Raw genomic sequence first — 72089 nt, forward strand, 5'->3', positions numbered from 1 at the left:
CTAACCCAGGAACTTGGTAAGGATTCAGTGAAAAACCAGAAAGCACTTAGCACCTTGTCTGAGTTCAATAAGTGACAAAATTATCTTTAGCTATTATTATTAGATTATAATACAGACTTACGTATGAACATACTCCCCTATAACAAAAAACATTTTTAAAAATGGAATTCACTTAAATGCTATCTGAAATGCATTTGAATGGAAGACCTGTAAGGCATGGTTTGGTGCCGTGTCACATGGCACCATGGTACATGCTCTGTATCACCTGGCCAGGAAGACCTAAGTGTGCTTTTAGCACCAGGAATGGAAACTTTAAGTCCATGTTCGGGGTGTGGGGTGGGGGAGTGGTTCCTAGTAGGTGACTTGCCTCCAGGGCAGCAGGTACAACCTACTCCCTACTGTCCTTAAAATAAACATCTTAGGGAAAGCATTATCATCCCTTTTCATATTATGTTGCTTGCTTAGATGTTAAGTTCTAGAATTGATAATAGATCAACAGTTTAATATTTGCCCTTCTAAATCAATTTTCCATGACACTTTCTAAACTTTCAGCCTCTATTTTGGTCCATAATTTGATTTGTAAATAATTATGAATTTAATTATTTGTGTTGTAAAATGCCACATCATAATCAAAGCTGGAAAAATCTGGACCGGAATATGTATGTCCTATAGGAACTATAAGTGCTTCTACTTGTTGTTAGGTTTTTATACTGTGTTTTAGAGAGATTTGTTTAGAACACATGGGAAAATCTTAAAGAAAGCAACAAAATGATGAGGAAAGTAAAGGAATCACTAAGGTTTATTTATACAAGGCCAGCAAATTGACCCACTTAGTTTAAAGAATTGGTCTGACTAGTGTTTCCTTGTTATGCTCTTCTTAAAGGCATCATCAAGCATTAAGAAAAAGAAAAGCAATCCAGCAGCTTTAGTTAGTATCATTCTTGAAATAATTGTATATTGTGATAGACTACATGCAAAGATCATCACAATAATTGCTTCCATTCCTATATGCGTATCCCTTTGAAATGTGACTTGGCTACTCCTCCCATCAAGGAGGGAAATTTAAAATATGGCACAAGTGAACTTATCTACAAAACAGAGACTCACAGACATAGAGATCAGACTTGTAGTTGCCAAGGGGGAGGGAGGGAGGGAGAGGGGTGGACTGGGAATTTGGGGTTGGTAGATGCAAACTATTACATTTAGAATGCATAAACAACAAGGTCCTACTGTATAGCACAGGGAACTATATCCAGTCTCCTGGAATAAACCATAATGGAAAAGAATATTAAAAAAAGAATGTATATATGTATAAAACGGAGTCACTGCTATACAGCAGAGATTGGCACAATATTGTAAATCAACTATACTTCAATTAAAAAAATTTAAAAAGAAGGGAAATTTATCTCCCAAGTTTCTGAATATGTGCTGACCTTTTGACTTTCTTTGACCAATAGAGTGTGGTGGAAGTGATGCCAAGTTTCTGCTTCAAGAGGTCTTGCAGTTCCCACTCTGTATTTGCTTGGCATGCTGCCACAATGTGAAGATGCCCAGGATGATATTGAGGATGAAAGGCTACAAGGGGAGAGAGAGGTCCAGCCAATAGTCAGCACTAGCTGCCATCCATGAGTGCACCCAGTCAAGCTGCCAGATGACTGTAGCAGCTACATGCATGATCCCAGACAAGGCCAGAGAGCACATAAAATGGCTTTAAGGCACTGATTCTAGGGTGGTTTGCTACGCAGTAATAGTATATATGTGTATGTGTGTGTGTGTGTGTGTGTGTGTATATGTAATATATACACATACACACACTCACATATATATTCTCTAGCCTTGAAGATGAGGGAATATTTTTAAACTGTAAGAGGGTCTTAGGTTAATCATTAGGATGCACTTGCAGACTTTAAGGATCAAAAATTTCCTTAAAGCTGTAATGATGTATCACCTAGGTTGCTGCAGTGAACAACGAAAAGGGAAGACAATTTTTCTGTGATGGTTTGTGCATAGTGTTTTTAGAGGTAGGGTGAAAATTCTAGAAGATGTTCAAAGTCTCTTTAAACTCTAGGGCCCTGTGAAATTCAGTTGTGATTCCAGCAACTCCATTCCCGCTTCGTGAACTTGTACGTGGCATTTTAACACCTTTCACAAATGACAGGATCCACTGGCTCATCTTTCACATACAATGTGATCTAAAACAGCTGTGGTACAGTGTAGGCAACACAGTATATAGCCAGCATAACATAGTGACTAAGGTCATGAGTTCCAGAGCCATACCGTTTGGGTTCAAATGCTGGTTCAGTTGCCTATCAGCTGTAACCTTGATGAGTTATTTAACTATTCTTTGCCTCAGTTTCTCCCCCTGAAGAATGGAATGATAACAAAATCTCATTGAATTGTTGTTAGGATTAAATGAGTTAATGCTTGAGCTTAAAACATATTACGCAAAACATGTCAGATACTAGCATTGTTATTTTATAAAGGGAATGATCTAGGTCCTAGACCCAGTTCTGTTACTGTGTGACCTTCAGCAAATCAGTTAACCTATCTGGGTTTCAGTTTTCTGCCTATAAAGTAAGGTTTACTATGTAACTTCCATGGTTTCTTTTCCTCTTTAAAATTCTATGATTCAGGGTTCAATATTTGTTCTACCCACATGCACATTACAATCTTGTCTATAATTCTAATTTTTCAAAAATTGTTTAAAACTTATTCTATTAACAAGCAATTTTGAGGACCCTCTAGTAATGACCACTTTGAAGTACAATATAAATAATACTGCATTTACTCAGGAAACTAAACATTTTTTATTCACATCTGGTCAGCAAACATTTACAACTCTTACATATCCAAAGAGATGCCTTTTCAGGTTTATGAAAACTTAAAATTGTATATTCATTTTTTAAACCTATGATAAATTTGCTTATTAAAGTAGGAAAAGATCTTCCAAAAGTGAAGACAATATTTCACCTCAAATTTTACCAAAGATCTCCAGTGTTAAATAAAATCCACTGTTAAGGGTCACGTTTAAAATTTTTTTCTATTTTTTTGCTTAAGCATATTACACACAATATTATAAAAATGTGATTTTTTAAATTGGCTTCATAACACCATCATGTGGACGTAGTTTATTTTACACTGGTTTATAAATTGTGGCATTTCATTTTAGTTTGATGTTTTGTATTGCTTCTTGACAATGGGACAGATAAAGAGATCAAACATACTAAGGTAACCAGTTAGTATGTAGAATGTACAGTACGTGGAATTCCTTTTAAAAAGTTTTTCATTTTCCTATCCTTTTCCTGTCACCCCTATAACCAAGCTGCTACAGTCCCTTAGGACCTATGCAAATGTTCCATTCAATATTTTTACAGTAACAAATTTATCAATTACTGGGTCTACTACAAACTTAACTTTTAATTCTGAAAATAGATTTCAGTCACTCATTTGTTTTTCCAAAAGCCTATCTACGAAACTTTGTTTTTCAGGGATCCGAAAACTGGCAAGCTAACTACGAAGTGGATCTTGGGGGTGGCGGGGGGGAGAGATGGAGATAAACAAAGCAAAGGGGCTTCTTCTGTCTTAAAATTTTCATATTTGCTTCTGGAGCAAGAATTCCATCCTAGGCGTCGGGGAGAAGGCGGGGGAGGCGTCTCTCCTGCCCCCGAGCAGCGGCACACGGGTTTGCTGAATTTGACAGACCACTGCGATCTTGGGGGATTTTCCAAGCTGGAAGAGAACGCCGATGAGAATAAGTGCGTACAGCCCACGTGACCCAACTTCACTTTCAGGTGCCAGAAGCGGAGCGCAGCTGCAATCAATACCGATCTTCCACCAACTAGGTTGTATTCCTCCCAAGGACCTGCTAAAACCCCCGAAGTTCTGAGAGACACACTTCGGAAATTGTTGGGTTTAAAAAAAAAAAAAGTTCCACTTGTACCATTTATGACAACTTTTTCGGAATCACCACGATTTACGGCTTACGCATTTGCCAAGCCTTTTCCTACAGTTCCCTCCCTTGCTTTTACAAGCCTCCCGTTTCGGTTCCACCGAAAGAAGAAAAGCGATAGCAACAGTTTGGTTGCCCAGCAGTCCGTCTCCCGGGCGCAATCACCGCACCAGGGGCCTCACACCTCTCGGCCCGCGAAGCCCAGGACTTCGGCTCCCAGTCCGCCGGGGACGTGCGGTAGTACGGCCGCTTCGAGACCCGGGCCGCGCCACCCGCCCCGGCTCCCTCCCCGCGCCCGGCCGCAGAGCGTCGCCACCCCACCGTCGGGGGCGCCGGGCTGGGCGCATGCGCGCGGCGCTCCCGGGCGTGCCGGCCACACTCCCCCCACCCACTCCGAGAGCTTGTCACTTCCTGCCCTCGCCCCATCTCCGTCCGGGGTCAGTCAGTCGCTCCCTGTCGCAGCCGGCGAGTCTCTGCTTCCCCCTTCCTACCCGCTCTGCGGCGGCAGCTCAGGCTCTTCGTGGAGGGGCAGACAGAGAAAGAGAGAGACTGACTTAATAAAGTTTCCTGAAACAACAACTATTACCAAAAGGAGCCCAAGGCGGGGGAAACCCCCATCCTTCCCCGCCCCTCTCCAAAAGCCTGAGGGACCGTCGCAGGTGGAGCGGCGCTGAGGGGAGCCGGGCTCCGGCGGCAGCCGTTGCCCTGGCAAGGGGCGCCTCGGGTCCTGCCCGCTCCGGTTCCGGCTCCTTCGGTGGCGGCGGCAGCGGCTGCGGGGCGGTACCTCCTGTCAACTGCCTGCGCCCGCGCGCCGTCAGCCCGCCCGCCAGCTCCACAGCGCGGAGGGACGCCGTGAGCCGCCGCCACAGCCGTCGCCTCGGGCCGCGGAGGGACGTGGTGAGCTGCGGCGCTTCCGCGTCAGCGCCGGCGGGGAATCTCTGGGAGCGCGTCTGGCCCGAACCCCGGTCCCTTCGCGCGGTCCGGCGAGGCTGCGCCAGGTGGGGCCCGAAGCCGCCTCTCACGCCAGGCTGTCCCCGCGGCCGTCCGGCCTGCCTTCCTTCCTTCCGCCCGCCCGTCGGCCCGCCCTAAGAGTTCAGTAAGTTGGGCGCACTTGGTTGGGGGGACGGGGGTTCAGCCGGGGAGACCCTGGCGCACGTGCGTCGCGGGAGGGCGCGACGTGGGCCGGCCGCCGGCGGGAGCTACACTTCGGCCGCCCGGCCGCCGCGCCCCCCGCCCCACGGGCCCCGGCGCCGGCCGTGCCCGCTGCGCTCCGCGCCACCGTCTCCGCGCGCGCCCGCCCGGGAAGGCGAGGCCGCCACCGCCGCCGCCGCCCGCGCAGCCGGCCAGGCCCTTGCCTTGCGCGCCCGGGGCTGCGTTTCCGGGTAGGGCGGTGAACCTGTGCGGGAGTTCGGGCTGAAGAAGCCTTCGTGCGTTTTTCTTTCTCAGTTCGAGAGGAGGGTGCAGGGCTGTGGAGGGCAAGCGGAGGGCAAGCGGAGGGCGGGTGAGGGGAACGTTTCTGGAAAATGCAGCCAGAACCCCCCCAGGAAGTTCAGGCTGAGTGACGGGTTTGTGCTTCTTTCAACAGCCAAGCCGCAATGAAGAGCTTCTTACAGTGAAAGGAAAGTAGGTCGCGCCCACTGAAAATGCCTTTAAGGGACAAATACTGTCAGACTGACCACCATCATCACGGATGCTGTGAACCAGGTATACGCCTTTCTTCAGTTACTTTGCCCTCCACCAGAGCCGCTCTGCCTTCTGTTTTCTTTTAGTTCTCCTTACCTCCTGCCCAAGAAGACATTCCTAACTAAGCAGGCTATAATTTCCCCCAGCATAAAACCAGTTATGAAGCTAAAAGCTTGTACAAACAAGAGATCTCCCCTGCTTGATCTCTTAAAAAAAGTACTGCAAGTGTCACCTTAAATCTTTTCCACAAGATCAATTACTCAATCCCCTTTCCTTTTCTTTCAAGGCAGCCTGCAGCTAGTAGTATACCCTCATGCTCTGTGAATGTTTAAAACTGAAGAGAAAGGAAAAAATGGGTAGTAGAATACTGGCATTATCTTCGAGGAAGCTGTTTCATGTAAATTTTTAAAAACTAAAAGTTTCTCGTGCTTTGATAGTGCTTAGAGACAGAATAATGCTTAAACTTAAAAATGAGTTTAGTTTGGGCTAAGAAAAGTTTGCTGAAGTCAACTTGTTGGAAGAATCAGGTTTTGTTAAGTGGAACCTCTTAAAGAAATTTCTTGGACAGAGCACATTGTTGCAAAATCTGAATATTTAGATAGAATACATAAATATTTTTAGGATAGTTTGTTCAGTGGAACTCTTTTGAGTTGAATTTATGAAATGAAGAAGTTGCTTTTTGAAGGCTCATGAAGAGTATTACAACCCTTTAATAAATGTGATATATAAACTCTTAATAGTTTCTCTGCTTATTAGAAGTATGATGTGCTTTGTCACAAACATTTAGAGATACAGCTTAAAAAGGGAATCCTTGAATACACAGTCACTAAACCAACTAAGGGCTCTTCTGTTACAGTTCAAAGGCAGTTGTTTATCATTATTTTTGACCTAAAAGTTATTAGGACTTTTTAATACTTTTGCTTGTTGTTTTGTTGGAGTATTTTAACTGCACTAATGTACTTGGTTTTGTCACAGTAGAGTTCATGTAAAGTAGAGTACTTTTTTTGTATAATGGGAAAAAATGGCAATGGTAAAAGGGGAAGAACTATTTTCGGAACACTTTGGTACACATGAGAATAAAATTTGTACTATGACCCTATCCCCACTGATTTGCTGAAAATAATACCTCTTCTAGTAAAACAGGCAATCCCAGGGTGGAATCCAGTGTTTATTCAACTGTTCCTGATCTACCTACCTTTCACCATCCTTTCTGCTGCATATTTTGTATCTTTGAAGTGATGATATATCACTTAACGTTTTGCCAAATGTTGAATGGATTTTGCTAGTTTTGAAGTACAAAGCTGTGAATGACTTCTTATACTTGTGTTCCACTGTCTTTTTATTCCATTTTTTTTCTGAGAAGTCATTTGAGTTGCATTAGTTAATTAAATCATCATATTAAAACTTCTTATTTAGGAAGAAATTTATTTGGTCACTCATTTCTTTATTTTTTTGACAAATCTTTATGGAGCACCGGTTAGGGGCTAGGCACTATTCAAGGCAATGGGGATATAAGTGGTGAACAAAACAGATAAGCTCACCCCCTCATGGAACGTTTGAGTGGGAAGAGATAGACGTAAGTAAACAAGTAAGATAATTTGTGACCATACCTTATTTATAAAGTATATATTCTGGTAATTAAAGTTTTCTAGATACTTTAATGTCTTTTTAAAGAGGTTTTCCAGAGTTGAACTTTTAAATATGTGTTGGAACTTTTCTGCTTTTTCTCCCTCATTAACACAAATTCAGATAAGTTGCATTAATTGAAAAATTTCAACTTTATTTTGCCAGGAACTTTTCCCATGCAACTTATTTTTCAGACTGTCATGTCAAAAGTGGTTGGTATTTCTTCACTTTCTTAGTTAGAAGTAAACACTTCCTGAGGATTTAGTTCAGTGGAAAGCCAAAAGTTTAACTTACGGGGTAGTTAATTGTCATTATTTTAGAGGAAGGTATGGGCCATTATTGAGAGGAGTATGTTATGGTAGTTTTAAAAAGAGGATGCCCTCAGATGGAGGAAAGACGGTGACATGATGTTTGAGAAGATCTTTTAATGAGCTGTCCCAAGAGGTCTGACCTCCTTTGGATTATGAACGATAGGTGAGTTCTGAATGAGAGCAGTGTGTTCCTGAGCAGGTTTTGATAGGATGGATCAATTTGTATTGAGGGGTGGTGTTATAAGTCTATCAGTGTATGTAAAATATTCTTAGTTATGTTTTAAGAAAGTTTTTTGTTAGAGAAATTTTCAGATGTTCAGAAGTAGAGAGAATGGTATAAGGAACCTGATGTAGCCATTACACAACTCCATCAGTTATCAATATGTGGACAAGCTCTTTTGATCTGTATTCTCCCCTCCCCACAGTTCCCTTCTCCATCCTCCAACTGCTCCCCTACTCTCTACTGTTTGAAAGCAAATCTCAGACATCATAGGTAGAAGGATATTTTAAGGGGCTTATTTTAAGGTAGGAGAGACTTAAAAAAGTGGGTGTTTTATTCTGGGAAGTGTGTTCTTGGAAGGATGTAAAGAAAGGTGTTAACTTCTGAGCGTTTGTGTTTTTTGGCTGGAGAGAGATGCTCCTTTTTTCCTGAATGGTCATGTAACCTGATCTTGGGAGGGATGTTAGGATATGTAAGAGGAAATTTTATAAAATACTAACATATAAAGTTTTTTTAGGATTGAGAGTATGTTTTCATGAAGAAAGAAAAGTTTCTTACAAGGGGACCTACACAGATGTGTATACCAAATGAATGTGTCCACTCATAACTGAACTAACCCTGGGGTTATTTTGAATGGTATCTCAGGATGTGTATGTATTCTGGTGGTACCAGTGATGGTTATGGGTAACAAAATTTTGCTCTAGCTTTAAAATCAGATGTTGTTATGTGGAAGTGGAAGTTAGTGTATTACAGGAAGTTTTCTGGAGCATATACCTAAATGAAGAAAGGGGGCTCTAAGGAGAAGTTTCCATTTTTTCCCCCCATATTTCTCCCTTATTCATTACTCTTTTTTTCATTCTTCCTTTCTAGAATTCTTGTCACTTACAGAGCCAGGCCTTCGAGCTTTTTAGTTCTTTAAAATTGTATAACTTCTACCCTATCTTCTGTAGTTGTTATTTTTTATAATCAGTTATTGGTTGTTACAGTGTACAAATACCGGAAAGAACATCTAACCTAAATAAATGATATCATCAGTCTACTTACAAACTTCTACTGTTGTTTCTCTAAGGGGTTGCATTCTACTTCTCTTAGATTTTGGAAAAGATTTTTCAGTTTTTGGTGTCAGGAAGGCAGTTGATTTGTAGATTATGATGATGATGGTGCTAGAACATTTATTGAGTCTTTACTATATTCCAGGCTCTGATATAACCAGGTACCTGCATTAGCCAATTTAATCCTCGCACAACCCTATGATTTGGGTACTTTTATTATCTGCATTTTAGAGATGAGAACAGAGAAATCAGAGAGTGTAATTTGCCCTAGTGGTATCTAGTTATTGGTAGCAAAAGAATTTCAGCGCAATCAGTCCAGGTCTGGAGTCTTCTGTTCTTAACCACTGCAGTTAGTGCCAATGTCAGATATTCCCAAAATGAGTTGTATTTGTGTGTATGTTCTTAAAAACACCTCAGAGTTTCTCTTAAAATTGGGAAAATTTTGCTTAATGGAATGATTTGGTCCTGAGACATAGTTCCTCCCCTTTGTGTACGCTGAACTTAAGAGTTGAAACCAAAATGAGAATCTAAGGCTGTGTCTCTACACATAGCCTAGCAGGCCTTATCAGACAGCTAAATGCTGTCCAAGCCTGGGCCCTGAAGCAGTAGCAGCACACATTACTGAAGTAACCCTCCTTATCTTCTCACACTGAGCAGATGATGGTAAAATATCATCTAGGTTAAGACGGTAAAACATTATAACATATTGAAAAAAAAGAGGTAATTAAAATGGCCAATTTTTCTCCACCACAACTATCTCTTTATTTGATATCTGATGGGAAACTTCAGTTTTCCTTTTCACTTACCTTGTTTCTTATTACCATAATCTTATTTATATTATATATTTATACTGCTACTCTGGGAATTTTGGAAAGCAGGCATGATATAGACCTCTGTATATGAAAATTTTTACTTTTACAATGGGAATATTATTTTTACTTATTATAAAAATGCTTACTTTCTAAAGTGCACACTTCCAAAAGCCCAGGCTAGTGAAGTGTGAGGCAGAAAGTGAAAATCACCCCTATAAACCCACCCTGATGGAAAGAACCATTGTTAAATTTCGTTGGTATCCCATCAGACTTTCTGTGTTTATATTAACATTTATACATAGACACACATATACCTTAAATTTATTTCTTTCTGTAGCTACTGAAATATATATTAATATAATTGAGGTCATATTCTATAACCTGTTTTTGTTGCTTAGCAATGTAGTATTGACATCCTTTGTTGTCAGTACATGTAGACCTAGCTCATGCTGTGTAAGAGCCATGAGAGATTCTGTTGTATGGATATTTCATAGTTTATTTAGTCTGGTTCCTTTTGAGAGACTTCTAAGTTGTTTGAAATTTTTCTCAATTATTTACAGTACTGCAGAGTGCTGCAGTGAACTTTCTTGTACATCTGTCGTTGTGCACTTGACCAGTTCTTTCCTTAGGTAGTGGTTTTTGAGTTTTGCTCTCTTAATTGCCCAGAGAGCTGTACTAGATTGTCCGGAGAGTTTTGGAATGGTTTATGAGGTGTGGCTAGGTTATCATTGCCCTAGAATTTTGGTTAAATATAGTGGTTCCTCTTCAAGGGGAATAAAAAGGCAAACATGACTAATATGTACTAACTAACACCAAAATAGTAAGATCTTTGCATTTGAACTTAATGCATAGTCTCAGTAGCCTTAGTTTCACCTTGAATTGAGAAAAATTTTAGTTACATTTTTCCCATTATTTCATTTTGCCTTACAAAGATAATGGTGGAGTATATACAAAAAAGTGTGATTGTCATTAACATGATTATAGCAAACCATTGTTTTACTTCAATAGTAAATGATTTAAATAAATAACCCTTTTTTTGTGGGGATTGGGTTGGGTGTTTGTCTTCCATGTAGTTTATATCCTGGAACCTGGAGATGCTCCTTTGTTACAGCAACCACTACAGACATCCAAATCTGGTATTCAGCAAATAATTGAGTGCTTTCGATCAGGTATGAATGTTTTAGGATGTATTTTCAATCTTCACATAGTAGCTAAAAACTACCTAGAAATCCTTAGAAATAATTTTTTAAAAATAAAATGTATACATTGGTTTTCTTTACAGAATACTTTTGATTGTCATTTTTAAAAAGTGGATGAGTAAATATTGACTTGATAGAGATTCCTTTTCAGTACTATATATTATATACTAATTTAAAAAGTATTTAGTATGGTTTAAAGAAATATGTGGTATATTTGCTGGCAAAGATTCATTGTTATTTTTTGGCATGTTCTTTATAAACTCTCAAAGGACGGTAGTAGATTATACAGGGTCTTTATGAGCTTTGACAGAGTAGATTATTTACTCAGAATGTCTGAGATGTCCCTTGTTCTAGATTAATTACTTTATCATCTCTGTTTATGTGACTCACCATCTCCTACCTAACCCTGGAGTTTCAATATCTTTAGTAGAGCACAGATAGAAAAAAGATTATTCCAGCCCTGATATTTAGATATATTTGTTTAGCTTTTCTTTCCATTAGATTGCTATAATAATGGATATATAATAAGTATATTTGTGCAGTTACAATCCAGTGCTCTAAAGTAGGTGTTGCTCACTAAGTATAAATGGTTGAGAACTGTTAGAACTACAGTGTTTTGTAAAGTCTTAGGTTGCTGTGATTCTTATGATCCACTTGTCCACCTCTTGTGGATTTGGCTTCTCTGACATTGCAGGCTATTAAATCAAATATGAACAAGCAAACATACATGACTGATGGACACCTAAGTGGTGGGCAATTAAAGGGTTAGACTATCTTTTGTTATTATTTTAAAGCTTATTATATCATAATGAAAAATTTCTGAGATTCAAAGAAAAAGATAATTTATATGAAACCATTTGTTTTGTATTGAGAAATTTTTTGAGGTGCTTGTTTTTAAATCATTTTAAAGGGAAGTAGTATCTATTTGATTTACTTTAGGATTCTAAGAAATAGATTGTTCTTTAATCTAAAATAAATTTCTGAGTCTAAGATTCATTTCTTACACTTTTCATCTGTAGTCCTTATGGCATTGCTTTTATGTATATTTAAGTCAGTAAATATTTCGTGTATACCATATGCCTATGCTTAATGTTGGATGGTGGTATAACATATTTTACTGTGTTTTTTGTTGTTGTTTTTTACTTTTGATAATTGCCCTTGGTTAACAGAAATAAATAATACGTCAAATTCTCCTGTGGTAAATACAATTAAAATTTTTCTAATTAGAGGCAGTATTTAAATACATTTCTGGCATAACAGAAGAATGGTTAGTTTTTATTTGTAGTTAGAGTTTCTGTTAGCTACTTTTAGTATAGAGATAAAAATTCTTTTTGTTCTTTCTCATATCATGGAAATGAAGGTAATAGCTTCACATAGTCATATTCCTTGCTATATAGGTTTCTTTTTTAAAAATTCATAATTTGGGATTAGCGAAGTTATTTTATACTGCTTCAGTTTATTATAGTGTTATTTGATTAAGAAGTTAGAATTGTTTCATTTATTTGTGCTTTGTCTTGTAAAAAATACCTTCTCAATAAGCTCCTGTACCCAAAATCTATATATTTTTTTAACTTTGGAAGGTGAATATTTAAAAAGGAAATTACGTGTTTTTCCATTGCACTGTGGTTGTATCTGTTTTCTGTGTTTATTGTTTCTTTGCAAAGCTGAAGGAAAGGGACTGTGAAATGGGTAATATGTTCTTTCTTAAATGTCCCTGGTAAATTTGCCTTCTGAGTTTTTTTTTTTCCCCAAACAAATTTTGAAAATACTATAATTTAAATTCTCTAAGTACCCTATCATTTAAATTAGAGATGATTTAGAAATATGCTGAATGGTACAAAGAAACTAATTTTGGATTAAAAAAGGAATTCTTTTACTTCATTAGTGTATCTCATAGCTAAGTAATTCTAATTTCCTCAAGATAGTAATCTCTTACGTATCTGGATAATCTCAAGTCTCCTAAGGTAGCTCTTCTTTAGCACTGAGGTATTTAAGCCTTGGCTGACTGAAACCTTGAGAGGATGAGCTGGAAGTTGGGGCCTCGTGACTTAGGGTCTAAGATCCCTTCTCATCCTGAGACTCGTGTAAGTTTCTCCCGGTCTCATTCTACTCCCAAGCAGCCCCTCAATGACTCCTCTCTTTCTAGACTCTTTCCATTACAGCTGGGTCACACACATTGCATTTAAAGAACAATCTTGGTGGTGTTTTGTATCTGACAGGTATTTGAAGATAGAACTTTGAAGTCTATGCTTTTGCTCTTGTTAACCTTCACAGGCTAAACCAGGTTGGGCAGTAGTAATGTGTTAGGATATCTGCCTTTGTCTTCAAGCTCAAGATAGTTGTCTTCAGTTCCGGTATCAGCTTTGCTTAAAGGATTCATGGTCTCCTGCCTAAACTGGGCTCTCTTTGGCCTGGTATTAATTCCTACCCAAGCTGGAAGTTCGTAAAAGGCTGAGGAAGGAGTTGACTCATTTTTTAGGTCCACCAACCCCATGTGTGCTGTACTGACTGCTTGACCAGTTTTGACTCATTTTCTTTGCTTCACACTTTAGCTTTTGCTTTGGACTGTTTTCCTGGCTTTAAATTACAAATACTTCTTAACCTCTAATCTCTCTCTATTTCTATCTGCTTAACTTGTAATCTGAATAGACTTTTCTTTTTGGAATAAGTTGTTTAAAAAAATAATAAAGAGGTATAAAAGGGTATACAGAAATACAAAAGTAAGTGTCTTTGTTCAGACAGCACGGCTACATGGTTTGTGTCTTCTTCTAGAGACCTTCTACACACATATGAGCATATATTCCTCACTTTCTTCCTAATACAAGGAGTAGCTGACTCTGCATAGTTAGGTATCTTTGGTTTTTTAACAGTACTTTCCACTGTTGTTTGACATCTGTCCATAGATAGATACCTCATTTTTTTTAGAAGGCTGCCTGTTTTGCCCCTACTTGCAGATTTTCTACTCTGAAATCCCTGATGGTTGGGTGACTTGAGACATGCTGTTTGCTTTGAATCCTGGCTTCAGGTACTACCTTGACTGTGCCCTGCCCTTTGCTCGAGCCTTTCCTTAGTTGTGTCAGTCCTTCCAGGATCACGTCTGTGACTTTTTGTCTTCAAATTTCCCTCGTATCTATTAACTTTTTTTAAGAAATAGTTGATTTACAATGTTATGTTAGTTTCTGGTGTACAGCAAAGTGATTCAGTTATATGCATATATTAATTCTTTTTCATATTCTTTTCCATTTTAATTTATTACCAGATACTGAATATAGTTCCCTGTGCTATACAATAGGATCTTGTTGTTTATCTGTCCTCTATATATTAGTTTGTATCTGCTAGTCCCAAACTCCCAATCCAACCCTCCCTCTATTAACTTTTATTTTAGCTTCCTTCTTTTCCCAACCTCTCTCCCCAAATGGAAACAAAATTTTAAATAACAAAAAAGGTGTACTTCCATGAGGTATTTATAAATAATTGATTAATTGAGCTTAATATTCTTTCTTAGTCGCTTAGTCTTCTGGTAGAGGCAAAGGAGCTGTGGAATGCCCTAAGGTTAGAAGCAGAAAAATGGGAAATTGTCCAGTATTCATAACTGGTCTTTAATATGAAGTTGACATCTTTTTTTGAATTCTTGAAATATATATTATCTCTTTTTACAATATTATACTGTTGATTCTTGAACATTCACCATGGGTGTGAACTGCGCAGGTCTATTTTTTGCAGAGTTTTTCAATAGTAAATATTAACAGTATCAGACGATCCTTGGTTGATTGAATCCAAGGATGCAGAAGTGAGGATATGGAGGAAGGGAGTATAAGGAGGACTGTAGGTTATATGCAGATTTTTGACTGTGCAGAGTGTTGGCATCCCTAACCCCTGTGTTTGTTCAAGGGTCAACTGTATTATAGAAAAAAGATTCTACCTATAGAACACATTACTACTATTTGCAAGTAGCATCTTTTTTGAATCTTAGGGAGGAATAAATTGCAGTGAAAAATGAGAATTGGCTTTGTGTGATGTTTGCTATTGTCATTAATTAAATTTAAGTTTGGTCATTTACTTTCTTAGAAGAGTTTTTGTTTATTTTTTATTGCTTAAAGCAACATTTCTTGGAGTTAGTGTAAGCTATGACTGGATGGTGATACCTCTGTCCTGGAAGTGTGATTTATCAGAGATACATAAGATAGTGCCATATTATATGATGGATTTTTTGGGGTTTTTTTTTGGTTGATACATAGCAACTGTAGGAAGTTTTAAATCAGAGTGCATATTTTGGGGATGAATAAGAAAAATGTAGATTTGTTTTATTGGTCTTACATTCATCTTCAAAGCATCTCATCTGGGGCTGTGTTCCTAGGAGAGCAGCCGTTTATATTAGGGAATTTCTCAAGGGTGCAGATCATATCCTTCACTTCTCATGTCTTCAGTGAATAACATTGTACCTGGTATTTAATAGGTGTTCAATAAATGTGTGTAAGACTAAACGAAAGATTCACCAAGTAGGCACTAAAATAATTTTATTCTACTTATAAATTTATTGTAGTATGTGGCAGTGTTCCATAATTTAGTAATTTTTTTTTAACCAACCTTTGTAGGTGGTGGTTTTAAGATAACAATATCAGTTTTCCTAAGTTTTCTTACGTTAAGGATGATCAGTACGAAATTCCCTTCGTACTGGTCTTGGAACTCAGGAGGTATGACACGAGTTACAGATTTGCTTGCAGTGTTGGGATGATATTGTGGTTAAACAGTCATCCTAAAGAAACTGAGCTCATGTGTGAGTCAGCAATAAAGCATGCAGTATACTATTTAAAAATCATTATTGCTGCAACTTATCATTGATCAACATATCAGTATATTAAGGGAGAAAAGGAAAGTTTATCTTTGTCTAGCACTGAAGAGTTAGAATTAATATTATGTCATGTCAACTGACTGCCACCGAACCTAATGTAAAATTGAATATTGATTCCTTTTGAAAATAATTTTTTAAACATTTTTATCAGTGTATACAATGTGTTTGGCATTAATTGATAGCACAGGAGAAACCCTTGATGAGGTTTAACTAAATTTTATTGAGCATCCATTATGCGTGATAATCTGAAATATTCATTAATTAGTTAATTTCTAGGCATCAAAAGCTTTCCCTTTGGAGGGCTGGTTTTTTGAAAGATACTGATTGATGATCTATGTAAGCAGTATGTAAGCAGTATGTAGTGACTTCTAAGATAATTTAAAAACCTAAGGCAAGAAAAAGAGTTAAATATAGGAAAAGGAATAATTAGGGGTAAGGCAGCATGGCTCTCTCTCTCTCTCAGGGTTAGGAGTTGTGGAAGAACTTTTGTGGCTGTCTAGATGAACTTTTGCTGCTGTCTTGTCTCGTGTTTCAGGTTATAGAAAGTTTTAACTGTTGACAGAGGCACAGTTGGTTGCTGTGTCTAATTGTCAGTGAGCAAAGCAATCAGTTAAAAAGGTAGCTGATTAGAATAAAGCAGTTATGTCCCCATGGGAAACCAACAAAACCTTAAATGGTAACTGAAACTAACTTAGGGAGTAACTTTTGCCTGTATTTATGGAATGAGGGCACATCTTATTTTTCTCATTTGGAAAGTGTGTAAGCAGAATTGGAAAATCATTCAGGTCCCTTTTTTGACTTTCTGGTCAACTTTACATAGACTTAATAGAAATCTTACTTATAGGGAAGTTTTCTGAAACATAGAGAAGGCTCTTCAGTATGTCATTTAACAAATGCCCATCAGGCCTGGTCCTGAAAGCTGGGAGTACAGTGGTGAGCATCAAAGATATCTTCTCTGTCTTCTTAAAGCCTCCAGTCTAATGGGGATACAGAAAAGTAACTAATTACAAGATAGCGGGGTTATGTAGTATAGATGTATAGGGTGCTCTGGGGAATATAGGAGAAGAATTTTTTTTTTTTTTTTTTTTTTTTGCGGTACGCGGGCCTCTCACTGTTGCGGCCGCTCCCGTTTTGCGGAGCACAGGCTCCAGACGCGCAGGCTTAGTGGCCATGACTCACGGGCCCAGCCGCTCCGCGGCATGTAGCATCTTCCTGGACCGGGGCACAAATCCGTGTCCCCTGCATCAGCAGGCGGACTCTCAACCACTGTGCCACCAGGGAAGCCCGAGGGAAAGAATTCTTAACAAAAAACAGGAGGAGTCTGAGAAGGCTTCCTGGAGGAAATGACATCTAACCTGGAATCTGAAGGATTGCTAGAAGTGAGCCAGACCAGGGAAATGAGAGAATGTTATAGGCAGAGAGAAAAAAAACATAGGTGAAGGCCTGAAAAGTAAGTGAGAGAGAATTTGGTGAATCCAAGGACCTGAAAGAATTTTGGTATGCCTGGATCAAAACAACTGTGTTTGTATGTGTGTATGTGCATAGGTGACGTGAGGGTGGTGGAGCATTTGTGATTGATAAGTCAGGCAGTTTCTCTTACATCGACTGCCTAAGAGTCGCGCTGTAAGAAGCAACAGCCTCTCCTCCTCCTGTCTGCCATCTGCTTGGCAGCCACAAAACAGCAGCTATCATCTCCATCCATGTTGTCCAGGCTGGTGTCCAGATCGGCAGTGTTTGCTGGGAGCTCTGCTACCTGGAACACGGCATCCAGCCCGATGGCCAGATGTCAAGTGACAAGACGATTGGGGGAGGAGATGACTCCTTTAACACCTTCTTCAGTGAGACAGGCACTGGCAAGCATGTGCCCAGGGCAGTGTTTGTAGACCTGGAACCCACGGTCATTGATGAAGTTTGCATTGGCACCTACCGCCAGCTCTTCCACCCTGAGCAGCTCATCACAGGCAAGGAAGATGCTGCCAATAACTATACCTGAGGTCACTACACCATTGGCAAGGAGATCATTGACCTCGTCTTAGATCCAATTCAGAAACCGGCTGACGAGTGCACAAGTCTTCAGGGCTTCTTGGTTTTCCACAGCTTTGGTGGGTGAACTGGTTCTGGGTTCACCTCCCTGCTGGTGGAGCATCTGTCTGTCGATTATGGCAAGAAGTCCAAGCTGGAGTTCTCCATTTACCCAGCCCCTCAGGTTTCCACAGCTGTAGTTGAACCCTATAATTCCATCCTCACCACCCACACCACCCTGGAGCACTCTGATTGTGCCTTCACGGTAGACAGTGTGAGGCCATCTATCATCTGTTGTAGAAACCTTGATGTTGAGTGCCCAACCTATACTAACCTGAATAGGTTGATAGGTCAAATAGTGTGGAGCCCTGAATGTTGATCTGACAGAATTCCAGACCAACCTGGTACCCTATCCCCTTATCCACTTCCCTCTGGCCACATATGCCCCTGTCACCTCTGCTGAGAAAGCCTACCATGAACAGCTTTCTGTAGCACACATCACCAATGCTTGCCTTGAGCCAGCCAACTAGATGGTGAAATGCGACCCTCTCCGTGGTAAATACATGGCTTGCTGCCTGTTGTACCATGGTGGGACATGGTTCCCAAAGATGTCAGTGCTGCCATTGCCACCATCAAGACCAAGCATACCATCCAGTTTGTGGACTGGTGCCCCACTGGCTTCAAAGTTGGCATTAATTACCAGCCTTCCACTATGGTACCTGGTGGAGACCTGGCCAAAGTACAGCGAGCTATGTGCATGCTGAGCAACACCACAGCCATCACTGAGGCCTGGGCTCACCTGGACCACGAGTTTGACCTGATGTATGGCAAGTGTGCCTTTGTTCAGTGGTACGTGGGTGAGGGCATGGAGGAAGGAGAGTTTTCTGAGGCCCGTGAGGGCATGACTGCCCTTGGGAAGGATTATGAGGAGGTTGGTGTGGATTCTGTTGAAGGAGAGGGAGAGGAAAAAGGAGAGGAGTACTAAAGTTAAAATGTCACAAAGGTGCTGCTTTTACAGGGAAGCTTACTCTGCTTTAAACATTGAAAAGTTGTGGTCTGACCAGTTGATTTGTTCAAACATTTAGAGAAGAACTAACACCTATCCTTCTCAAACTCTTCCAAAATATAGCAGAGGGAGGACACTCCCAAACTCATTCTACGAGGCCACCATCACCCTGATACCAAAACCAGACAAAGATGTCACAAAAAAAACAAAACTACAGACCAATATCACTGATGAACATAGATGCAAAAATCCTCAACAAAATACTAGCAAACAGAATCCAACAGCACATTAAAAGTATTGTAAACCATGATCAAGTGGGGTTTATTCCAGGGATGCAAGGATTCTTCAGTACATGCAAGTCAATCAATGTGATACACCATATTAACAAATTGAAGGAGGAAAACCATATAATCATCTCAATAGATGCAGAAAAAGCTTTCAACAAAATTCAACACCCATTTATGATAAAAACTCTCCAGAAAGTAGGCATAGAGGGAACTTACCTCAACATAATAAAGGCCATATATGACAAACCCATAGCCAACATCGTTCTCAGTGGTGAAAAACTGAAACCATTTCCACTAAGATCAGGAACAAGACAAGGTTGCCCACTCTCACCACTATTATTCAACACAGTTTTGGAAGTCCTAGCCACAGCAATCAGAGAAGAAGAAGAAATAAAAGCAATCCAAGTCAGAAAAGAAGTAAAACTATCACTGTTTGCAGATGACATGATACTATACATAGAGAATCCCAGAGATGCTACCAGAAAACTACTAGAGCTAATCAGTGAATTTGGTAATTTAGCTATAAAATTTGGTAAAGTAGGATATAAAATTAATGCCCAGAAATCTCTTGTATTCCTATACACTAATGATGAAAAATCTGAAAGATAAATTAAGGAAACACTCCCATTTACCATTGCAACAAGAAGAATAAAATACCTAGGAATAAACCTCCCTAAGGAGACAAAAGACCTGTATGCAGAAAACTGTAAGACACTGATGGAAGAAATTAAAGATGATACAAACAGATGGAGAGATATACCATGTTCTTGGATTGGAAAAATCAACATTGTGAAAATGCCTATACTACCCAAAGCAATCTACAGATTCAGTGCAATCCCTATGAAACTACCAATGGCATTTTTCACAGAACTAGAACAAAAATTTCACAATTTGTATAGAAACACAAAAGACCCCGAATAACCAAAGCAATCTTGAGAAAGAAAAACAGAGCTGCAGGAATCAGGCTCCCTGACTTCAGACTATACTACAAAGCTACAGTAATCAAGACAGTATGGTACTGGCACAGAAACAGAAAGATAGATCAATGGAACAGGATAGAAAGCCCAGAGATAAACCCACTCACATATGGTCACCTTATCTTTGATAAAGGAGGCAAGAATATACAATGGAGAAAAGACAGCCTCTTCAATAAGTGGTGCTGGGAAGACTGGACAGCTACATGTAAAAGAATGAAATTAGAACACTCCCTAACACCATACACAAAAATAAACTCAAAATGGATTAAAGACCTAAATGTAAGGCCAGACACTATAAAACTCTTAGAGGAAAACATAGGCAGAACACTCTGTGACATAAATCACAGCAAGATCCTTTTTGACCCACCTCCTAGAGAAATGAAAAATAAAACAAAAATAAACAAATGGGACCTAATGAAATTTAAAAGGTTTTGCACAGCAAAGGAAACCATAAACAAGGCAAAAAGACAACCCTCAGAATGGGAGAATATATTTGCAAATGAAGCAACTGACAAAGGATTAATCTCCAAAATATACAGGCAGCTCATGCAGCTCAATATCAAAAAAACAGCCCAATCCAAAAACGGGCAGAAGATCTAAATAGACATTTCTCCAAAGAAAATATACAGATTGCCAACAAACACATGAAAGGATGCTCATCATCACTAATCATTAGAGAAATGCAAATCAAAACTACAATGAGGTATCACCTCACACCAGTCAGAATGGCCATCATCAAAAAATCTACAAACAATAAATGCTGGAGAGGGTGTGGAGAAAAGGGAACCCTCTGGCACTGTTGGTGGGAATGTAAATTGATACAGCCACTATGGAGAACAGTGTGGAGGTTCCTTAAGAGACTAAAAATAGAACTACCATACGACCCAGTAATGCCACTACTGGGCATATACCCTGAGAAAACCATAATTCAAAAAGAGTCATGTACCACAATGTTCATTGCAGCTCTATTTACAATAGCCAGGACATGGAAGCAACCTAAGTGTCTATCGACAGATGAATGGATAAAGAAGATGTGCCACATATATACATGAAATATTACTCAGCCATAAAAAGAAATGAAATTGAGTTATTTGTAATGAGGTGGATGGACCTAGAGACTGTCACACAGAGTGAAGTAAGTCAGAAAGAGGAAAACAAATACTGTATGCTAACACATATATATGGAATCTTAAAAAAAAAAATGGTTCTGAAGAACCTAGGCCCGGACAGGAATAAAAACGCAGAAGTAGAGAATGGCCTTGAGGACGTGGGGAGGGGGAAGGGTAAGCTGAGACAAAATGAGAGAGTGGCATGAACATATATACACTACCAAATGTAAAATAGATAGCTAATGGGAAGCAGCCGCATAGCACAGGGAGATCAGCTCCATGCTTTGTGTCCACCTAGGGGGGGGGATAGGGTGGGGGGAGGGAGATGCAAGAGGGAGGAGATATGGGGATATATGTTTATGTATAGCTGATTCACTTTGTTATACCGCAGAAACTAACACACCATTGTAAAGCAGTTATACTCCAATAAAGATGTTAAAAAAAAAAAAAGATTGATGAGTCAAGGTTAGCCCCAACTCGTTTTTTTTTGGGGGGGGGATGCTTACTGGGAATAAATATATACTCTCTACTGAATATAACTGTGTAACTGGGACTAAAGAAGAAATTGATACTGTTTTTGTTTTTTTATGGTTGATTGAGAGAACCTGATTTCGAGATGCAGTTTTACGCTTTTACAAATAACTTTATGTTGTACGTTCTAGTTATATCTTCAGTAGAATTCTTAAGCTAATCCTAGTTCAGATTATTTCTGTGTCCCTCTTCAATCCTTTTTAACTACCTTTAGAGGCAAAATTGAATTTGTAGTATGGGTCTAGCTGGTCTTTTAATTTATAATTAAAGTGCAGAATTTTCCCATGTTTTCTTCCGTCTGGTAACACACCCACCTACACTTACCGAGAACTATATGTAGATCAATTGGAGAGGTTTATCTAAAGTGTTTTTTTATCTTCAGCCTACCTCTCATAGTTTGTCAGTGACTTATGAGGTTAACTATGAACTAAATACATTAGCACTTTATTGCCAATGTATTTTGTAATGTGAAATAAACTAGAGAAGTGTGTGCGTGTGTGTGTGTGTGTGTGAGTGTGAACTTACTTTTATACAAAGTATAATACCCAAGCTATCCTCTGAATCTTTAAAAATGTGTGTTTTCTGATTTTGCAGTAGTATGGTCTAGTGGACCAAATTAAACCTTGAGTTGGATTGGGAAATAGTGGAAGTTATTTTTTATATATATATATATTTATTTATTTTTTCTCAGTAGAAACCTGGATTTATAATTTAGTTCTTCTAGAATTTAGGTTCATATTTTCTTTCATAACTCTCCAAGATAGGTTTGGTTTGTTTGTTTTAAAAGATGAATAAACCAAGGTGCAAAGATTATATAGCCCTTTAAGGTCACACGACTAGGTGATAATCAAAATTGGAATCTCTAAAGACTTCGTAAAGTTCTGATAATGTGGTAATCTTGTTGCAGTAGAAATTTGAGGGCTGGCTTGTCTTCAAAATGATAAAATGCAACATGATGATTAATACAATAATTAAATATAAACAGATTGCAAAAGATTGAATCAGAAATGCTTAACCTTTATGGATCCTACAGTATTAATTATGCTACTGAGATGGTGTTTATTCTCTAGTAGTCTTGGAGCTTAATAGTCACGTGCTTGTTGAACTTAATGATGGAACACTGTGCACCTAGATAGTCTTAAGTATTTTTCAGGACGCTTTTTTTCCCCTCCTTTTTTTTTTTTTTGCGGTACTCGGGCCCCCCACCACCGCGGCCTCTCCCATTGCGGAGCACAGGCTCCGGACGCGCAGGCCCAGCAGCCATGGCTCACGGGCCCAGCTGCTCCGCAGCACGTGGGATCCTCCCGGACCGGGGCACGAACCCGTATCCCCTGCATCGTCAGGCGGACTCCCAACCACTGCGCCACCAGGGAAGCCCTCCCTTCTTTAATTTAAGTCAATATTATTATCATTTTTTGAGGAAACCAAAGGCTCCTTAATTAGTGAACACTGCAGATCACTTTTGTCAATTTACCTGCGTCAAAGACCTGTAGGAAGTAGTGACAGAAGATCTTGTATTTGTGTTTTATTTTGAAGATTTAAAGAGTACTTGTTGCTGTTTATTTTTTCTCTGCCTTTTGATCTTCCATCATAATAATGCTTAGATTCCATAGATCGGTGGCAATTCTTCAACGAATATTTATTGAGCATTATTAGAGCTGAACACTTTTTAGCTGTAAATAAGGCAGGCTTGATCTTGGCTGCCTTGGAATTTATAATCTAGTGGAAAAGACGGGCTTTAAAGTAGTAATTATATCAATATTTAATTTATTGCAATTAGGGTGAGTTTTTGAGGGAGAAAGGCTTTGAATAAATTTCTAGTGGTATTAAGAGACCTAAGCAAAATTCAAAACCGTGGACAAGGATTCTTTACTCTCACTGAATGGCCATAATCCCACGTTGCCCCAGAACGCGAAGTAATTTAAGCTGAATTTAAAAAAAGTCACAGACAATCCTGTGACACAGTTTTGACCTTCTTTAAGGAATCGGGGAAAGTGTATTACTCACGTTTACTTCCTAATGTGAAAGAGAGCTGGAAGAACCAGCCAAAAACTTGGGTTGGGGTGGCATTTAATTCTTCTGTTCACACTCCAGGTCTGTTGAATCAGAATCTCCAGGAGTGGGTCATGTACATCTTTATTCCTCGGTCATTGTGATGATCAACCAGATGTTGGAACCACTGTTAAGATAGCCCAGGAATTGATTGGCTGCTGAATTAGAAAAAGACCATCAATTTCAGCTGTCCTAATATCCAAATGATAGTAGAATTTTGCTTAAAACTTAGTTTATAACTTAGTTCTGAGTATAGTATGGTAGACATTGGCAATGCCCGTATTTTGTTTTTAAAGAGTAAAACTGCACCTTTGGATTGTCAACAGTGGTTGCCCAGTTTAAAACTGCATGTTAAAGTTACCTTTTGTGTTAAGTTTTCTTTTCTTTTTTCCTTCAGGAACTAAACAACTTAAGCATATTTTATTAAAAGATGTGGACACTATTTTTGAATGTAAATTATGCCGCAGTCTCTTCAGAGGATTACCAAATTTAATTACCCATAAAAAATTCTACTGCCCACCAAGTCTCCAGATGGATGACAGTAAGTTTTATTCATATATTTAATTATGCATTTTGCTATGTATTCTTATACTACAGCTATACATTTATGTTAAAATAGTATCGATGTCTAGTTACAGATAATATAGTGATAGAGAATAAGGTAAAATACTTGACTCAATGTTATATTCAGTTTCTTAAATAGATATTTTAATATCAGTGTTTTTCATTTGGATTTTGCTAAAGATATATGAGGTTAGATTTTTGAGTATATTTGTATTAAAGTATTGGATATATTTGAATGTTTATATGGACTATACAGTTTATATCCAGGATTTTTGTAATTTAAAATATTAATGCTCGATGAGGGTGTTGGTATTTTTCCTCCTTACTTCTTAAAAACTTGTTACCAGATATGACTCATCATTTACTTAGATTCTCCTTAAGTAAGTGAGAAAGTTGGAAATAGAGCAAAGAATGAGTAAATGAGTTGATTTTTTTGGTAATTGTAGAGAGCATTAAAAAATACTTGTTGATCTTTCTAGTGTTTTCTGGGTCTTGATTTGAAGATCAGTTTTATTCTCAGTGAAGTTTATTAGATAAGTCATTTTATCAGAAATTAGATTGTGTTATGGGCTAACCTGAGATCTGAAATAGCTTTATGTGGTAAAGGCAGGAAGTAGCCTAACAAAGTCTTTGTGGAACCAAATGTTTGTTGAATTAAGCATATTGTCTCTTCTCTGTATGATTAAGTTGCAGTATATATAATGGTATTATTTTCTTGCTTTAAAGAATAATGTAAATTCCTTAAAATATTTTAATAAGTAATAGGTTACTTTCATTATTTCTTGTTCAGGGATTTAACTTTTGTGGACTTACAAAATATAGAATTTATTTTGTTAGCTTGATATTACAGTTGCATTATGGATTTTGTGCATTTTTCCACTTAACCTTTTTGGGATGGAAATGGCATGCAGAGCTCCAAATATCAAAAGTACTGCTTTAATTATTAGCATGAAGCTGATTTAAAGTATATTATAGGACATAGATGAAACAGAAATTTCATATTTGTCTGGAAACTTTCCCTACCACTGTTAAATCTTATTACACTTCTTTTTATCCTTGAAATATAAACGAAAAGGTAGTCTATAGAGATCAGTTTCAAATCTAACCTTTTAATTAAAGAACTAGTAGGAATTTAATTTTCTGGTAGTCATTCTTTGTTACTTTTTGGTGTGAAATAAAGTTTAGTTGAATTTTAGAGGGAAATAGATAAATGGATTTGCTGTATTATTGTGCACTGCAATACTTATTCTAGAAATACTTCTGTGAAAGTATAATTCTTCTTATAGATACCACTTTATCCATTTTAAAAAAGAAAGATTAGTAGACTAGAAGAGCTATGATGAGTCATTTCTTGATTCATAATTAGATACCAGATTTGATGCTATACTTGTAGCTAGATTTTAACATTTTAGGTAGAAACATAACCAGTGTTAGACAACTCTGTTACAATAGGAATATTAGGTTGCCTACAGATGGTGTAATTATTGCACAGATAAATAAAACTAGCTCTGTTTTTGGAGTTAATCTGTAGTTTTTAATCATTTGTTTTAATAGGTTGCCATGTTAAGAAGACATGTAATAGGACTGAATTTAGCAAACACTTCTATACATCCTGTCATTCATGTTTATGTATTTTCCTTCCATATATAGGGACATTTTCAAATGTCCCTATACAACTAGATGAGATTATTTATTATGGATTAAGTTAATAGGAATGCTGTTATATTTTCTAAAAAAAGAATTATTTTTATATGTAGTAACATTCTTCATGGTGTTTTATCCATCTTGGGTTATGAGAACTTTGATTTGCCTTTGCTAGCCTAAAAATATGAAATACTATTTTTATTGTTTATTGTACCCATGTGCTTAAATATTTTATATTAAGGGCCCTTATTAGAAGTAACTCTTCAGATTGCATCTATTCCTTAACATTTGTGTACCATGATGAGATTGTAAATTAAAGCAAATTTTAATTTAATTAATACTTGTTTTTATACTCATAAAATACTGAGAAGTAGATAATGCTCTTGTAAAAATAAATGCAAACCAGTAATATAATAAATTTTAAAATAGAGGTTCATAATACATTTAAAAATATTAGACGGCTAGAGCAGGCTAATTATTTCAGATTAAAATGTTGTTTTTTCCTTAACAGACCTTCCTGATGTAAATGATAAACAAAGCCAAGCCATAAGTGATCTCCTAGAAGCCATATATCCAAGTGTGGACAAGCGAGAATACATTATTAAGCTAGAACCCATAGAAACGAATCAGAATGCAGTTTTTCAATATATTTCAAGGACTGATAATCCTACTGAAGTCACAGAGTCAAGCAGTACTCCTGAACAGCCTGAAGTTCAAATACAGGAAACTAGCACTGAACAGTCTAAGACAGTTCCAGTTACAGACACAGAGGTGGAAACTGTAGAGCCCCCTCCTGTTGAAATTGTTGCAGATGAAGTTGCACCTACATCTGATGAACAACTGCAGGAATCACAGGCTGACTTGGAAACTTCTGACAATTCTGATTTTGGTCACCAGTTGATATGTTGTCTTTGTAGAAAAGAATTCAATTCCAGACGAGGTGTTCGTCGTCACATTCGAAAAGTACACAAGAAAAAAATGGAAGAACTAAAAAAGTACATTGAAACACGAAAGAATCCAAACCAATCCTCTAAAGGACGCAGTAAGAATGTTCTAGTTCCATTAAGTAGGAGTTGTCCAGTATGTTGTAAATCATTTGCTACAAAAGCGAATGTAAGGAGGCATTTTGATGAAGTTCATAGAGGACTAAGGAGGGATTCAATTACTCCTGATATAGCAACAAAGCCTGGGCAACCTTTGTTCCTGGATTCTGTTTCTCCTAAAAAATCTTTTAAGGCTCGAAAACAAAAGTCGTCTTCAAAGGCTGAATACAATTTAACTGCATGCAAATGCCTCCTTTGCAAGAGGAAATATAGTTCACAAATAATGCTTAAAAGACATATGCAAATTGTCCACAAGATAACTCTTTCTGGAACAAACTCTAAAAGAGAGAAAGGCCCCAATAATACTGCCAACAGTTCAGAAATAAAAGTTAAAGTTGAACCAGCAGATTCTGTAGAATCTTCACCCCCTTCCATTATCCATTCTCCACAGAATGAATTAAAGGGAACAAATCATTCAAATGAAAAAAAGAACGCACCGGCAGCACAGAAAAATAAAGTTAAACAAGACTCTGAAAGCCCTAAATCAACTAGTCCGTCTGCTGCAGGTGGCCAGCAAAAAACCAGGAAGCCAAAACTTTCAGCTGGCTTTGACTTTAAGCAACTTTACTGTAAACTTTGTAAACGTCAGTTTACTTCCAAACAGAACTTGACTAAACATATTGAATTGCACACAGATGGGAATAACATTTATGTTAAATTCTACAAGTGTCCTCTTTGCACTTATGAAACTCGTCGGAAGCGCGATGTGATACGACATATAACTGTGGTTCATAAAAAGTCATCCCGTTATCTTGGGAAAATAACAGCCAGTTTAGAGATCAGAGCTATAAAAAAGCCCATTGATTTTGTTCTAAATAAAGTGGCAAAAAGAGGCCCTTCAAGAGACGAAGCAAAACATAGTGATTCAAAACACGATGGCACTTCTAACTCTCCTAGTAAAAAGTATGAAGTAGCTGATGTTGGTATTGAAGTAAAAGTCACAAAAAACTTTTCTCTTCACAGATGCAATAAATGTGGAAAGGCATTTGCCAAAAAGACTTATCTTGAACATCATAAGAAAACTCATAAGGCAAATGCTTCCAATTCACCTGAAGGAAACAAAACCAAAGGCCGAAGTACAAGATCTAAGGCTCTTGTCTGGTGAGGAACAGTTACAGAGTTTTGCTTTTTTCCCCCCATCGAACTAAAAAAATCATTTGACCATAATTTATAGCTGGTTCCATTTTAACACATTTGCTTCCATATATCTTACGGCAGTGGGAACTGCAAGAGTAATGTGCATATCGCATTTACCTCTTCAGTGACCTTTATTCCAGTGGCTTGGGAACAAAAGTTAACTTCAGAACTTATCTTCCACAGGACAATGCAATATAGTTATAGGTAGATGGCACAGGGTCAGTGATTTCCTCTCAATGTTGTAAAATATATACATTTATATTGGCTTATGTTTACAATAGAAGTCTTCTGTTTAACTAACTTTGCACAGGTTTAATTTGATTCAGTGACTTAGTCTACTAATTAATACATTGTAGGAAGTTAAGTATATTAGAATGAATTTGTGAAGGCAATAATTATAGGAAAAAAGTCTTTTGAGGCACTGTAATTATTGTTAAATTAATCTGTGACGGCTAAATAAAGTGCTGCACTCAGAAAAAACAATCCCCAAATTGAATTTAGAACAATTAGCATTTATTATTTACGTTTAACATAGTGCTTCCAGGCAAAGGGGGAAACCATAAACAAAAGTTTGGGTTTATTTTTCCTTCTCCTTGGGAGTATGTGTTAGTTCCTGTTTTTTAGTTTTTACCTTTGGAAAAAGTGATTGTTTAGGTCCCTGATCCTCTTATTTTTACCTTTTTGTTTAAATAAAGTTTTGGTGATCATTTCAACATAGGTAATATTATTAAGGAGGTTTTTTTTTTTTTTTTCTCCTGTGGTTGTGTGTTGCAAGAAAAATAAAATTCCTATTGGGAAGAAAGAAAAAAATACTAGTTTTTTAGAGGGTTTTGGAACAAATGTAGATTTTTAAAATGCAATATGAACTAAGGAGTAGACTCCCTGTACTTGTTTTTGCAAGTCTCTCTATATTTTTAAAGTTTACCTTCAGTACCTGTGTCCCTTGTATTAATGCATTTAATATATTTAATTAGTATTAAATTAGTTTTGGATTCAGATTCTAAAGCAGTATACTTAGTTTGAGTGCTCAGTAGGTTAAATGTTGTGGTTTGATTATCACACATTTTTTTATTTGTGTGGAAAACTTGAGATGAAACCATCCTTTAGAAGTCATTTACTATTGTATTATTTTGAAAATAAGGTTTTATTGGTAAACTCAAAAGTGTTCATTTATTCCCATTTCTCCTCAGATAACTTCAAGTGATGTACGAAAAGGTTTGGAGTTCATTTTTGTGGAAAGACTTTAAATTGGTGTTAGAACCACTAAACATCTTCAAATGGTACTATGAGGAAAAAAAAAGAAAAAAATTTGATAAATATATGACTGTAACTGCTGTTTTCTGACTAAAATAATAACCATCTAACCACTTGTTTCTAAGGCACTGCCTCTTCCAGCACTTTCAAGTAGCTGTGACATTTTGTATTGTCATCACAGTCCATCAGCTAACCACCCCTGTGCATTTGGTCTACAGTTTCTACAAAAATGTTGCAAATTTTGTTTTCCAGCAGTTTGTTGATTAAGTGATCAACAATCTGAAGAAAATACCACCACTGGTGATTTTTAATTATCAAAGACTTTATAAGTTAGCGATTTTAGTTTTGTTCCACTTTATTTGGCAGAATTTTTATTGGATTGTACAGATATATAATTTCCTAGTGAGCGTATGTTAGGACCAAAAGACAAATCTCAACACATTATAAATATTTAGCCTACTAAATATTTGTAATTATTTTTACATCCATTTATTTCTAACTTGTTCTATAGCACTTAAATGTTTGAAAATTTCATTCTAAAATATATACTATAGGAAACTTCCGGTTCATTTTCATCCATGGATCATCACATTCTTCATCTGTAAACATCTGAGGTTTTTATGAAAATTAAACATTCCCCTATTTTTCTTTAAGTTTCATACAAAGCACTTTAATGATAGATGCAACTTAATTTTTCAGTTTTTTTTTAAAAGACCCCACATTTACTAATGTTAATATGAAGGTAATAAATAGCTTACTGCTATTTTATGGATGCAGACAATCCCTGCACAACCACTTCTTATAATACTAGTTTATTTCTTTACATATTGCTAAAAAAGGAAGATTGGGGTATAAACCCTGATTCTTTTTCTCTCCCAAGTAAAATCTTAAATGACCACTTTAGATAATATTTGATCCCTACTGTAAAATTTAGAAAATAATGAATTTTTGTCCATTTTTGTAATCAAGATTTTAGGGAAAACAGAAGTACATCTATCTTTAATGAAATACTGGACAGGTTTTTGTGTAATCAATATTTTGTACTTTTTAGGGAATATTTTATTTTTTAGTAATTTTTGTCAAATTATAATTTTAAAAGGTACAGCAGAGAATATACCATGTTTTTATATAGGTTCATCCCTGTACTTAGGAGGGACCCTGTCCATCTATATACTTTTTGTATAAAATTTTAAAATGTTGAAGATCCACAAGGTCATAATAAAATGCTTTCATAGCTAGAAAAACATTTACCCTTCCCAGTGCTTTGCACTAAAATATACTGTGAAAGGAAACTAGAAAGACTGTAACTGTTGCTGGAAATGTTCTATATTGAATGTACATGCTCTTGTTGGAAAAATGTACTATATGTGATGGAAATAAACCAGACTCGAAGTTATTTCAGCTAAATGTGCTTCAACGAAGGTGCATTGGTTGAAACTTAAATGTTTTATTATCAAATTTAAATTTATTCAGTGACTATGAGCAGCTACACTTGAAATTTATCCTGATAGTTTTATTTTTAAGAATTAGAGTAATAATTTCTCTTTAATTTAAAAACAGATTTACTTTTCCACATATGGAAAACTTGTACTTATAGGTCTAACTTTAATGATTAATAGTGTAATATATTTAGGGAACTAAATGTGTAGGTGTTATTTCATTTATAAACCATCTTCATTAGTTGCACGTTATTAAACCTGTATGTTTGACTTTTGCAAGGTGTTATCTTTTATGCATTCCTACACACAAGACATATTCCAAAGATATTTTCCAGACTTAGGTACCTATAACAAATGGAAAGATATGAGGATTCCTAAAAAGCTTGGGGTAGCTCTTTGCTGCAGCCTCTCTTGTGTATGCTGGCCTTTTCCTTTCTGCTTTACTTGTTAAATACTGTAGGGAAGAAAGAGAAATATCCTGATGGTGGTGGTGGAGAGCCCAATTGCTGCAGTTCCCTTACTTTACTCACCTGTTTCCACAGGACCTTTCACATACAGTTTGTCTCCACTGTCGTAACTTAGAGCCACAGAGCAGGAATTTAGGAGGGGGCATCAAGGGTTCCAAGGACTATAAAAATATTTCATCTGGGTCATAGAGAAAAAAATAGCATTATGTCAGGACTTGTCTAAATTAGAAGGGCTTAGAGAGATTAAGAATATTTTATCATAATAGCCAAATTAATGGATCATGGGAAGCATAGAGACTAAACTAGGACCAGTTAAGTAGAATGAACAAGTAAGAAGTGATTAGAAATTCTTTGTTCTTCCTATTCCTTTCTGGTCTTCATCCTTTTTGGTTTTATTTTGACTCTTGAGGTTTGTCATCTCAGAGGATCAGGCTTGAGGGTCTTGAGAAGAGGCCTAAGAAATTTGTGCCAGAAGCTTTTCTATACACAGGCTGTATAAGCAAGTATTTATAGTACTTTTTGTTGTCGTTGGGGGGAGTAGTGAAGCAGGTAAAGAACCATCAGAAACTCCTTATTTTATATTAAGACCTATTTCTGGCTACAAATTACATCCGCTTTTGCTGCAATTTGATCAATTGAGAGTTCTTCTATAGAATTCAAATCATCTTCCTTCCTGAAGATACCTTTTATTCCTAAATTTGGTGGAAGAGGAGAAACAGTAAAAGGTATGGCTTGCGCTTCAACTTCATAAGTTTGTATAGTGCAAGCAAAAGCTGGATGAAGTATGGCTGATACTAAGCAGGTGGTTTTTTTTTTTTTTTTTATGGCCACGCTGCCCAGCTTGTGGGATTTTAGTTCCCCCATCAGGGATCGAACCCTGGCCTTCGGTAGTGAGAGTACGGAGTTCTAGCCACTGGACTGCCAGGGAATTCCCTAAGCAGGTGTTGATTATGACATGCAGATATACCTTGAATACACAATAACCATTTTGGGGGTTCATGTCTCTTTCCCCTCTTTACTCCCTACTTCAAGAAGAAAACCTTGAATGTATACATTCTTGAGCAATATATAAATTATCCATCCTTAACTTTTAGCCTAGTTTTATATATATATATATATATATATGAGCCAAATTTTTGGTTGACACAGATTGCTTGTATTGTTGAAAAGTACCTTCACATTTTTTAGGAATATGTATTTGTTACATTGCCTTATGGTCAGTAGGCTGTTCTATTCAGTTTGCTTTAGAGAGCCTGTGGATGCAGTAGTGGGGAGTTTTGTGGTTTTGCTACAGTTTGAGGCTGCAGGTATAGAAAGAGGAGTTTCCCAGTAGGTATTATGGCAAGTAGGTATAGAGATAGAAGCACAAGTGAATATCATTTCCTGCTGTGAAGTTGTAAAAGATCTCTTTGAATAGCATGACCACTGAAAATGAGATTTGAAATGCTTCTAAAACTTCAGAAATTAGGTCTTCAGGTTTCCTGTAGTGGCCCTTGGAAATATTCTAGTTCCTTAGTTAGGAGTTTTAGAATTTACTTTTCTAATGGAATCCTTAGATTATCAGGATTATGATTCAGACACAGTCTCGTAGTTGATCAGTGGCCGAGCTCTAAGATATGGGCAGCATGATGTTGGCTGTGGTGTTAGACAGAATCCTTCTGTACTCTATGCTATTCTTTTTCTCTTCTCTGACTTCAAGAGCTAGCGGAAGCCTCAAGATTGAAAAGGAGTAAGGATCAGCAATCTTAAGTACGGCTGTTAGTTGTTTGGTTTCTAAGGCATAAAGCACATGTTAGATGGCAGAATAAAATGTGTTTCATTTAAAGTCACCTACAATTATTTTGGCTTTTCTAACTTTCTAAATTCCTTCCTTCTCTCTTATAATTTGTTTCTGTACCCTTTTTCTTTGACCTCAGTTCTGAGCTTCCAGCTCTTTCCTTTTTTCTCTTCTGGTTAATTAACAGATCATTAGTACCAAGATAGCTAAAATATTTTTTTGAGAAGGTAAGAATGTGGAAAAACAGCTCATTTCTTCCTGAATCTTTATCATTCTACACTTGTCAGGTTTATTATTTATTTTGAAGTTTCTTTCTCTACATATGTTCACCACTATCATACCACAAACAGAGGGGAACATAATGAGCACCATAGGTGCATCTGGTTCAGAAAGTGCCCGGAGTTGGAGATTGTGCTGTTGTGCCCACTCAGCAGAATTAATTTGCTTGATTGTGTATTTTTGAGGTCAGGGACTATGTCTTGATAATTCTGTTTAGTGCCTAGCACATTTTCATGTATATCCAGACACTAAATAAATGTTTGCTAATGATGTTGAAGTAAGTAGTAGCCTTGTCCATCTGAATTGTGCTGTCATACTCTTTGAGGCTTTGGGTCTTACTTTCCTAAACTTTTATTATCTCGATAGATTTAATTTATTTTAGAAAGTGCCACCAGTACTAAAATGAGAGTTTATGATAATAAAGAGAATTCTTAGTATTAGTTGATAGTAATTAACGTGTATAGAGTGCTTACTATATACCAAGTGCTTTGCTAATCCTTTATATGCATGATGCCCCTAATCCACCAACAGCCCTGTGGAGTAAGAACTGCTCCTTCATCATGCCCACTTTACAGAGCAGAAAAATTGAAGCTTAGGGAAGTTCAGTGGTTTACTCCAGTTCACATAGCTAGTAAATTATAGAATTGAGACTTGACACTAAGTCTGACCACAAAGCATGTTCCCTTAATCAGTGCACCTTATATATGCAGATTTTATCATTTGCAAAGTACAGTCACTACATTACTTGTTGGCAGTTTGGTGTAATGATCTGGAGCTAGATTCGTTGGTGAAATTTTTGTATCCACCATTTATTTCCTGTGTGACCTTGGGCAAGTTCAGTTACTTAAGCATTCTGTAAAATGAGAATAATATTTCTTACCTGATAGGGTTGTTCTGAGGAGAAAATGAAAAATACATGTAAAACAGGGTGGTCCTTGTCATGTTACAATAAATGTTAGATAGGATTACTATAAGTCATTTTCACAGTATAAATGTGCAACTTTTTATTACCTTGTAAAGTTAAGTTTAAATGGAAATGTGTGCATTAGAAGAGAGTTTATTGCTACGCATCAGATTTTAACTGCTGCTTTTGTGTTTAACTGGGAAATGAGGACAACCAACTATATTATTATTTGCCACCAATTTTCTTCTAAGCAGCTATTACTAGTTTATCATTCCTACTCAAGTTTTTCATTTATCTTGAAAAGGTATTAGGTAGTTTTAAGCACATTCATTGTTTAGGCTTTGTTTTTATCATTACGCCTTAGGACAACCCATCTGTCTTAAAATTCTCTTAGTATCTGTTCTATCACACAATATTTTGGTTTTGGTCATGTGTAAAGTTGACATGGAGCAAATATTAACTGAGTAACATAGTTCAAATATTTCTATGAAACTAAAGTAGATATGCATTACTATTTGAAAGCAAGCATTTGGTTGTGGAAAGAGTGGATTCTTCAGGAGAGCATTATTTGGGCTAAGTCAGGAATTTCTTTGGTGAATGTGTCATGAAGAAATAATGGTACTTTTCAAAAGTCTTGCCAATAATAGGCATTAGTGACAGTACTCCACATTTCACTTGAGGCCCAAGTACTGTTAAATTATCTACCAACAGGGTTTACCCGTACATCTCCCTGTTCTTGATCTTGTTTTTTTTAACCTTAAGATGACGATTTTAGAAATTTTTGTGTCTAGGGTTAATTTGCAACACCAGAGAACCTTTGTCCCTAGGTTTGGATGAACTTTCATATCTTGATCTGCAGATCAAGTGCTGGGGTCCCAACACCTGGGTTGTGTGGTTTCTTAATGATTCTGATACTCAAATTCTTATGTCAGGTATCTGAGCATGTTTCTGGCACACAAAACATAGTAATGTTTAAACAGTAGAATGAGGTGGTTGGAAAAAATAGGCAAACCAAAACAAAAAAAAAAACGCTTTGAATGCTTGAGCAATAATGACTTGCAGCCTCTCTGGGTGTCCTGCTCCTGTATAATCTGGTAACACTTTCGATGCAAGAGCATGTAATAATGTTATGTTCAGAGGAGAAATTATTACACAAAAATGAACACTAAATGCATAGAACTCTCTTTACAACCCAGGTTTTGAATATTAGTTTTTAATTCCTTCTATCCGTGGAATTATCCTGAGAATAAATTAGCTCTGAGAAATGGAACTGTTGCTTTTAGTCAGTCTTTCTAAGCTGTGCAAAAATATATTTTTTAAAAAGTTGAGACTCTTCTTGGCTAAATTGATGCTTTGGTAGACTTAAACCCCAAAGTACTGGTTGTGTCTGGTAGTTTTTATTTTGGATGGGAAGAGAAAGTGAGGAATAGTTTTCTTCTAAGAAAAAAAAATAGCCAAGTACTAGGAACATTGTGTGCACAAGTGATTGAATTACATGAAAAGAAGTTAACTTTTAGGGAAAAGATTTTTATGTAGTGTTGGGTTTTTGTCATATAAGTTGTTAGGGTCGTTCTGTATAAGCTTCTGCAGGAGAGTGGCCATGCCATTTTCATGCCTTTTGCTCATTAGATATTTACTAAGTTCCTTTACTAAGAATTAGTATTAGTTCCTTTACTAAGAATTACTAAGAATCCAACATGCGGGACATTTGTAGATGTTTGAGACTTTCTGAGCCTTATTCTCCTTTCCTTTGAATGCAGCCTTTGAGGACGTAAGGTAGGCTCATGGGGCTGTCATAAAGATAGAGGGAACACGCTTAGTGAAATTTGTGAGTCGTCATCAATATTTATATCCTCAAGTTAAACTTTCCTCAAAACGTTTTCATGATTTTCCAGTTTGCCCTTTCTTTGCCTTGCTGTCTTGACTAGTCAGCTGTTGTTTCTTATGATTGTAAGTGAACACAATCACTTAGTTACCATGAAATTTGGATACAAACACACACCAGAGAAAGAAACTTTTCAAGGAAATGGTTTTGTTGCTGTAACTGCCCTGGATCTCTTTTCAGTTTCTAAGTGTATAATTGTAATGATATGAATTGTTAATTTTTAAGGTTTAAGATACTTCTTTGAAGGTCATTTCTTTCTAAAACAGTTAACTAGAGCTAAAGAACACAATGTCTTCAAACCACAGATTCTACAAGATGGAAGTAAGACCCACAGTACTTGGATTACCAGTCACCACCCAGCTTGCCATGCCATCTCATTGCAGGTGTGTGAGTGCATGTGTGCCCGTGATAGAGCATTGTGCTATGTGCTTGCTGCTGCGAGTGCAGGGTTTTAGTTGGTGTGTAGCTGGTCAAGAGAGGTTCGTTAGAGAGTGCTGTGTGGGGAACTAAGACAGAAGGGGCCAGGCCTTAAGGGAACCTAGCAGTAATTGTACAAACCGGCTTCACCATATGGATTTCAACCAGTTAAAGAAGCCGGAAAAAATAATGCAACTCTAGGGACTGGGTGTTGCCTTCTTAGGAGCAGGAGTATGGCTTCTCTGCTGCTATTAGCCCTTCTCAGACTCTGCTTTTTTTTTTTTTTAACATCTTTATTGGAGTATAATCGCTTTACAATGGTGTGTTAGTTTCTGCTGTATAACAAAGTGAATCAGCTATACATATACATATATCCCCATATCCCCTCCCTCTTGTGTCTCCCTCCCACCCTCCCTATCCCAGCCCTCCAGGTGGTCACAAAGCACTGAGCTGATCTCCCTGTGCTGTGCGGTTGCTTACCACTAACTATTTTACATTTGGTGGTGTATATGTGTCCATGCCACTATATCACTTCGTCCCAGCTTACCCTTCCCCCTCCCCGTGTCAGACTCTGCTTTTACTTTAAAAAAAAAGACACTAATTACATCATTTGATATCTTCTCGGTGTGGTTATGTAACTGCCTCATTATTTCCACTGCTTGCCTCTTCTGTGTCTTTCAAGTATTTTCTTTCTCCATATAGCTTGAATTTAGACTTCTGTAAGAGAAAATCTGATTGGTTCAGTTAGGTGCATTCTTGTTGGGCAAATCTCCCATGCTACGCCTCTTCGTAGGTTGCTGGTCATAGGTTGCTCTTCAGAGGTTGGCTGTTCCTGGGACAGGTGCTCTCTGTGGGTCCTGTCGTTGGTGATCATGGTAGCAGAGTCAGTGCCATAAAACATGGCCCTGGACCTAGTAAGAGGAATCTTTTGGTGCCAGTCTTTTAAAAGAGGGATCTGGATAGTTCTAGAATGTACTAATCTTTCCAGTACACATCATTTTCTTTCATTTTAAAGGTGATAGAATTAAAGGTAACCTGTGGGCTTGACTGTTCGTCAGTGCAGCACCAGTGATCCTTTCCATACTGAGAAAATGTGGGGAAGAGTTTTCTAATGAGCACCTGCAGTTCCTTTTCTGAACTGCCTGGTGCTGTTTCTGTCTTTGGCTTTGTAGATTCATAGGCAGCCTGAAGTTTTCACTCAAAAAGAGCCATTACATTTCCTGTAACAGCATATTAGGCCATTCTGTCAGTTGCTGTGATTTTCCAGACACCCACAATTATGCTGCACAATTTGAGTTGGTGATTTAGTGAAACCTTAAAGTATTGCTTCTGCTCTTGTATTTTCCGCATTTGGGCTTACTCTGCAATAGCTGCTTTATATCGTCTCATTCATTCCTTCAACGACAGGCACTATTGAGTGTTAATCATGTGTCTGGCACCATTCCATTCTTCTGGGAAAACAGAATCACACAGTGGTTAAAGCATGGGTTTTTAAGAATCATGCATACCTGAGTTCAGGTCCTGGCTCCTTTGCTTACTAACTGTGTATGTTGGGCAAGTTACTTAGTTTTTCTAAGCTTCAGTTTTCTTGTCTGTATAATGATGGTATTAGGAAATGCGGTATAGGTCGGTTTATTGTGGGAATTTATAAAAGTTTAATGATATATTGTATGTAATATACTTAGCACAATGCCTGGCTCAAGAGCTCAATAAATATGTATTAATACTGTTACAGTGATCACTAAAATTGCTATCAGTTTGCTCCCAAAATACTTTCTGGCACTTGCCAAATAGTTTCTGGTTATCTTGCTTTGCCATTTGATGTTCGTTGCCTTTTTGTTGGTATTAATCCAGCCATTTAAGGAAAAGTCAGATGTAACGTCTGTGATAAAGCCAAGATGGACAGCAGTTTATTAAGTTAGAACATATTATTTTATGGGTACTTAACCTGCTGCCGTTTTTGGCAGCACCTTTTGCTAATTGTTCAAGAAGTTGTTGAACTTTTTATGATGTAATTGTGCTTCCTTGTGATTAATGTCTTATAGAACAATGCATAGTTTTGAGTAGCAAAACTCAGAACAGCTTTCAGTTTTATTATTTTTTGTAAAAATTAGGCTATGGGTACAAGAACATATTCTGAATTTATAAGCAAGAATTATGTCTTCTCTTTGTATCACTAATGCCTCACAATGTACCTGGCATAAAAGAGCTAGGAGAATGTGGAAAGAAGGAGAGAAGGAAAGCAGCAACATTACATCAGTTATCTTTAGGCTTATATTAGTCCACAATATGTCTTTGCTTTTAAGCGTCTTTTCCCATTACCTCATCTTCTAATGTATATAGCTTCTCTACCTGTGAATTCCTCTTCGTTTCTATTGCTGATGGCTTCTGTTTCCTGACTTTTTAATTTGAGCCTCCTAGCTTCTGCCATTGCTACTAAGTAGTGGTGACAGTTTCAAATTCATGGGAGTGCTGTACTGACTGTATACCCTGGTAAATAATCCATAATCAGTTATACACTGGGTGTACATTTAGTGATTTTTGATAATTCTTTTTTTTTAAGGCTTACCTTTGTTTAATTCATCCCTATTCAGTTCTATGAAATGCATCTCACATTTCACTTTCATATTCCACTCCCAGATCTAAACAAACTAAGCATACAATTGTTGATTGCCTCTTCTGTCATTTGTGTAATCTTAGGAATTAGAATTAGTTATTTCATTTATCCAATTCTCACATTGCTACTTCAGAACTTTTACACTACCCTTAAAGCCTCCAGTCCTATTTTGCTTCCTTGATAAGAGGCAGCCTTGCCTATATCATGACAAAGGGTAGAAGACATTCTTTATGCTCCCCTTCTGCATCACAGTTTTGTCTTCGGTTCCTTCTTTGGTTCTTTGAAGGAAGAAGTCCAAGTCCAACACTTCTGCCGTTGCCAGTCTTCTTCCTCAGACCTTCCTCCAACCGTCCTCTCCTTCCTCCTCCTCATCTCTGTCACCCTTTCCACAAACTTCTCCCCTCAAGACATGCTCAAATTCCTTTCAGCCAAAAGGTAAACTTCCCCTCCAGACTACCTTCAGTCTAGTTACTGCCATCTGTTCCTCCTTCCTTTCACTGTCAAACTTCACGTCCTCTCATACTGTGCTTTAGCACTAATTTCACTATACTGTAATTGTCTATTTTGTTGTCTCCTTTCTCCATTAAGCTCTTAGGAGACCTGTGCCTTGGTCACCATTGATTCCCCAGGGCCTAGGGTAGTTCCTGGTACATGGTAGGCATTCAATAAATATTTGTTGAGTGAATGAACAATATTGAGCCATGCCTATACCATTCACATGTGAACCATATAGTTTTTCCCTACCCCTACATTTCTATTGAGAGTTCACTTGAAGGCCATCAGTGACCACAGAAATGCTAAATCTAGTGCCTTCTTGCTTCCCATCATGCTTGAACTCTCTATGACCATTAATGCTTACAAAAATATACCTTTCCAAGATTTTCATGGTTACTTGTAACTAAGTCACTTTGGGCTGGTCTCAGCATGGTATTGCATCCAAAAGAAACAGACAAGTTTCCAAATCTTTGGAAAATAATGAACTTTTTACTATTTTACAGAAATCTTCTAAGGAGATAGAAAGGTACAATTACGTTAAGCTCAGCAAGCTTCATACAAGTTCTCTTTGCCCATCTCTTCCCAGATCCTCATACAGCTTGGCAGCTTCCCTCAATCTCCCTTCTGTAACATTTCCCCCAGAATCTTCTGTAAACTTCCTACCAAAACCTCTTGTCTACTTTTTTCATCTTCTGGTTCTCTTAACTTTGTTCTTTCCAATTTAAATCACTTTAGCCTCTCAGCTTCTTCCAGTTCTTTTCTATAACCTGTTATCCTATTCAGCATTCCAAAAGTCTAGGAGCATTCTCTTGATTTCATCTGGTTTGTCCTTACCAATTTTCTTTGCATGATTTTACTTAATTTTAGAGCCTTAGATCATACACTGTCTTCTCCAGTGAGTATTTCTTAATCTCCTGGGTTTGGCTGGGTTTCCCCCTTGTGTGTTTCTGTAGTGCCCCATCTATAACTATATTGAATTTATCTATTTGTGTCTCTCCCCATAGTCTGTAAGCATCTTGAGAACTCCTGTCTTTTCTTTATACCCCTAGCATCTAGCACAGTACCTGGAACATGGTGGATGTTGATAAATATTTCTTGAACTGATGGTCCTGTGAACTCTGATTCTTCCTCTCTTGCCACTGACTTTTATTTTGTTTCTACGTCTTTAAATATGATCAGAGTTTCCTTCCTCCTTTTTCTTTTCTTTTTTTAATACTCTTACTGATTCCTGCACTCCTAAAGCATCACTTATTACTTCTGTGAAGATGACCCCAGACCTATTTTCTAGCCTGGCGATTCTGATTATTAGACCATTTGTTTTCAAAGTTACATGTCAGACATCTCCACATGGATGTTTCTCCATATCTTACCAGCAACGAAACTCAGTAAGCCAAACTTACCTTCTTTTTAAACTTGCTTCTCCTTTATTGTTCCCTGTTTCAATTATTCACACTCCTACCTTCTTGGTTACCTAGGCTAATTAGAATCCTAGGAAATACCTTGACTTCTTTCTCTCTCTTACACTCTTTACCTTATCAGTGATCAATGCCTGTTCATCCTGCAATTCAGTGTTTCTCACATTTGGGTCCTCCTTGCCATCTCCACCTTTAATAGTTAGGTTAGGACTATCTCTTATTTATACTACTGCAATAATCTGTTAACCGACCTCCTCTCTAATCTGTCTTCCATGCTGCTGTCAGAACTACCTACCTAAAACACAGATCTGTTGTTACTGTAGGTTCATTGCTTGACTAACTTACTCATTGTCAGGTCTCAGCTTAAATGTCACTTCTAAAGACAATCTAGAGTAGTCTCCCTTATAGTTCTGTTTCATGTTCCTTTCCATATTGTCATCGAATACAGTTTTTAGTTATGTTTATATTTGTGCATTGATTTGTTTAATGTCTGTCTTCGCACTGGAGAGATTTATGTAACAGACTGGGGAGAGTTATGTAGACCCTGTGCCTAGCACAATGCTTGGGACATAGTAGTCCTTAAAAAATATTTGTTGAATGAGTGGATCGATAATAGATAGCTTATCAGTATAGGAAAACAGGAGATAGCAAAGGCAGAAAAGTTACGGGGTCCTAGAATCTTCCTACATTTTCACAGACCTTGGTCTGTAGTTCTGGCCTTTCTGAAATAGTAATGGGCTTCTGCCTTCTGTCGTTTGCATTTATTTCCCTAAGGATGAGAGTCAACAATTATATTACCCCACACTCACATTAATGCTGATGTGACTGTAGTTGATTTGGGGGCTGTAGAGTAGTGACAGCTAGATTTGTTGACCTGTTGTTAATACATAGGTGGTACCCTAGCCATGCAGACAAACAGGTATTTGCTAAGTTGACTTAACCCAGATTCCTTTTTAGCCTCTTGAGTGATGCAGGCCTTTGTACCACATGTTAATTAATGTGTTCATTACTTGTAGGACTAGTTGTGTTTGACATGAGGAATTTATTTGCCTTTTAAAGATTAAAGATTTTAATTTAGCAAACTTTTATTGAATGGAAAATGAAAGAATTATTTAAAAATATTATCTAGAAACAGATTAGTGAGTAATAAGCAAATTAATCTCCCTCTCCCTGTGGAGCCTGCTCAGGTTTCAGAAGTCAGAATTTCATCAATATTCTTGAGATTTCACTGTCTTAGGTTGACTCGCTTCATCCATTCAGTAGACATTTTGAGCTCCTGCTTTGTGTGAGGCACTTAGTTAGGTGCTAGGGTTACAGAGATAAGAAATGCAGTTCCTCTTCTCAAATACTGTGAAAGAAGAACATGTTACAAGGATACACAGAAGTGGAATATTAAGGCACACTGAGGGTTTAGCGAAGGCTTTTCATCATTCATTCATTCATATTTAAGTTGAGTTTTGAAAGAGTTAGCTAGGCAGACAAACTTTCCAGGTAGGTACAGAGGACATGAGACCACATGTAGACCAAGGGAAGGAATTATGGCCGAATCAAGAAAAGTCTTATATACCAAGTGAGTAGTTTGAATCATATTTTCAAAATTAGGAGTAGCTGTTGAAGGATTTTAAGCCAGGGGCATCTGATAGCATTGAGAAGACTGAATTGGAGATGGGATAAGGGTAAGATTTGTGGTGGGGAAATCAAACAGAAACCAGTTTCAGAAATTTAAGAAGTGATAAGGACCTAATTTTAGGTAATGGCACTGAGGCTATGGAGATGGATACAGATACTATAATTATTTCAGAAGTGGAATTTCTGAAGTGGAGTTGAAGATGGCGTCTAGTTTGGGCCTTCTGGTTGGGCAGGTAGGTGGTACCATTCTTCAAGGTAGGGATTAATTTGCTTATTACTCACAGGAGGAGGAACACTTTTCCAGGGAAGTGTTGAATTAAAGTTTAGACATGTTGAGTTTGAGGTGCTTGTGGGACATCATATTGGAGATGCTTAGTGTGAGTAGGATATACAGACTAGAGGTCAGGAGAGAGATTGCACAGGGGCTGGAGATTTAGGGATCATTCGTGTACCTGTGGTGGTTGAAAATGTAGAGATTACTGGCAAGAATAGAGTCAACATACCATACTAATTCTCACATTCTTTTGGTTTATTTTACAGTTTAGGTCAGTGCCTTCCTATTTCAGTTTTTCATTTGGGAAATGATGTTTAGCTAGCACCGGTTCTCCTCCCCACTGCCACTCCGCACCCCCATTGCAACGTATGAAATCTATAATATAGCATGTATTTGATACTACTTTAAGAAGTGCTAGATAATTAAATTGTAATAGTATTAGGCAATGTGAACTAATCCATCTTGTATTTTGAGGGCTTTTTCAAAACTCTGTAAGACCTATTTTTAAAAGATTATTTCTTTAAAAAGGAAATATCCTACTTTTAAAAACAAAACAATCAGTGTTCTTGGACTGAAGAAGATGTGTTTGTTGACTCCCATGGCTTTGGTCTATCCAGGAGTTGTTTGTGACTTAGTCCCTATGTCTCTGACTAAGGCAGAAACTATTTCTGAAAACTGGGAGGAAGCCATCTGGGTAAACTAATAGAATCTGACATAATCCATATGATAAACTTAAGTAATTTAGTATCCATAGCCAGATTCTGAGGGCAAAAATATGCTATTAAACATTGAACAGATTATTGAAATAAATTACAGTAATTTTACTTTGCCAAGCTGCACTATTTGGACTGGTGAATATTTAAAATAACAATGAAATGAAAACTAGGCCCTGCATTGTCATGTATGTTCCTGTGTTCCGCACTGGTTTCTCTCTTTTTACCTCCTTTCTGAAGGGAGAACCTAACAATAAAACTTTAGGTCTTGCCATCTAGCTAACCACTAGAGTTCAAGTAGAGATTTTTGTCTTCTTGGAACTGAAATGAAGCAGCCTGTTTACCCTGCCCTGGCCAGCGTATACTTAGGAGGGTATGCAGAATGACTTTTAAGAAGTCAGTCCTGCTTGGGATCGAAACCAATGATTTAATACTGAAAGTGTAGGTCTGTATACCATTTAAGCTATCCAACTTTTGATTAACTTTTAAAGTCTGCCTTTAAAGGGAAGAATTCCCAGGAGACTGTGTGTCAGGTTGCAATAGAGCAGATTTTATGGTTGAGTTATGAAACTTAAAACGGAAGTCAGTAATAGAAATGCTGACAGACTTGAACTAGAAGAGGATAACTATAATAAAACAACGTTTTATTATAATCTTATAATCTATAGTAAAATGAGAAAAAAAACTTAAAAGTTTTCTGTTTTAATGCTTTGAAAATGGTTTCATTTTCTTGTTATTTGAACTTTAAATTAATCAACAGCATAAACCTAACAACCATGTCAAAATAACACAGGGCACATTGCTATAGCACAGAATTATTTTAAATCATAAACTTTTAACTAACACCTGTTTCAGATCTTCCTTTTTAAATAAATTTGTTTCTAAACATTGATTTTTCCCTCCCCCCAGCAAGCCTCTGTATACTCATTCTCACATCAGTAAATCACTAAGAGATTACTAAAAAAAAGGTAATATGTGTATTTAGGTGTTTGAAGGATTGTAACAAAAATGAATGGTAGAGTAGAATTTTAGAATTTATATTTTCTGCACTGAGGACTTCATTTGTTTAATAACCTTCTTTATATTTGTTGATATTCTTTCTTGCCCAACATTTTAGAGATAAATTTTGTTTAGAAATTTCTTACAAGATTTATCAGTATGTCACCAATAACAACACACATACACACACTCATACACATACATGCACACTCTTTATTCATAAGATAATACCTTGAATATGTATCTTGCCAAAAGTTATTACATGGTTATATATTATTCGTTTAGCTTCACAAGGTTACTAGATCGTTGAGAGAGAGGTGAGTTTTTTTGACATTTTTTTCATGTAGTAAAACACACAGAACTCTTTCAGCAGACCCAACTCACAATCTTAATCAATGGAAAGGTAGAACCGGCACCTCTTGATTTCCTCATTTTGTTGTATTTTGGGTGGAGCTGACTCTTGCGTATGAAGGTTGTGATAGGAAATAATACTAGGTACTTGAAAGAAAATACTGGAAGAGGGTTGCCAAGCCTCCTGTATAGGTATGATTTTCTCATACTTCAGAGCCCTGCCCTATTAAAAGTTGTATCTAGATGCATATTAATCTTATATTTGAGCCTGTTCGGTCACTTTTGATATATCTCTATCATGTCATCACTTCTGTATTCTATCAAGAAAACTTGGCAACCCAATATTTGAAAAATAATTTCTGACATTTTTTTTGCCAAGTTACTATTTAAAATCAAACTGTGACTAAAACTAAATTTATCATCCTACTACCAGCACTGATTCCCCTTGCTGACTTTATTTTGTCCATGCTATCATCATTTTGCTTATCACACAGATTTAAAGTGCTGTTTCTTCTATGAATCTATTCTTGGTAGCTCCAACCCATGGTGACCTCTTCCTCTGATGAACTCACATTTACCAGTTTTTTTCACTTTCATCCTTTTTGTTATTAATGCATTATTATTTAATTACAGTGTCCCCATGATTAGACTGTAAGCCCTCTGAGTCTCAAGACTAACAGTTTTGCTCTACAGCATGTAAGGTCATGAATGAATGGATCATCAGGCCTGTCCCCATTTTCTGTTCTCCAGATGTCAGTATCCTCTTCATGTCCTGTTTTTACTGGTCTAAACCTTCTGTTGCTCTACCCTTGGCTACCCTGCCTGGTCTGCTAGTATCTTGTGTTTATGAAGATTATGGATGATTTTTAGGAGGTTCTTGGGCTAATTTTAAGGGAATACAGGGGTGATTTTTCAACTTTTTCCTTATCCAGGATCCATTTTTAAACTCTACCACAAGATTCTGCCTCTTTATAATTATTTTTAATATTTACTCATGTATCAAAATATGTTTTGAGAGTCTGTATCTTAGAAGCAATAGTTTGTGTGTGTGTGTGTGTGTGTGTATAAAGAGGAGTAGCCAGATTATTATTTATTTATTTATTTATTAATTGGCTGCGGCTTGTGGGATCTCAGTTCGCCAACCAGGGATTGAACCCAGGCCACAGCAGTGAAAGCCTGGAATCCTAACCAACTAGGCCATCAGGGAACTCCCAGGACTAACCAGATTTTTTACTTTTGATAAAGAATAAAAACAAAGAAGAGAAACATTATCAAGTTCACAAACATGAATTTTCTTCCCAGATTCTTTTGCTTACTATGCTGCTTTTGTAGCCTGGTGGGAACAGAGCAGGCAGAGTATAAATAATTATAATATCATGTATGTAAGTCACTGCAAAGTCAGGCTTATAGTTATTTTATTTAGCCATCTGGTATATACATTTTGTATATACCTTCTTTTGAGCCAAAATTCTGTTGAATTGTAGATGGGAACTATAGAGATGTAGTATAACCTCATTTTAAAATGGAGAAAATTGAGGTAAGTGATTGCACAAGGTCAGTGAAGAAGTCAGAAATAGAGACCAGCTATCTCTTAAAGATTATTTTAGTAGGTAATAACATGTACATGTTAACAAAATTAAACAGTACAGAGAGATGTACTGTGAAAGGTAAGTTTTCTTCCCACCCCATCTCTTGGTTTTCTCATTCTCTTCCCCAGAGTTAAGAAGTTAGTTTCCAGTTTCTTGGGCTTTTGAGATCTGTTTTATGTATATATAATCATATAAATGTATATATTCCCCTTCACGCAAATGGTAGCATACTATACTGTACCTTGTTTTTTTTCACTTTTTAACATTATGTCTGAAAATTGTAGAACACAGATGTTTTTATCCCTTGGTCCATGAACTTTCCATTTTACTTTACTTCCTATCATTTAGACAACCAGTTTTAGTTAATGTGAACAAAGTGTTAAATTATTCTTTGCTTCTAGCATATCGTATTGAGTACATCATGTGCAACATAATGTAGTATTTCACATTTCTTTCAGAAAGAGAGCATGGTCATGGATTTATTTTATGATAAATGCTAAAGTGAAATGTACATAATAATTATTACTACTAGTTACCCAAAATAGCTGATTGGGATATTTTCTTTAATATATGAAAAAGAAATGGCAGGTGAAATTTTCAGGGAAATCATTTACTTTTAAACTTGTGTAAAAACTTGTATGGTATGTACAAAGCAGTTTAATATCTTAGTGCCAGTGACAAGCAGTGGTGTTATAAATATTAAAGCACAAATGTTTATTTTCTAATCTCCAAACTCATATGCAAATCAGAAAAAAATTTTCATTTGTTTCTCAAAACAGGTTTTAACTATGTGCTTTAATCTTCTTGAGATGACTCATGGTCATCTGTATAAAAATACACCCTTAATTTTGATCATTCAGGGTTTATTTTGGCTAGCTTCTCTGTCAATGCAATTATTGCTTTATTTTTCAGAGATTAATGGGGCCTATTAAAACTGCTTGATTTTACATCTTTTGGACCAGCCTATATTACAAAAGACAAATCCATTAAAAAAAAATGTGAACCATACCAAATGTCCATGTTAAGAGTCATAGAGGCCAAGTACTTATACTTGAATTTTACTTTAGATAATTAGTAATCCTGCATTCTCCCTAAAGATGGCAGTACTTCTTCATGTATCATTTACTGAGTAATTCTGTTTGAAAATAGTATTAATTATAATTCCATTATTGATTGGAAAAAAGTTAATCAGACTAAAAGTATATTTTCATAATATCACAATAGTTAAAATTCAGTAGTAGAACAAATAAAATTGTATCCTTGAGGTTCATAGCATTAGCACAACTTTTATGTGTGTTATCCTTGACCCTGGACACAGGGTCTTAATGGTTCTTACTGCATTCTGACTTTGGAATTCTTGATGTGACATCATGAACTCAAGTCTTGTCAAGAATTGTGATAAGTCATGTTAGGACCTTGCTGTATTTATATAGATCTCGCCTGTAGAGGTATCATCAGAAAACAAAAACTGACAAAAAACCCCAAACAGAAACAAAACCCTTAAGTAACTGCGTATTGTGCATATTTTTGGACGTGAGAAATGTTTTAATCTTTATTCTTTGGTAAAAGTTTATATGTCCAAGTTCTACTCGAACTTTTTCTTTTTTGCTTAGGTGACTAATTGTTTTAATAAATGAAATAATTACTTATTGGTGCCATAAACAAACAAACCAAAAAAAAAAAAAACCACACAAATCTTCAGCCTTCTCTGCTGTAGAAACTAAGCTCTAAATTCACAAGGTAGTGCTCTGGAACATGGAGAAACAACTCTGTATCTTGTTCCTCCATTTTCCATTATTCCTGTTTTGAATTAAATGGTTCTTCCTTGCATGCATGTGTTTGAAATCATGTGGCATTGTAGTTTGAAGATGGTGAACAGCAAGACAGAGGGCAGGCTAGCCTCCCTGCTAGGCCTCACAAGTAACTTTCACATGGTCACTACTTTCTAAGGCTGGCCCTATTGGTTCATCTAGGGGCATTACTGGTTCACCTAGCAAGGTGACTAGGTGCTTGAGGACTGTGTCACTCTGACCAGCCTCATAGATACTGGTGTATAAATACAATACTACTTTTTAAATTTGTCATGAGATGTATCAGGGACACTGGCTTCTCATGTTTATGGTTCAGTGTATTTTCTCCCAGTAGGCAGATATACTAAATTATAATGAGAAGGTTTCTTGATGAGCATTGAATCAGCTCTTAGTGACCAGTATCAGCAAGCTCTGGTAGTATGATACATTCATCTTTCCCATAGGAATATACTTGCCACTCAGACCAGATATTCATCAATTTTCAGAGAATCCTTTCTCGTAGACCAGGATGCAGACAGATGGCCAGCTTTTGCTTTCTTGATTTCTTTTCTTACAGATACTATAGATTGTCTCCTTTAGCACATTTTTTTTCCCCATTAGAGTTTAATAAAATTGCACCAATGTATGTAAAACACTTAGCCCAATGCCTGGCATACAGTAAATAAATGATAACTAATATTAATAAATGTAACTGGTATTAAGTTCAGGTTACCTTGGTACTTGTAATGTCAAAGACAATCTTTTAAAGGGCCATTTCTTTAGATGACTGATCAATCTCATCTTTCACATTTTGAGGTATTTTCATTGTTTAATTCCTGATTCTTTTAACTCAATTGCATTTATCATTCATGTTGAATCCCTTTTGACTCTGCATGATTTTGCTACCATTTTGTTGAGATTTTGATACTTCTAAAATTTAAGTTTCTTGCTCCAAAATACCCCATTCCCCACAGTTCTTCTGTCTGTAATGTGAATCTGTTGGAAGAGATAATCTTCAAGTTACTGCTCAGCTCTAGGATATAGGTAATTTTATATCTTATTTGAGTGGATGACGTTGATTGTAGGCCTTTCCATCTAATCAGGTTACCTTAACTTCAAATCTGCTTAACTTCTTTCTCATAGAGTGTAAAGTTATTTTGAAAATGGTCTGAATCCTTAGAATAGCAGGTGGCCATGGAACTGGGAGGCAATGATTGAACAATCCAGGGGTAGAGTTATGATGGTGGTAAATTCAGCAGTCAACAATGGCATTACCGATCTGGTGAACACACACTTGACAAATCAAACTTCTTGTGTGAAAATGAGTACAGAAAGGAATAATTGAGATGAGTTGATCTGTCACTCGGGCAACAATAAGCATTGTTGTCAGCCTTCTCCTCTCCATCCATCTGGGGATAAGTTTTTTTTTTTTAAGAATGGCAAAATAGGTTTAGGAAAACAGTGGAGAAATTGCTACAACTCTTTCTGGTGTTTGTAAAAATACAGATTATGGTGCATTTTTGAAGCTGGTGGTCTCATAACCACACTTTGAGGACAGTTATAAATAGTAAACATTGTGGGAGTTCATAAAAATGGATAGATCATTTCAGACTGCAGTAATCAGGGAAAGCTAATTAGAATGGCTGAGGGTCTTGAGGGACGGGCAGTGTTTGAATACATGAGAGGAGGGAGAAGACATTTTTTGATGGATGAAATGCCAAGAACAAAAGCATAGAGGTGGGAAATAATAGTGTATGTTAGGGGAGTGGAGAGTCAAGTAGTTTGGCGCAAAGTTTCTTAAATATGGCCCATGAAAGAGAATTGAGGCAGTGTTTGTCAAATGGTATCATTCATTCCAGGGTTGGAAAAAAATGGGCGCCATGCCATTTCCGTTCATCATGCAACTGGATAACACTACTGATGCCTCTCAGTGCATCAACCTTCACGTTTTCATGGGCTCTCTGGTGTCATCAACGAAGAATTTCATTTTAGGACTCTCTTTGGAAACTGGAAAGGCTGTCAGTATCTTCAAGATAATATCTCTCCCTCTCTCTCTGATAATTATTCAGATGGCAGGAAAAAAATGATAGCACTCTGAGGTCAGATGTACACTTGTGATGTCAGGCATACATCATGGTTTTCCTGCTTTGATGAGGGATAGCCACATGTCATTGTGCCTCATTACTTTCCATGTCAGCAGCTGTCACCACCTTTCCAAGAGGTATTGCCAAGAAATGGGAACAGAACATGATGTTTTTCTCTACTAGACAGAAAGAAATGTGCTGCCTTTCCAGAGGTCTTAATTGAACTTGAAGGCAGAGGAAATAATGTGACTTGACTTCAACTTGAAAGCCTTAGAGGAATTTAGTGTTCTAGTACACAGGCTACCTTAACCTGACAAAGCATTCTATGAAATTCTGCTTTGGTTCTGTGTACCTTTGTGAGTCAAGGATTTCAACAATTGTTGCCATGGAGAAAAAGTTATAATTGATTATCCAAGATTATGTATGTGTTGCTGTGTCAAAGTCCATGTTACAATTTCAACTCAAGCCAAATCTCAGATCTACTACTAAGCAGTTAGAATTTTAAAATTTCTTTCAGGAAGTCACCAGTTTTCTTTCATGAAAAATAACAATGTGAGGGAGGGATTCCTTTCTTTGTAAATATTTGTTTTTGTATATTGCTTATGTTGAAGAAATCAGTTTCTAGTGCAGTGAAATAAAGTATATGGTGTATGCATTTCTGTGCATGCTTCTGGAGGACAAAGTCCATGTCTAAGCAGAATCTCGGACTATTATTTGATTCCCCTAAAAGGTTAAGAACTAATAATTTTGCTAGTGTGGAGACAATGGGACGCTCTGGATGAATTTGAGCAAAGGAATGACAGGAAATTAGAAAGTGCTCATTTGAAGGATATGAGAAGGAAAGCTTTGGCAGGACTGCAGCGTGATTTAGGGATTCAGGTTAGCCTTAGGGTTGGAGTTATCTGAATAATCTGAAGGTAATTTTCTAGATAGAGCTTCTCAAAGGAAGGAATCTCATGTCTTTTTTTTGGTTCTTAGTGTCTGAGCACAGTGAGACATAATAGGCACTCAAAAATGTTGAATTAAATTGAAATTGCTGTGTGGACAAAACCCTTATTTTACACCAAATGAAAGTTAGATGATAGCGTCCCAAAAATGTTCTTCTGTCTTATCTGCATTTAATACTGTTATGTTAAATCATTTGGTGTAAAATAAGGGTTTTGGAGAAACACTGCTTTATAAAAACCTCATGCACACTTTTTGTTTGAGCAGTTGGTTAACACAAAGTTTTGACCACTTAGGATTTGTTCTTTTTGTATATTTTATTTCTGATAATTTTTTTTACTACAGGTATGTCTCTAGACATGATCATTTTATCCAGTACCTGCAGAGGGAAGGAAACTTGCAGGATGGTGTGGTTGATTAGGTCATCATCTGTTTAAGCAGCATTCTAATAAACATCTAAGCTTGGATTTACTCATCATTAAGGAAAATCAATCTGACAACTCTGAGGTCACTTTGGCTTAAAATATCATTGGAACTTATGTATTAAATGGATCTTCTATCAGTTTAATAACAAAGCCCTGGAATCCCATCCCTATGTTACATTAGTATAATTTTATTGTCATCGTACACATTTTTCTGGAACAAGGTTTAGCAAAACAGATTCCCTTGGTATTAATGAGTGCTAAAAATTTAAATTTGTTATGACTGGAAGACCAAGATGTAAAGTTTAGACTCTCGTTTATTGCAGTATTTTAGTTTTGCTCCCACTAAGTTCTTTCAACTTAAAGAGCAAATTATTGAATACATTGTGAAAACATTGGTATTATCTAAAACATTTGTTCCAAAAGTATGGTAATTTTTTTTCGGAAAACTTTGTGTTCCTAAGTCTGTGGAGATTACAAATCAAATTAGGTTCGTTAGCAGCCCAGAAAGCTTTTTTTTTTTTCTTTCTGAAGTAGAAATGCTTAATAGAGTAAAATAAGGTATAACTTCACAGAAGACAGTGGTTTTGATTAACTGCATAACGTTTAAGGCATAAACTGCTCTGAAATACTGTGATTTACTCAGAACTTTTGAGGAAGATAAACTACTTCTGTGGACCATTCATTCATTCTTAAAATCTTTTGATGTCCACCACTTTGCTACACAATATAAAATATAATTTTGAATTGGTAGAAAGTTAGAATGGGTACATAAGAATGAACTAAAGTGCCTTTTATTAAGTTACTTGATTTTTTTATTATAAAGATATGCTTATTGTATACAATTTGGGAAATATATAAATAAAGATTACCTGCAGCCTCATCACCTGAAGATAACCACTTAACATTTTGGAGTGTTTCTCTCCATTGTTTTATACATGTGTGGTGTGTTGTGTGTGTATACACATGTACGCACATAAAGTATACACACATCCCACCACTACAAATGGGGAGGAACCTAATTTTTTTCATTCTATTTAGTATGCCTTTCCATATGAATAGTTATATCCCAGCATTGTTTTAATAGCAGGTTAGTATCAACTATAAGAGAAAGACTATAATTGTATTTTTGGATATAGGATATTCCCGGTTTCTCCTTAAATTTTTTTTTCCATTTTCTTTGCCTGTTGTTTTTTGCTGTTACAGATACTGCACTGAATACCCCATATGAAATTTTTGCATGTGTTCATAATTACTCCTTAAGGGAAAACTCTAAAATTAGAATTTCTGGGTCAAAGAGTATTAAAAAATTTAAGGGTTTTGGTACATTTCCCTAAATTTCTAAAAACGTGTATAATGACACTTCAATCGGATGCTGTTTTCCTCTGATCAACACAGGTTTATCTCCTGTGTTTACGTGACAGACAACCTGTTGGGCGGAAATGGCATCGCGCCGAGTTTGGGTTGGCGGCTCCTTGATTAGCTGGGAGGCGCCGGCGCGTTCGGCCCGTTTCTAACCGGCGTGTCTTTGTCTCTCTCCCTGGGGACCGCTGCCGCCCGTGCGGGCCGAAGCCTCGGGAAGCCGTCGCCCCGCAGTGCCGCCGCCCTGCGCCCGGCCGCCCCGGGGAGCCGCTGCCCTCCCGCGGGCGCCGTCACCACGCGCCAGGCCTCCGCCAGCTGCCGCGCCAAGCTCCGCGGCGGCGCCGCTCGGGAGCGCCAGCACGCCGCCCGCGGCCTGGGGAAGCCCGCGCCCCCGTGAGCGCTGCCGCCCGGCCGCCGGCGGACGCTGCCGCGCCCGGCACAGCCCATACCTCAAGCCTCGCCCGTCGCGCCTCTCCTTCCCGCCGCACCCGCCGGAGCTCTCGAAGTCCACTCGGGCGTCGGCGATCTCCCTGGGGTCCTCAGCCATCGCAGACCTGCCGTCCCCGCGCGCTTTACCGAACTCTGCCCCACGCAGCCCCTCAGGCGGACCGTGTGCCTTAGGGCCGGCGGGTGGGGAGGAAGGCCTCCCTGCTAGTCGCTGCTACTTGCTGAGCAGCACTTCCTCATCCCGTCTGCCACAATCCCGGCTTCTCTGAGAATCTTGGCACTGGACAATACCATCCTCTTTCCCTCCTCCTCGTAATTTGTCAAGTTCCTAGTCAGCTTCTTTCATTATTAGTTCTTAAAAGACTAGCTCCCACATGAGTCTTCACCTCAAATCCCATCATTGGCAAGCTGGTGACCCGCACTGTCTGGAGTCGTGTGACGCATAACTGTGGTTAAACTTGAACTCCAACCTCCAGTCCACTCCTTGTAGCTTCATCCCCAATGACCATTTCTTCCCTTCGGAATCAGCCCTTGCTCCCACGTTCTAGACTGCCATCCCAGGGCATCCTCAACTGGGTCTGCGCTGAGGCTGGTGTGTCTCCTGGGCTACCCTTAGTCCATGACTGAGCACAGTCAGGGTATTAGTGAGACGCCGGGACTCCTCTCACGAGCAGCTTGGGCATGGGGACTCCTCAGCAGCCTGGCTGAAACTTTCTTAGAACCCTGCTGCATGCAGTCTAAGGCTCTTCTTGCCCAATCTCCCTCTCCTTTCCTAGGTGCCAGACTTGAATTATGATATGAAGACCCCGCCCTGCTCCTGATTCCTTTCCTTTGTCCTTCACAGATGTTCCCTCAATAAAACTCTTCTAAGTTGAACCCTGCCTTGGTGTCTGCTTCTAGGAGGACCTGAGCTAACACATTATCAGACATTCCACTCTGATTACCATCTTCCTATCCTCCTGGATCCCTTGTTCACTGACAGCTAATTCATTAACCTCATTTTTTCCAGTATTTATCAGCCTATGTTTTGGATTCACTTCCTTTCTTGTCTAGCCTAGATCCCATGATCCATCACTGTTATCATCATCCTTGAAATACAGTGCCCTCGGTAGTCTTGAGCCTCAGTTTCTTCCAGTTTACTTTCCTGGTAAAATCCCCACTCCAGATGAACCTTACCATCTCCTTCCACTGGCCTGACTGGGACAATTGGACATTTTCTTTAAGAAAAATCACACAACACAATCAACTAGTTTTACTTTGAATCAATTATCTCAAACCTCAAATTGGTGCTATTGTTCCTACTGTAGTCTTAGTTTCCCACTTCTAAAATGACTTTATACCTTTTCAACTCTCCTCAAATTTTCGGATCCCCTCCTCCCTGTTTACTTTAAATTTCCCTTGGAAAATAGAAGATGTTACATACAAACTTCATCTTCCCAGCACAAGACCCCTCCACCCCCAACCCAGCTAGCTTGGCAACCACCAACTTCCTTTTTGTGACTATGGAGGAAGTTGCAAAGTCCAGCCCCTCCTCTTGTGCTCTGGATCCCAACCCTTCCTGCCTTTTCATGGACTTTTCTCCTTAGCTTTTCCCTTTTCTTCTGCATTATTAATCTGTGTCTTGAATGGATCATTCTCATCAGCCTGCAAACATGCTCCAGTGTTCTCCAAATTAACCAAAGCTTCCCTTGTGCACATCTTTCCCATCTATTAGCCATTTCTCAGCTGTCCTTCATAACCAGACTTCTTTATGGAGTTATCCTTATAGATTGTCTTCATTTTCTAATCTTCTATTCACTTTTCAATTCACAATGTGACTTCCCCACGACCACTACTGAAAGTGCCCATTTCAAAGTCACCAGGCACTTCCATATTACCCTGTCCAAAAGGATACTTTCCTGTCCTCATCTTGACCACTTCCTGCTTCTTTAAAGATTATCTCTTCATATCCAAGACACTATTCTGTCCAGGTTTTCTTCCTGCTTCACTGTTCACTCCTAATGTTATGCTCTATCTCCCACCTAACTTTGAAAAGTTGAGGTTTTTCACCTCCACTGGGTTCCTCTTTTTTTCTATGTGCTTTCCCAGGAGGATCTTTTCCATTTCCATGGATTTAGATACTGGCTTTATGCTAATGAGTTACAAATTTATGTTTCCCACTTTGACCTTTCCTCTAAGTTTTAGACTCACATATCTAATTGCTTGCTTGGTATCTTCCTTTGAATGACTCAGATCTTTCAAACTTAACATGGCCAAAATCGAATTCCTCATTCTCACCCCAAACCTGTTTACCACATCTTCCCTATTACAGTAAAGAGTACCACCATACAACCAATTGCTCAAGCCAGAAACCTACGCATCATCCTAGATTCTTTTCATCTCTCCCCTACATCAGATAGACTGGCATAATATATCCATTTTGTCCCCCAAATAAATCTTTAATCTGTCTGCTTCTTTCCATCTTCAATGCCAACACTTACTTCTAATCACTATTTTTTCTCACCTGTTTATTATGACAGCCAGCCTACCTGTTTTCTCTGCTTCCACTCTTGACCCATGACCCACTTCAATACATTCTTCATAGAGTTGCAACAGTGACCTTACTCCTAAATTGAATTGAGTAAATTGTAAGATAAAATCTAAACCCTTTACCGTGACTCACAGAGTTCTGCACAATCTGATCCCTACCTATCTCTCCAAACCTATGTTCCTCTCTTTATTGCTCACCATGATGTAGCCACACTGGTTCCTCCAACATGCCAAGATCTTTTCTGCACTTCAGGGGCTTAGTAAATGCTGTTATCTTTGCTTAAGCTGCTCTCCTTGGCTATCCTCTCCCCAACCACAACCCTTTAGATAACTTCTTAAATACAACATCTTAAAAAAGGCCTGCCCAGAGCATTGTTTGCAAATAGTCCTCACCTCTCTCCTATTTGCTATCTCACTTTTTTGTTTCTTTGAATTCCTTATCTCAATTTGTAACATTATTTATTTGTTTATTTACTTTTTATGTCTGTGTTTCCCATATTGGAAAGAATGAAAGAGGCTGTGTCTGGATGTCTAGGTTCTTCCACATTGTATTCCTAGCCCCTAGCACAATACCTAACACATACTAGTTGAACAATAAATATCTGTTAAAGGAATAAATGAACACATTTGCTCATTTTTCTGTTGGGAGTTCACTTTTTATTGATTTGTAAGAACTCTTTATACATTAAAACCACTAACCACTAATAATTTGTTTATTCCATTTGCTGCAGATATTTTGCCGCTTGTCATATATGTGCCAATTTAATTCATGATGTCTTTGATATATAGAAATATTACATTTTTTATTTAGGTGAATCTATCTTTTCTTTCATGATTTCTACTTTTGGTGATATGTTTGAAAAACTCTTCTTCCAGCTCAATGTTATATAAGTAGTTGTCTATTTTTTTAGTTTTAATTTTTTTAGATTTAAATCTTTACTCCAAATGGAATTTATTTTTGATATAGATGTGATTAAGGCTCTAAATATTTATTTAGTTGCTGCATCATCACTTATTGAAAAAGCCCTCTTCCACTGTTTTAAAAATTCCACATTTATCAAAATTAAATTCTTACATGTACTTGGAGTGGTTTCTGGATATATTAGTTATTTGTTTATTTGTTTTGTTTTGGTATCCTCTATTCCTGAACCATGTTGTTTTAATTATTGTCATTTTATAATTTGCTTTATTGTGTGATTAACTTTTTTATGGGGTAAACATTACTCTTCTTTTTCAAAATGTTTTCAGCTATATTTGTGCATTTATTCTCCCAGGTAAACTTTAGTTATAGTTTGGCCAGTTTCCAAAAGAAATTGGCATTTTGTTTAGAATTGCTTTAACATTATAGATTAATTGGGGGAAAATTGCCATCTTTGTAATAATAATTCTCCCATTCAGGAACTTGTCGCATGTCAAGGTTATTGAAGGCTTCCTATATATTTTTCAGTAATTTTGTAGGTCCTGCATATTTCTTGTTAATTATATTATTAGATATTTTATATCTTTGTTGGGATCATTTTCACATTATGTTTTATAACTGGTTGCTCCTTGTTGGGTCAAGCTATTGATTTCTGTAATTGGTAACTTTTCTGAACTCTTTCATTAATTTTTCTAGGTGATTCTCTTCTAAGTAGACAATCATTTGAAGTATAATTAATAGTAATTTTCTCTCTTTCTTTACAATATTAATACCTCATATGTTTAATATATGATGGTATTAATTTTGTTCTTATTCCTGACTTTTTAGGAATACCAGTAATACTTCACCAGCTTTTAATATTAGCTGTTTGATTGAAATAGAGTTCTTTATCAGGCTAAAGAAGTGGTCTCCTTGTTCAAGTACACTAAGCATTTTATTAAAAGTTGTTGTTGAATTATGTTAAACATATTCTGGGCACTAGAGAAGATCATGTGGCCTATTTTTATAATAAATTATATTACTAGATATCTCAATATTGGATTATTTTCTGCATGAGATGTATCCTATTTCATCATGGGTTTTTTTGTTTTCTTTTTCCTCTTTTAGTACAATCATGTTGAATTCAGTTCCTTACATTTTATTTAGGATAATTGCATTTATATTCATGAATAAGATTGGACTATAGTTTTACATTTTTAAATTCTATCTTAAACAGCTTCAAAAAAATGTTGTTCTATACCCTAGATTAGTATAGAGTGTAGGAATTGCCTGTTCTTTGAAGGTTTGGAGGAACTCACCCATAGCACAGTTTAGGCCCCAAGCTTTTTTCAGGGTAAGTGTGTGGAAGATAATTATCTGAAAAAATTTAAATTTTCTTCTATGGTTTTGGCTTAGACAGGTTAACTACTATTTCTTGAGTATCAATTTAAAAAAATAACAGTTTTAAAGAAAATCATGCATTTTCATAGAATTTAAAAATTTGGGGCTTCCCTAGTGGCACAGGGGTTGAGAGTCCGCCTGTAGATGCAGGGGACACGAGTTCGTGCCCTGGTCCAGGAAGTTCCCACATGCCGCGGAGCGGCTGGGCCCATGAGCCATGGCCACTGGGCCTGCGCGTCTGGAGCCTGTGCTCTGCGGCAGGAGAGGCCACAACAGTGAGAGGCCCACATACCGCCAAAAAAAAAAAAAAAAGAAAAAATTTGTTAGCAGTCCTCAACATATAATCTTATAATTGGAAATATTTTTCTCTATATTAATAGTTATAGCTCTTTTCTCACTTCTAATATTTTTAGTTGCATTTTTCTTTCTTTTATTAGACTTGGTAGTCTTCTAAAGGAACCAACATTTAACTATTTTTTCTGTTTTGTACATCATTAATATAACTTTTAATCGTTTAAAATTCCTTCTTTATTTTCTTAAGTTTGTTTTGTGTTTTCTGAATATTTCTTTGTAATTAATGATTTAGTTCATTGATTTTTACTTCTTTCTTATTTAATAATAGGACACATAAGGCTATACATTTACCTCTGAGCACAATTTTGACTGCATCTCCAAAGTTTTTGTATGTAGCCTCTTAATTGTTGCTATTTTTAAAATAATGGATTATAATTGCTGTTTTTATTTCATTTTGACTGGTGTTATTTAGGGTAGTGTTGTGAGGTTTTTTTCCTTGTTAATTCTTATTTCTTTTTAATAAAGAATAAATTTATTAATATTTATGTTGCTATTTTAATAAAGAGGTAATTTTGATTGGAAAAAGTGAAATTATGTGTGAAGTTGAATTATCCCAAGTTTTATGCAAGCATTATCTAGAGTTTCTCATTATGAGATCCTATCAATAGTGTTGACTAGTGGTGACTATACTAGTTACTGACAACAGGGATTTGGTATACCATTAGTGTCAATAATTTACTGGAATTGTGATTTCTATGTAATATCCTAGTTACTCATGTAAAAGGTGTAAAAAGAGCTTTAATACTGTTTACTGCTTCAAAAATCCTCAGGTAATATGGAACTTAAATGATCATCTAATAATTAGAAAAACTCATTATCAAAGTTTATGAAATCCAGAAGGATTTGAAAATTGTGAACAGGGAGTTTGAAAATTTTGGCCTTGGGACAAGTTTTCTTTTATATTTGGAAAGATTCATTTTAAAAATATTTATTTTTATACTTACAAATGTAATTCATGTACCTAAATAAAATTAAAATTACCTATAAGCTATCAAGCAGTAAAAAAAGCACTGTTAACATTTTGTTGTATTTCCTTCTAGGACTTTCTGTACATCTCTTTTTTCTTTCTTTTTTTTTTTTGTTGGTGGAGAGGGACTCATGTTCTTTTGCATCTTGGTTTTGCTTTTTTACTTATTATTTGTTAGCATTTCCCTATGACATAAGGAAGTAGTGATGGTTGGGAATTAATTTATTTCAGTATTAGTAGCATAAGGATTGGGTTCTTCCTGCTGTGGTTTCTACTGCCCAGACTACTTGCTTTCCAAGCCTGGTTCTTGAAGACTTCCCTGATAATCTTCCATTTAATTATTTTATTTCTGTCACTTGCACTCAAGAACTCTGGCTGTTATAGTGATTTTGTTTTATTTGATTCATAGCATTTTCAGAATGCCAAGAGATATATTATGCATGTGTGTACAGGTGTGTGCTTGAGCACACACATACCTAGGCATACACACACCCATACAAGTTTGGAAAATGTCACCTACTTTATTTGCCTACTTGAAGATTCACAGGCCACATTCTTACATTAAAGGCTCTGAGAAGTTCTGCATTAAAGAAAAAATTTGCTTTAAAATATGTATTTCAAACATTTCATTACAGAATACTGTACTTTTTCCTGGTAAAACTGGTAATATTTTTTTATGAAATTTCATGAAACACTGATTTTGTTTCTTAGCTTAGCAACAGCTTGGTGGCCCTTCCTCTTGGTTTCCACACATCAGTATTAGTTGAACTAATACTGATTTAGCATATTGAATAAGTTTATTTTCTGGTGTCTCGTCTTGTGTGCTGACAAGTTAGTCCCAGCAAGGCCTAAGGATCTGATCTCAGGATTGCCCTCAGACCCAGGTAAGAGAGGCCCTTGCTTGGGCCCCACGCTTTGCAGAGCCCTGCTCTGGCTCTCTTTCGGTCACTCTTGAAGAGTCTGTGGATCTGAGGGAATATGCCCACCTAGACCCTGAGCACTCTTCTTTAGACTGCATTCTGGGTGCCTGGGATCCAGCATTCTCAATCCAAACAGCCTCACCTTCTAGAGCATCTTCTGGTCCATCCTATCCTGCCAGTTGAGTACCTTAGTCCTGAAGGGTGGCCAAAGGATGGCTATTTACAGGGGTGTGATACAGCTTGGTTTTGCAGGCTGGGGAGTCCACATAGTTGCATGTGAGGCCCCTCACAGTGTGGGATGCAGCTGGGGGTATGGGGTAAGGACCAATTATGATTAGGCCACCATGTTCCAGTATGGGACACTGAGGAATCCAAGGATTCTTAACTTGAATGTGGCCTTCCAGGAAATTATGAAGGTATATATGTTATCATAGAACAATAGAACTCATTGAATAGTTTGTTGGCTTGGTTTGTAACTTTGAAAATATTTGGATGTATGATACATAAGCCTCTACTTTTCTCTTGTTCTGGCCCCTGTGAATATTAGGGGTGAGACTGGTGCTCAGAGGGCTAGAAGCAAACGTTACAGTCCTGGGGGCAGTGGCACATTGGAAAGTCTTGGGGCCTCGGAGGAAGGTGGCTGTAGGGGGCCACTTGGGTGATAGAGCCCTGGATGTCATGAGATAGATAGATAGATAGATAGGAAGAACTCTAGGGCCTCACGGAGCCCAAAAGCTTGGCGTGAAGCACCAGGGCCTTCTGTATTTGAATGAACCACAAACTGGATGATGAGTATCTTAGCAGTGATCATGGGTCACAGTGGCTTAAAGACTAGAGGCCCTTACTCCAAGTCCTAGGCATTCCAGAGGCCTTCAGAATTCTGTACTCTAACAGTCTTGCAAAAACATGACTGACTTTGATATTTCCTCCCCACACACTGGTGAGTGGGAAGTTCAGAATCAGATTTAATTTTACTTAGAAAATTAAATAATAGCACATCTCTTATACCTGAGTGAAGTGGTATGAGTCACACGATTGCAATAAGTGCAAAATGGTGCAGGAAGAAGCACAGAATGTCTTGGAAGAGTAAAACAGAGGGACCTCCCTTGGTGTGGAAGTTCAGATTAAGTTTTTGGAAGAAGTAACATTTAGCTGAGGGACAGACAAAGAGCAGAGTTTTCAGGGACAGTGTTCAAGGGGGTAAAAAAGGGCACTGCAAGCAGGAGGGAAGACTGTATGGGGAGGTTGGAAGTGGGGGAGCACATGATGAGTTGGAACTGAATAAATGTCTGTGTGGTATGGGAGTTGAAAGCAAGATGCACAGTGTGGCCAGATAAGACAGGAGAGGAATACAGAGGCCTGATCACACAGGGCTCTGTAAACCATGCTGTGAATTTCAGGAAAACAACAGACCATGGTTTCTACCTTCAACGAACTCATCATGGTCTAGAGGAGAAAAAAAGTCTAGTAAAACGATAATTAAACACAAAGAGGTAAGTGCTACACTAAAGATATGCTCACTGTTATCTGGAATCCTGGGAAAAGGAGCAACTTAATTATTGCTGAGTGGATCAGAGAAGGATTTTTCAAGGACTTGAGTGCTTGAGTTGAAACTGCAGGTTTGAGTGGGAGTTTTCCAGTAAACAAAGAAATGTGAAAGAAAGAGAAAGAGAAAGGGAAGAGCAAGGGTAAAGACATGGGTGTTAGAAATCATTCACATGGATGGAAGTAGGGTGCATGCCTTGTTAAGAGCTTGGATGTTTTCCTTCAGATGATAGCAAGTCTTTGAAGACTTATGAGTTAGGACATGGCATGATTAGAAAGATCATTCCAAGGACAATGCAGAAGATGAGTTTGAGGGACATGAAACTGGTGCAGGAGGACATGGTAAAAATTTATTGCCATAATACAGGTGAGAAGCCGAGTTCCTGAAAGAGAGAATTGGTAATGGGGGTAGGGAGAAGATCAGAGGATGTTTTGGAAATGGAAGGAACAAACTGGTTTTCCCAGATCTTTGTGCCTTACTCTCACCTTGGCTTCAGACAACCAGTATATTAAAAATGGGCCAATCTGTGAAAGAAAGGAGTCTGATGACCCAATTACAGTAATGCATCAATGACTGATAACAGCTAGATGTCCTTTCTCAGAGGACTTTGAATTTAAAATTATACGTCTGGGAGTTCTCTGGCGGTCATCTAGTGGTTAGGATCCGGCATTTTCCCTGCCAAGGCTGGGTTCAGTATCTGGTCGGGGAACTGAGATTCCTGAAAGCTGCTCAGTGTGGCAAAAAAAAAAAAAAAAAGTCTGAAAAAGAATGAAAAATGAATATATATATATAAATATAACTGAATCACTTTGCTGTACACCTGAAGGTAACACAACATTGTAAATCAACTATACTCCAATAAAATTTTAAAAAAATGCCTGGAATGGGCAATGAATGTGGAATGATGGAATTTAGATGCTTTGGATCTTGGTAGGGAGGTATTTACTGGGTGGGAAAAGGAAACAGAATCTCATTGCTCCTCTTAACATCAGTGGTTTTCAACTGGGGGCAATTTTGCCCTCTCAGCAGACATTTGGCTGTCTGGAGACATCTTTGGTTTTCACAACTTGGGGTGGGAGTGCTAAGGGTTAGAGATAAGGTATAGATGCCGCTAAACATCCTGTAATGCACAAAACAAAACAAAAAACATCCTGTAATGCACAAAAAAAAACAAAAAACAAAACAAAAAACTCCTAAAACAAAAAATTATCCAGCTCAATAGGCAATATTGCCAGGGTTGAGAAACCCTGCCTTAAACCATGGCATGAGTGGCTCTATATTGAGACTTGCCCTATCTCTAAGAGTTACATAATTATTAGATTGAACAATCATGACTTGAGGGATGAAACCATAAAGTGACTTCTTGTCTTTAAACTCTTGCTTTAAAATGGTCTGCGGGGCTTGTTCTGGCCCTGACCCTGGATGAAAACGGGCCGATCTCATGAATTTTCTGGTCACTGTTATACAATGAAAAATGTCCTTTATTCATTTTAAACAACAGAGCACATTCTCAGTTCAGTAATTAAAATGTCTAGTCCCTTGTAATAATCAAAACTCCAAGTTTGACTTAAGAGGACAATGGTGTGGCAAGCTTCTTTCCCCTTTCCTGGTAGTGGTCCTACCCCTCTCCTGGCTTGTCCAACCTTGGGGTTGGAGCATAGGGTGGAGAAAGGGAATGGGGCCGGGACAGTTCTTAGTGAGCTGATAGTGTTGTGAGTTGGTGTGGAACTCGCTGGAGTGCCTGGCAAGTGTTTACAGCTGATTCTGGCTCCTTGGAGATTTCCAGGGGACCTCTCACCTGGAATTCCCTTCTGTAAGTTATGCACTTTCCTCTAGCTCAGGGCTTCTTGAAAAATCATCAGTGGTGGGACTTCCCTGGTAGTGCAGTGGTTGAGAGTCCGCCTACCGATGCAGGGGACACGGGCTCGTGCCCCGGTCCGGGAAGATCCCACAAGCCACGGAGCCTGCACATCCAGAGCCTGTGCTCCGCAACGGAAGCGGCCACAACAGTGAGAGTACCGCAAAAAAAAAAAAAAAGAATTGCTAATAAAATGAAATGGAAAGAAAAGACATACAAAAAATAAACCTGCATTTTAAATAATCACATTCTACAACAGAAAATTACTCTGTCAAACTGCTCTAAAATTTTCCTAAGGCTTATTCTCAATTTCTGTCCTTTTTCAACATTGTAGATTGGTCACAGTGTGTGCACCAGCACCAGCCCTGACCTCGCTCATTGAGCACTGATCTAGCTCACTGTTTGCTCCTTCCCTCATGCCTGAGAGATGTTGACGTTTGGCTTCTTTCTTCTGAGGCCTGTCACTCCTTAGGCTGCCTGAATATCCTTTCTCTCTCACTTGCGTTGCCCACATCATTTGGTCAATGGAAAACACTAGGAATCCTTTGCTCTGACTTGGTCTTGGAGCACAGACTGCCCAGTGGGGCTGCTTCTTCTGGCTCACCTCACAGCTGCTAGCCCGCAGGTATTCCCCAGGTGGGGCCGACAGAATTATGAGCCCTCCATCCCCAGCCCCCTGTAAGACATTCATGCCTAATCCCCAGAACTTATGTATATAATTGCTTTACATGGCAAGAAGGACTGTGCGAAAGGGAAGTGATTAAGTTAAGGATCTTAACATGGAGAGATTAGCTTGCATTTCCCAGGTGGGCCTAATGTAATCAGAGGGGGTCCTTATAAGTAAAAGAGGAGACAGGAGAGTCAGAGGCGTGATGACAGAGGCAGAGGTTGGAGTGATACACCAAAGAACGTGGTAAGCCTCTAGAAGCTGGAACAGGCAAGGAACTTGGTTCTCCTTTAGAGTCTCCAGAAGGAACACAGTCCTGCTGGCACCTCGATTTTAGCCTACTGAGACTTCTTACCTCCAGAACGGTAAGATAATAAATTTGTGTTGTTTTAAGCCACTAAGTTTGTGATGATTTGTTACAGCAGCACTGGAAACTAATACAAGCAAGAGTCGGACCCAAAGCAAGAGTAGCCCAAAACTTGAAGAGACAGATAATAACTGGGTGCTCTCTCTTTTTTTTGTGGTATGCGGGCCTCTCAGTGTTGTGGCCTCTCCCGGTGCGGAGCACAGGCTCCGGACGCACAGGCTCCGGACGCGCAGGCTCAGCGGCCATGGCTCACGGGCCCAGCCGCTCTGCGGCACGTTGGATCCTCCCGGATCAGGGCGTGAACACGCGTCCCCTACATCGGCAGGCGGACCCTCAACTACTGTGCCACCAGGGAAGCCCTGGGTGCTCTCTTTAAAGTCCCTCTACTTTGACTTATCAGTCAGATTTCATTTTCATTTTTTAAACAGCGTGGTGCTTAAATGCTTGACATAACTCCCTTTTAAGCAGCTTCATTTCTTGTTTGTGGGGGAAAAAGAAAGGACTAAAGCCTCAACTTTAACGGCAGTGCTTAATGACCAGTTTATCAGTTTTGAGCTGAAGGAAAAACATTCCCCAGATTACAAGCCTTAAATTTTGTAATTTTACTTCTATGCCGTTTTTTGGCAGAGTGAATTATTTCTAACTAAAAGGGATGTGCAATTAGCAATTTAATTTATTTGATTGCTTTGATGATTTTCTCTGACACTTTTTTTCATCCAAATACTGTAAAGTGCTTTGTAGAAATCAGATTTCATGCAAATAGTGTAATTAATCCTTCTTTGTAGGCTTTTGCTTGTAATGTTAGCAGAAATCTGAAAACGATATATGCAAACCCAAGTTTCCTACGATAAAACAACACTTAAGAGCAGTTTGCTGTTGTTGTACTTACCTGACTTTTCACTATCCTGTGGTATATGATTGTTTATCATTGTGCATAATAAGTCAAACACCATGGCCTAATGCTAATCTTCTGAAAGTACTTCAGCTATTGTATGGTTCTGTTTCTTTGTTTTGTTTTGTTTTTCTCAGTAGAAGCTCTGTTACTTAATGAAGGTAGACAGGTTCAGAAAGAAAGGACAGTGAGGGAAAGACTTAAGTTCACAGCCCTCAAATGTTCCCATTCATCCTTTATAAGGTAGATATTTGCTGACTACTTAAAATGTAAGATGGCATATTAAATTCCATGGAATGTCAGAAATTATTTCTCTTGATTAATTGCCCAGGAAATATCTCTAAGTAATTGGGTGATCATCCCCTTGAATATAACTATTCCCAGTAGTTGCCCACATCAGCACCATATCATATACATAGAATCAAAGAAACCGAATGAAGAATGAGAGATGTGTAACTTGAGAAAATCCATGATGAAAGGACTGATTTTCTGGCTGAAGCAAATGACTTAAAATAGTCAAACTTAAAAAAAAATGTCATGCTTTCTTTAAAATTTTCTCTTTTAGTCCTCTGGGTTCTCATGTAAGTTGAAAAGATGATAAAGGAACTCAAAGAAGAGAAATGGTTTGCTTTTTTGAGCTGTCTCTGTACTGGGGCCCCCATCAAAGAAACTCAGTTCATTTTGATCAAATAAGCTAACAAATGAATGGAAAGAACTGAATTGAAGTACAAATGGAACGAGAGTGTTAATAGGATGAGCAAAAGACTGGGGCATGGATTGGATACATAATAGTTGTTGGCCACTGACACTAATCTTTTAATGCTGACTTCTTGGTTGTAAATAAAGTGGAATCCATGGAACTCATTTAACTCATTGTTCTTGGAAAACATAAGTCAATAAAAATGAAGCATTCATAACGAGGCATAGAAAGTCCAACTACAATATACATTGTGGTTGAAAATGGAAAGAAGGCTAATGTTGACAATTGGGAAAAACAGAATGAAACCTTGAATTCATCAGTTAGGGTACTGTTTATACTCTTTTCAAGACTAATCTTTCATTTGTTTTAGGTAAGATTTTTTCTTAATTACTTTGGAAACTTGGCGTAATTGGTAACATATCTGAATATCTACTAGTAGATTTGTATTTCACATCTTTTTATTGCAGATATGCAAGTCATTAATACTTTTCTAGGCTGCCACCAGAAACCATATTTTAAGTTGTCCCTTAAATTAAAAAAAAAATTTCTCTTTCTCATTAGAAGAGTAAACATAACTCTAAATAAGTTCCACTGTTATTTCCAGCAATGTACATTGGTGTTGTCTTTAAGCTTCAACCTACATTAAATGTATTCCCATTTTAGCTGTATAACAGGAAAGAGGAAATTTTAAAGATAATTTTCACTTATTTATAACCATGACACCTGAAATGACAGCTGAATCTGCTCTTTTCAGGGAGCATGGAGACTCACAGGAGGTGAGCCCTGGTACTTCCTGAAATCAAGGCAGTTCTCTCCAGAGTTCATTCATTTCTAGGTGAGTTGTTCCACTTTTGTTTGTTTAATTTACATTTTACAACCTGACATTGGTGGCAGTAGTGATGTAGTGTCCTTGGCTTTGCAGCACACACATGGTCACTGCTCTTCATACAGTTTCCTCATCAATCACGTGATGTACATTGTTGGCGCTACATGTTGAGTTTAATTTAAACAAAAGACAGTTAAAGTTATCTTCAAAAACCTTGTCCTTTGTAGCATTGCAAAGCCTTCAGGTCTGTATCAAGTCATGAATATGGAAGGATAGGCTTATTACAGTTGTTAAGAAATACAACGTGAAATTTAGAAGGTAGAGGAGGGGAAAAGTATGATTTCCATGCTTGAGCACTTGGTAGTCCAGGCTAAAAACAAGTACACCTCACCCAAATGAAGGATGAGACTTTGTGTCTCCATCAGAGGCTTACTCTGCCAGATTGCTTACACCTGAATAAAAGAGGATATGTTAGTCTATGCAGCTTCTGCTCACAAACTTCCATGCTTGTGAAGGTTGGTTTCCAAGCCACACTGCAGCAGAGTTCACTGGTGTGGACAAGTTCTGTGAAGGCCCAGTAAGGTGCAGGAGAGCGGAGAGGAATGGAATGTGGAAAACACTGGTGGTCAGCCTGCTGCCTTCACGTGCCTTTCAGATGTGGGCCTTGCCAGACTCCTTTGGGAACGAAGTTTTTGGGGCTCTGAGGGAGCTGAGGATTGGCGGGGGGCGAGGGGCAAGTTGTTCTATCCCCCACAGGTACCAAATGATTCCTTGGTTACGACTGAGAACGCGAAAAATTCCATGTGGCAGTACATGATCAACATATGGGTTGGATGCTTATAAGAAATAATTATTTCAATAGTTAAAGAAAAATGTAACTCCAGGCGTGATGGAAGCGGTATATTGGAAAGCTCATGTTGCTACAGAGAGAGTCCAGTCTGTAAAAGAAACTTGACAGAGTTTAAAAGAAAAGGTAGGATTGTCCTAAAATCTGTCTTGTCTGGAAGAAAGATGAGGTTGCTCAGAAGGTGGCCAGCTTCCTTAGGGCTCAGGAATAGGCCTAAACAGAACAATACACTCTCAATTCTCCATCAAGTTATTTTGGTTAAGACAATACATTTATTGATGAAGAAAAAAAAATGTTACTCTCCGATTCAGCATTGAAAAGTCATTATGTTCAAAGAAAGGCACAGAAACAGAGCAATAGGACATACATTTGATATTAATGAATCAGGTATTCATTGTTGGAGGAATAACTGCAATTCCATACTTTCTTGCAAAGCAAAACCAAATGCTCTACGGTACCTAAGAGAGGAAGTCCCCACAAACAGATGAAGCTGTGGTATGTTTCTTCCTCAGATATGTGCAGAAGAACTCTGTTTGCAGGCCAAGCAAAATCCCTGGAGGCAGAAAAATCACATTCTTTAGATGAGTGATAGAATTTTAAAGCAATGAGAGAAGCTGCTGGGGTCAGTTATGCCTGGTGCAGGCCTACCATTAAGGCATCAAACATGAATTTATCAGAAACTTCTTGCTACCTTTGAATAGAAACTCCTTAACTTCCAGCAACATGTGATTTTTGTTGAGGGAGAAAATCAAACTATGAGTTTAGTCAAAGTGGCAATGCTAATAAAGTCCAGGTGCTCTTTGACCATCTTGAAATTACACTGTCAAAGCAAAGGCGCTATAAAATATCAAGATCCAGTGACCACAGCTTATTTGACACCTGCCTCTAAATATAAAAATAATTCTTTTAATAAGTATAAGGTAAAAATTCCAAATGATAAGAAAGCAGTGTTATTTATTTCTTAGTAATACAGAAAAGAGTGGCATCTTAGGTTTTGTGAAATGCACTCATTTTTCTGGAATCCTGAGTCTAGTACAGTATCGGGCACCTTGGGGCACCCAGTAAGAGGCTATTGACTGACTGGATGAATGAATGGTGCAGTGGCCCCCGGAAATGGATGCACTTCTCATGGGCACTCAGGTGGGTTCCCTGCGGCTCGATGGATTCCTGTTAAGCTTTGAATTTGCTCCAGTTATTTCACATTCTAACCTAAGAGGACTTGTGTGTCTCATGGGAGGAGACTTAATTATGCAGAAGAAAGGAGAGGCCGTAGCGCCAAAGTGAAATCACTTTCTGGCCTAGCACCAGCCTTGGGATGTGGTACACCAGAAAGGTTAAAACCATGGCCTTCAGAGTCAGGCAAGTATGGGGGTACTGATGGCTTGGGGTGTGGCCTTGATGGAGCTACTGTCTTAAGTCTCAGTAGCTTCATCTATAAAATGATAATAATAAAGGAGTCCCTATACAATGGGGTCATGTGCTTAGCACAGCATCGGGCACATAATAAGCGTCCAGTGAATAATGCTATAATGAGCGTTAAAGACAGAAAGAATGACTGTTTCCCCCTCTAAATTATAGGAGGAGGAAATGGGTGGAAAATTACGTGAATAAATTTTAGTCACCGGAATGGCCAAAACTATAAAAACTGGCAGTACCAAAGGTCGGCGAGCCTGTGGAACCACCAGAACTCTTTTATGTTCAGTGTCGCTGGGGGCATAAAGTGGTTCAATTACTTTGGGAAAAAATCTGGCAGTTTCTTTTAAAATTAAACATACATCTACCCAATGACCCAGAAATTTCATTCCTAAGTATTTACCTAAGGGAAATTAATATACCTACCCCAAGACACGTAACTTGTACAAGTATCTTCATAACAGCCTTATGCATAATAGCTAAATACTGGAAACATCTGAGGTGTTCTTTAAGAGGAGAGTGGTCAAACTGTGATATATTACATACAACGAGATATTACTCAGCAATATAAAGGAATGAATTTCTGGTACTCACAAAAACATGCATGAATCTCAAAAACACTGTACTGAGTAAAAGAAGAAGCCTTACATGAAAGAATACATAAAGTATGATGCCATTTTTAAAAAGTTTTAGAACGGGCCAAACTGATCTATGGTGAAAAAAACTCAGAGCAGTGGTTGCCTCTGGTGTGGAGGATGGGTTTTGACTGGAGTGGAGCCTGAGGCGACTTTCTGGGATGATGGAGTGTCCTGTACCTTGATAGGGGTTTGGGTTAGACAGGTGCATGCATTTGTCAACATACAACAAATGAATTAAAATTTGTGCCTTTCACTGAATGTAAACTTTATATCAAAAAGAGAAAATAACTATGAATATTGAACTCTAGTTGATGGTATGCCTGCTGATGTGTTAAGGAGTGAAGTGTACTGATGTCTGCAGCTTACTTTGAAATGCATCAGAAATAACACGGACTGATGGATGGGTAGAAGGATGGAGAGAGGGATCAATATCTTATAATGCAAATGTAGTGAAACATGAATTGTCAAATTTAGGTGGGAGTATACAGGTGTGTATTGTACAGTTATTTCACCTTTTCTGTATGTTTGAAAAGTTTGAGAACAAAATGATAGGAAACTACAGCATCTTTACAGTTGCTCCCCTCCCTGGAGGTGGGAGATCAGGGCATTCGTCCTCCGGTTAGGCCTGCTACTCTTCTGTTTTCCTTCTTCCCACAAAGTTCTATTCTACTTCCGGTTTTCTACTTTCAGGGTTTGATTTCTGGTATTTCCTATGCACTCTGCAGCATTTGAATGCTCTAGATGGTCTGGCCTCTCAGCTTCTCAGGAACTGACGGCAGCTGTTTGGGTCACTTAAATTCCTGCCCTCGGCCCATCGCCCCTGTGTTTCCTGTGTCTCCGGAATTCTCCCAGAGCTGCCCTGCGCGGATGGGTCCTCTGTCCACAGACATCGCCTGAAAGGGCAGGTGGAGGGGAGAAGCCGGTACCCCCGGTTGCTGAGCCTATTCAATGCCCCTTCTTAACGATCGCGTGAAAGTGAGTGCTTGACGCTGTTATACGTGGCAGCATCTCTCTTTTTACTCTAGGGATTGGAATATGAGACCTATCTCACAAGGGGTATGGGCTGGGCTGTTATACTGGCTTTGTATAGTATAAAGAACGCTGATCTGGATGAGAGGCTACCTGACTTCTCGCTCTGCTTTTTCTTCTAACTCTGCCCATACAACTCTGAATGAATCATTTTTGGCCTCAGTCCCTTAATCCGTAAAATGAGGGATTGGATTAGACACTGTGTAAAGATGGCTTCAGTCCTAAAATTCTGAGTCCAGGTATTTAGATCAATGACTGGGCTCAAATCCTGCCTTGCTGCTTACTAATTATGTGGCTTTAGGCAAGTTACTTATATTTTTTGAAACTTTAGTTTTCTTATCTGCAAAATGGGAATAATAATAACAACAATTATTTATCTCTTAGAGACTTCCTTAAGGATTAAGTTACATAAAGCATATAGAGACCTTGCACAGGTGTCGGCACATAGCAAGCAGTCCAATGTTAGCTGCTACCACTGTCACTACTACTGTTACTACTCCCTCTACTGCCCCTCCTCCTCTTCCAACACCAGCGTGGACTGGAAAGC

The 72089-nt window shown here is 38.0% G+C and overlaps 1 protein-coding gene and 1 pseudogene across 4 annotated transcripts; both read left to right on the top strand.

Moving 5' to 3' along the window:
• Positions 1–4941: 4941 nt before the first annotated feature.
• On the top strand, positions 4942–31080 carry ZNF800 (zinc finger protein 800). Of its 3 annotated transcripts, XM_082661566.1 has the most exons (6): positions 4942–5045; positions 5535–5653; positions 10727–10822; positions 24086–24229; positions 26408–28100; positions 29327–31080. In XM_082661566.1, coding segments are annotated over exons 2-6 (1995 nt in total). In that variant the 5' UTR covers positions 4942–5045; positions 5535–5592; the 3' UTR covers positions 29328–31080. The 3 variants fall into 3 exon arrangements, with proteins under 3 accessions (XP_082517692.1, XP_082517691.1, XP_082517693.1); XM_082661565.1 differs by lacking the exon at positions 29327–31080 and having other exon boundaries at positions 26408–28618; XM_082661567.1 differs by lacking the exons at positions 10727–10822; positions 29327–31080 and having other exon boundaries at positions 26408–28618.
• On the top strand, positions 17473–18774 carry LOC309826976 (tubulin alpha-1A chain-like; annotated as a pseudogene). Its single transcript has one exon. The product of its transcript is annotated as a tubulin alpha-1A chain-like (transcript).
• Positions 31081–72089: the final 41009 nt, after the last annotated feature.

Source organism: Grampus griseus (genome assembly GCF_964374135.1).
Source record: "Grampus griseus genome assembly, chromosome: 9".
Classification (NCBI taxonomy): Eukaryota; Metazoa; Chordata; class Mammalia; order Artiodactyla; family Delphinidae; genus Grampus; species Grampus griseus.

What these genes read in the sequence shown, in the direction of transcription:
- ZNF800 (XM_082661565.1), top strand. Translation starts at nt 5,593, where the DNA reads ATGCCTTTAAGGGACAAATACTGTCAGACTGACCACCATCATCACGGA. An exon ending in AATTGAGTGCTTTCGATCAG is followed by an intron (nt 10,823 to 24,085) that starts GTATGAATGTTT and finishes TTTTTCCTTCAG; the next exon opens with GAACTAAACAACTTAAGCAT. An exon ending in AAGTCTCCAGATGGATGACA is followed by an intron (nt 24,230 to 26,407) that starts GTAAGTTTTATT and finishes TTTCCTTAACAG; the next exon opens with ACCTTCCTGATGTAAATGAT.